The 53,462-nt window shown below is 49.3% G+C and overlaps 1 protein-coding gene across 1 annotated transcript; it reads right to left on the bottom strand.

Moving 5' to 3' along the window:
- Positions 1 to 13,537: 13,537 nt before the first annotated feature.
- Positions 13,538 to 50,783, bottom strand: DOC2B (double C2 domain beta). The gene is made up of 9 exons (XM_003416806.4): positions 50,411 to 50,783; positions 38,936 to 39,015; positions 34,678 to 34,752; positions 29,326 to 29,435; positions 29,014 to 29,140; positions 24,107 to 24,264; positions 18,283 to 18,364; positions 17,266 to 17,362; positions 13,538 to 16,709 (listed from the first exon to the last, which is right to left on the bottom strand). The coding sequence occupies exons 1-9, from the start codon at positions 50,781 to 50,783 to the stop codon at positions 16,573 to 16,575; spliced, it is 1,239 nt and encodes a 412-aa protein (XP_003416854.1). The 3' UTR covers positions 13,538 to 16,572.
- Between the last annotated feature and the right edge of the window lie 2,679 nt (positions 50,784 to 53,462).

Here is a 53,462-nt window from a genome sequence, read left to right as displayed (position 1 = left end):
ATATAAATAAAAATTTTAAATGTATGCTCCATTGCTTGTGTTTGCCCACAAATATATCCAAAGTATGTTTATTTCAGCATTATAATAGCACATTAGAAATAACCTAAATGCCAGTCTGTCATGGTACATCCTTACTATGTATACTATCTTGCTGTTTTAAAAAACGAAGTAAACTATTTCTGCTAATACAGAACGATGTCTCAGTATAATAAGTGAAAATAAGGTATAGAACATGCATAATCTCATGTATAAAACTGGAAAAATATTAACCTATATGTGTACTTGTACATGCTTAGAAAATCTCTGAAGGGTGTACTTAGAATTTTTTTTTTCCCCAAACTTTTAGCAACAGCTTTATTGGGGTATAATTGGCATATAATAAACTGCATGTATGTAAAACGTATGGTTTGAGAACTTGTATACACCTGTGAAACCGTAATCACAATCAAGATAATATATCCTTCAACCTCAAAAGTTTCCTTGTTGTTCTTTGTAAATTCCTCCCATCCATCCATCCCTGTCCCCGCCTCCCCATCTCCAGACAACCACTGATCTGCTTTCCCTTACTTTAGTTCGCATTTTCTAGAATTTTATATAAATGGCATCATCAGTATGTACTCTTTTGGGGGGGGGGGGTTCTGGCCTCTTTAACTCAGCTTAATTATTACGTGATTCATCCATGTTGTTGATTTTATCATAGTTCATTTCTTTTTATTGCTGAAGAAGTATTTCATTGTATGATACACCACAATTTGTTCACCTGTTGATGGACATTTGGGTTGGTTGCAGTTATTGTCTATTACAAATAAAACTGCTATGAGTATTTGTGTACAAGTCTTTATATGGGCATATAGTTCTTTTGTTCATGGATAAATAGTGGAATAGCAGATCATACGGTTGGTGTATATTTAACTTTTTAAGAAATGGCCAAACTGTTTTTCAGAGTGGTTGTGCATTTCCACCAGCAATGTATGAAAACTCCAGTTTCTCCATATCCCCTCCAGTACTTGGTATGGTCATTAATTTTGTCATTCTAGTAGGTGTGTAGTGGTGTCTCATGCCTTTAGTTTTTATTTCGCTTATGACTAGTGATGCTGATCAACTTTTTATGTGCTTATTTGCCATCTGTATATTTTCTTTGGTGAAGTGTATGTTCGAATAACAATACTGAGTTTTCTGACCCATGAACAAGTTCTATTTCTGTAGTTGTTTAAGCCTTGTTTAATTTTAGCAGTATTTTGTAGTATTCAGTATACAGGTCTTTTGCTTCCTTTATCAGGTTTATTCCTAAGTATTTTCTAATTTTTGATAGTATTGTAAATACCTTTTTTTACTTTAATTTTTGATTGCTTGTTAGTATACATACAGTTCATTTTTGTGCGTTGATCTTGTATTCCGCAGCCTTGCTAAACTCACTACCCTTGAAGCTTTTTCATAGATTCCATCAGATTGTCTATGTAGACATTGGTGTTGTCTATGAATAGGAACAGTTTTCTTTTTCTTTGCGGTCTGTAGATCTGTTTTATCTTGCCTGATTGCACTGACTAGCACCTCCGGTACAATGTTGAAAATAGATGGTGAGAGCAGACATCCCTGTCTTGTTCTGATCTTATGGTGGGGGCGGGGGGACGACATTCAGTTTTTCATCGTTAAATATGTTAGCTGTAAGTTTTGCCTAAGATGCCCTTTATCAGGTTGAAAAAGTTTCTTCCTAGTTTGCTGAGAATTTTTGTCAGGAATGGAAGTTGGATTTCTCAAATGCTTTTCCTGCATCTATTGTGATGATGACATGGTTTTTCTTTTCCAGTTTGTCAATATGATGAATTACATTGCTTTTCGAATGTTAAAACTACATTCCTGGGATAAACTCCGCTTATTATGATGTATTTTTTTAAAAGGTTGTTGGATTCAGTTTACTAAATTTTAATTTTTTTGCATTTGTGTTCGTGAGGTGATACTGATCTGTAGAGTTACAATATCTGTGTCTGGTTTTGATACCAGGGTAATGCTGGCCTCATAGAATGAATTCCTAAAATGTTTTGGCAACAATTTGTGTAGAATTAGTATTTCTTTGTTAAATGTTTGGTAGATTTTTCCAGTAGAGACATTTGGGTCTGGAGTTTTCTTTGTGGGAAGATTTTAAATTAAAATTTCCATTTCTTTAATAGATGTAGAGCTAGTCAGGTTATGTGTCTATTTTTTGTTTTTGAGTGAGCTTTGGTTATTTGTATCAAGTTATTGGTAATTTGTATTTTGTTTCGTGTTCACTCTGGTTAGAAGTTTAGCAGTTGTATTGATGGCCTCAAAGAACCAGCTTTTGATTTCGTTTATTTTTCTCTGTCGTTTTCCTGTTTTCATCGATTTCCACCCTGATCTTCATCATTTCTTTTTTCCGCAGATTTTGGGTTTCATTTACTCTTGCAATTTCTTAAGGTGGAAGCTGAGGTAATTTATTTGAAACCATCTTTTCTAATATAGGCATTTAATGGCCCCCGAAGTACTGCTGTGGAGCCCTGGTGGTGCAGTGGCTAAGAGCTCGGCTGCTAACCAAGAGATTGGCAGTTTGAATCCACCAGCTGCTCCTTGGAAACCCTCTGGGGCAGTTCTCCTCTGTCCTGTAGGGTGGCTATAAGTCGGAATTGACTCTGTTTGGCAACGGGGGTCTTTTTTTTTTAAGTACTGCTGCAGTATCATCCCACAAATTTTGATATGTTGTATTCTCATTTTCATTCAGTTCACAGTGTTTTTTCATTCCCCTTTTGATTTTTTTCTTTGACCCATGGGCTATTAGAAGTGTGTTACTTAGTTTTCAAACATTCGAGGATTTTCCAAGGATCCTTCTGTTACTGATTTCTAATTTCACTGTAGTTGGAGAATATGCTTTCTGTGATTTGAATCTTTTAAAATTTATTGAGGCTATCTTATGGCCAGGAATATGGTCTGCCTTGGTAAGTGTTCTGTGTACACTTGAGAAAAATGTGTGTTCTCTGTTGCTGGATGGAGTGTTCTGTAATATCAGTTACATCAAGTTGGTTAATAGTTTGAGTCATCTGTATCTTAACTGACTTTCTCTCTGCTCATAGCTATTGCTATTTCTATCGATTATGGGAAGAGAAGTATTGAAATCTTTGATTATAATTTGTATCAAGTTTTGGATGTTTTGGTCATGATTTCTTCAAATACATTTTCTGGTCTGTCATGTCTTCCCTTCGCTGGTGCTTTTTTTTTTTTTTTTCTTCCCCTCTGGGTGTTTTTATTTTGGATAGTTTCTGTTGCCATGCCTTCAACTTCACTAGCTTTCCTTTTGTAATTTTTAATCATTAATCCTATCCAGTGTATTTCTCATCTCAGACTTAATAGTTTTCATCTCTACAGGTTTAATGTGCATTTTTACACACACACACACACACACACACACACACACACACAGTGAAACCTGTGAGAGCCGGAACTTGATGGGATTGCCTTATTTTTGTGGGTCTTGCAAGTTTTCCACCTTTGACAGGATGCAGTCTAAACCACTTTCCTATCACTTGTTTTAGTGTTCCCACTAATATTTGAGTTTTCCTTCTCTCACAGGTTTCCACCTTACACAGGATCTGGCTTTCACAGGTTTTACTGCCTCTTCCATGTATTTAAACTTTAGGAAAATAAAGGAATATAGTTATATTCTTTTCTGTATATTCTGTGTAATTTTTAATGTCCTTCGTTAATTCTAACATCTGTATGAGTTCTGGGTCTGTTTCGGTTGATTGACTTTTCCTCTTATGGGTTACATTTTTCAGCATGCCTAGTTATCTTTGATTGACTGCCAGACAACGTAAATTTTACCTTATTGGGCGCTGAATATTTTTTTATTAATAAAAATCTTCTTGCACTTTGGTTTAGGATGCAGTCAAGTTATTTGGAGATAGTTTGATTCTTTTGGGTATTGCTTTTATAATTAGGCAGGCCTGGAGTAGTGCTCAGACTACAGCTAATTATTCCCCTATATTGCGAAGAAACTTCTGGAGTACACTACCAAAGCCCCATGAATTATGAGCTTTTCCAGTCTGGCTGGTGGGAGCAGACACTGTACCCAGCCTTGTGTGAGCACCAGGTTCTCTTCCCTCTAGTTTTTTCCGATGGTTTTTTATCCAGCCTCGGGTAGGCTTCACGGGCATGTGTTGATCGGTACCCTACTGAATACTTAAGTGGGACCATCTGTATATCTCTGGGTTTTCTGTCTTTCTGCAGCTCCCTTCTCTTTGGTACACTTTCCTATAAACTCTGTTTGCCTTGGTCTCCCCACTCTGTCTCAGTTCTGTTTCCTCAACTCGGGGCCTGCCGCCCTCCACCTCAGTCTTTTCTCCGCATTGTGGCGTAGAAATTTTCTCAAGGCAGTAAACTGGGGCAGTTGTAGGGATTACCTTATTTCTCAGGGATTATTGTCCTTTTTTGTCTGATGTCCAGCATCTTGACATGTATTTTGTCCAGTGTTTTTTGGTCATCTCGGGCAGGAGAATACCATATTTTTACACAATTAATGCACACCTTCGACGTTTGTTTGCCAGCCGTGCCCTCAGCAAACAAGTGTAGAGGGCATGCGTTATTTGTGTAAAAATACGGTAAATTTGGTCCCCGTTACTCCATCTTGGCCAGGAGTGGAAATTTTTACTTAGAATTTTTAGCGCTGATTACCTCAGGAGCGTCTACCATTCTGTGTATTTTGCTTTTTTTACTGTGAACATCTAATCAACAAATTGCTGCATGTTCAGCATCCTGGCAAGGTGAGAACCCTGTACAGTTCCACTGAATGGATCAGAATGGTTCAGAAATACAGAAGACACGTTGTTTTCAGGTATGCGTGGTTTGTTAAACCAGGTAGATCATACGCTGGACCATAGAGAATTTTAAGAAATTGAAAATGACTGAAATAATCAGAATGTTATCTGACCACAGTATAATTAGATTAGAAATCAGTAACAAAAGTGGAAAATAGCTAATTACTGGTATGTTCAAGTAGTTCTACCTACCACCACCACCATATACGTACAAATACTTCTGCTTCAGTTATTTCAATTTTATGTCAAAATTGTCCTCATCCCCAAGGAGTCAGAAATAAGAAAAATGTTGAGAAAATGGAATATTGTCTTAGTTTTCCACTTAATAATAGAACAAGTCTTACCAAGTTTGACGTAGACATTCCAAAAGAATTACTTCATTTGGAAGTTGAGGATTTAAAACCCAACCTCACTTAGCCAAAAAACAAAAGCAAAAACCAGAAACACTTTGCATTTTCAGTTAGCCTTGAGCAAAACAAGCTTACCAGCCAGTTTCACATGAAATTGCCCTTGAGGACCTAGGGCAGCTGTTCCTGGAAACTCATCAATTTTTTTTCCATCAAAGCCCTCTCATTTATTGGAAGGCTGGCAGGAATTACTTTTTTTTTTTTAAATAACAGTTCTATTGAGAGAGAATTCATATGCCAAAAATTCCACCTATTTAAAGTGTACAATTCAGTGGTTTCTAGTATTTTTACAGAGTAATTATACAACCATCACCACAATTAATCTTAAAATATTTCCATCACTTCAAAACCCTTTAGCTTTCATCCTCGCATAATCCCTGCTCCCCCTGCCCCCGCCCCGCCACTCAGCTCTTAGCAACCACTAATCTACCTTCTTGCTATAGACTTGCCTATTCTGGACATTTCATACAAATGGAATCATAATACATGGTTTTTGTGTCTAGCGTAACGTTTTTGAGGTTCATCTGTTGTAGCATGTGTTAGAACTTTAATTCCTTTTTATGGCTGAAAAATATTCCATTGTATATATATAGCATATTTTGTTTATACATTGATCCATTGATGGACATTTGGGTTTTCTACCTTTTGGATATTGTGAATGGGGCTCCTATGAACATTTGTGTATAAGTGTTTGAATATGTGTTTTCAAGTCTTTGGGTATATACCTAAGAGTGGAATTTTCTGGGTCATATGGTAAGTCTTATGTTTAATTTTCTGAGGAACTGTGAAACCTTTCTGAAGTGGCTGTCCTTATTTTACACTCCCACCAGCAATGGATGTGGTTTCCGATTTCTCCACATCCTTACCAACACTCGTTATTGTCAGTCTTCTTTATTGTGGACGTCCTTTATTGTGTGAAGTGGTATTTCATTGTGGTTTTGATGCATTTCCGTATTGATGTTTAGCATCTTTTCATGTACTTTGACCATTTGCGTATCTCTTTGGGAGAATGTTTATTCAAATTCTTTGCCCGTTTTTTAATTGGGCGGTTTGTCTTTTTGTTGAGTTTTAAGAGTTTTTTTTATATATTCTAGATCTTAGACCCTTATCAGATACACAATTACAACTATTTTCTACATTCAGTAGGCTGTGTTTTAACTTTATTGATAAAGTTCCTGAATGCACAAAAGTTAATTTTTATGAAGTCAGTTTGTTTTTTTTGTTACTCATGCTTTTGTTGTCGTATCCAAAAATCCGTTGCCAAATCTGAGGTCATGAAGATTATTGTGTTTTTTTCCTAAGGATTTTATGGATTTAGGTCTTATATTTAGGTCATGGTCCATTTTGAATTAATTTTTTCGGATGGTACAAGGTAGGTGCTGTGTGATGAATCGCTTTTGTTGTGTAGCCTTTCTCGCATAGTCTTGTAACTCCCACCCAAGTGATCGGGTGGGCATGTGCAAAGAAGGTAATTGTAGCCCACCAAGGGAATTGGTCAGTTTTGTCATCCCATTAGGCTTAAAAGAACCAATTCCAGAGCAAAAAGAGGATCTCACCTCCACCAAGGAAGAAGAGTGAAGAGCGGGATCCCTGCTCTGAGAAACTCCTGGATGAGGAGACAGAGAGCGCTGTAACACTAAAGACGCCAAGAAGCACTGGCAGAGAAATAGCGGCTTGGACCCATCCACATGTGCCTCAACAGAAAGGCCTGATGATCTGCCTCTGCGAGGTCCCAGCTTGGAAAACCCTGTGGAGCAATTCTAGGCTGCAACACATGGGCTTGCCGTGGGTTCATATATACACACACACACACACAAATATGTTTGTAGAAGTGATGAAATCATACTGTTTCATAATCTGCATTTTCATTATATGATGTAAACATCTTTTCCTTTTTATAAATAAAGATCTACATCACTATCCGTGTTTTGAATGTTCTGTAGCTTATATAGTTGATGTAACAAGTCATCAATCGGGCATTTAGACTATTTCCAGTTGTTCTATAAAGGACAAACCAATGAACATCTTTGGTGCAGTCATTTTTGCACTTAAGAAATTACTGCCTTAGAATAGATTCCTACAATTTAGACTAGGGTTTTGTTTTTTACTTATGAAGGCCATACAATAACAAAATTTAAAAGAATAATCCCACCCATAAAGTGTATTTCCATGTTTAAGTATTCCCTGACAGTCGTATGTAATTTTCTCTGTTTGGAACCAGAACACAGCTTATCTGCCCATCACGTCTGTTTTGATTTCTAAGCTTGATTCAGCTGATACTTCGTAGCTAATGGGTGACAACTGGCACTGGTTTATTAATATCCATTCTTCCCTTTTAATATAGGGAGATAGACTGATTGCATTGGTGCCTCCAATCACTGGCCTATGTCTACACTCATTGCCATGTAACTTTAAAGCTCCTCCAATCAAGAGGAAGAGACTGTCTCCACTGCTTCAGTCTGGGCCAGGCTTGTGACTTGATTTGGATAATACACAGTAGGAGGGTGGTATGCCAATTCTGAGACTTCTCTCCCTCCTAGACCCCTGCCATGCCATGAGAACAAGCCTGATCTAGCTTGCTAGATGATGAGGGACCACATGGACCAGAGCTTTATCAACTCAGGCCCAGTCTCATATGAAGGAACCCAGCCAAGGTTAGCAAAATGACTATAGATGAAAAAAGGAGCTCTGCCGAGCCAAGCTCAGATCAGTAGAACTGTCTGGTTGATTTGAAGACTCATGAACACAAATGTGTATAGTTGCATGCCAGTGAAGTTTTATGGTTGTTTGCTATGTAGCATTGTTCTGGCAATAGATAAATATACAGTCATAGAATTTTTAGTTAGCTACATGGCTGTCCTGCTAACAGTTACATTTTCTAGCTTCTCTTGTGGTTAGGCCTGGCCATGCAATTACATTTCAGGGAATGAGGTGAGCAGAAGTGATATGTGCTGCTTCCAGATTATTCCCTTCAAGGGAAGGGGCATGCCCTTCTCCAACATGCACCTATAACATGGCTGTGGTGGGCGCCATTTTGGATCTTGCGGATCAGGGCAATGCCTGGGGATGGAGGAGCAGTGAGACAGAATCTGGTCCCAGGCACGAGTAACCACCATAGCAGCTCTGGGCTGCTATGACTGTTAATGAGAGAACTAAACCTCCATCTTATTTAAGCCTTTGTTAACTTGGCTCTCTCTAAGAAGCAGTCAAAAATACACCCTTCACATTGCATTCACTCCCAAGCGTGAGTGTCCTAAAGCCTCTTGAAGCCTTCAGCCTGATGGAAGGTGAGAGAAGAGAGAATATTTAAAATTGCATTGTGAATGGTGATGCTTGTAAAATGTGATGAAAATAGTTAACACCACTAAAATGTATGGTAAGAAAATGTTGAAATGGCAACATACATTTTTACCATTAAAAAAATTTGCATTGTGTACATTTAAAAATAGTTAAAATTGAAAATTTTACTTTATACAGGTATATATATAATCCACAACCAAGATTATCTACATAGTAAAAGAGCCACTAAAAGAAGTTCTGTCCCTGCCTCTAGATGGGGAAAAGTGCGTAAGACCCTGGGCATGCGGTGAAAGTTGTGGTGAGGCTGCTGAATCTTGGGGCATTTTTAAAAGTAATATTTTTGTTTGATTTTAAAGCAAATGTACAAACTTGGAAAATATAGGGATACACAAAAGACAATCAGTTAAATTTAGATATATCTTCCTACACCATTTTTCTAAGTTACATGATTTTTAGCATAATTGGGAGCATATTTTATGTACTGTAATGCAAATTGTTGAAAAAAAATCTTGGTCCTTCCTGGTACACTTCAGTGCCTTGGTGACACAGTGGTTAAGAGCTTGGCTGCTAACCGAAAGATCAGCAGTTTGAATCCATCAGCTGCTCCTTGGAATTCCTACGGGCAGCTCTCTGTCCTATCGGGTTGCTGTAAGTCAGAATCAACTCAATGGCAATGGATTTTGGTGCCCTTCACTTCTCACACGTTTCCAAGATACCACGCCTTCTGCATAATTAAATATTGGAAGTCTGCATAACTTTCTAGCCTTCAGGTGGGCCATGATGGAATACTCAGTCTTTGTTGGATTGTTTAGGTGGTTGCCCATTTTCTAGCTCTTGGCTGTTTACTAGTCTTTGCTCTTTGAGTGGTTTCAGCCCTGGGACTCTGGACTCTGGAAGTGTGCCTTCATTCCCTGGCTGGCATCTCTCCTTCCTCGTTTCCCACTGGTGCAGGGACTTCCTCTGATAGACATGTTTGACAGTGTGTGCCCTGCCCATGGCCATAGTTGTACCATGTGGCCTTTGACTCAACGAAGTGTCAACCTGGATGGAGTCATTTCTTTCCTGAGAAACTAAGAGATAAGGGAATATTCCCAGATAGCTGTGGAGAGCCAAGCTGAAAGGCCACCTAGACTTGAGGCAAAGGCTGCCATTTTGGATTTTTTCTGTGCTGATGATGCGGGAGGCATGGGATGAGACAGGGTACAGAGCAGCACTCAGATCTGTAATTCCCATAATTTAGTAAATTCAGGCTGGGAAGGCTACCTGGCCATGTAAGTGCTCCACTCTGTTTTCTCTAGGTAAGAGATCCTGTACCCTGGCCACTGCCTTGATCTCTCTGTTCTTCAGTTTTCCCGTCTGGAAAATGGGGATTAAAAACATTGTCTCATAACTGTGAGGATTAAATGAGTTAATGTGTAAAACAGCGCCATCTGCATATCTTAGTGAGAACTCTATATGGGTATCATTGCTGCTAAGATTATCCTTCCAGATCCTTCTCTCTGATCCCTGTTATTTTTCTGGAGCCATTAAGTCATTAAGGACACTCTTTCCTACTGAAATAGCACAGGAACTAATTGCCTGCCCCCAAATTGTCTTCCTCTTTTTACCTTCTCTCTTGCTCCCAGTTTGTGGGGCCTACCTGTGGGGTTGCTGCCTTTGTTATGGTGTGATCTCTTGGGATACAGCGGAGTCTCTGGAGGAGGCTGCCCCTACCACGGCCTGTGCTGGCACTGGAGCACCTGGGAGATGTGAGCTGTGCCAGGGTCTCCTCATGACCAACCAATGGCTGGACCAGACCACAGTGAGCCCATGACCTACCCTCTCCTGTCCCTGCCTCAGGCCCCACACAGAGCCCAGGCCTCTCCGGGCCCTGGGGCCGAACCCTGAGCCTCCTGGCTGTCAGCCTTGCTGCTCCTGCTTTGCTTCATCATCCACCCACCTCAGGACTTGATGTTCTGCACAGTTTTCCTGGCTGGTAGATAATCGATTTAACAGTCTCCATAAAGAGTCTAGCACAGTGCCTGTTCATGTATCATAAATATAAGTGATCAGGGCTATTACTACAACCCTGCTGCACTTGATGATTTGGCCTCCCTGTCCCCATCGCTGGATACATAGAGGCGTGCCTGGCTGGTAGGACTTGTTTCTAGACTTTGATCCCCCCTACCCCGGGGATGGATACTATGGAAGGCAGGTCTTAGCCCATCCTGGGCTGCCATGTCCCCTGGGGCTGTGACTGTGGGGTGGCCTTCCTGAGTCTGCCCACCTTTGGGACTCTCCAGGCCCATTTCTGCTTTCCCTTTCCTTCCTTTTCTCTTTTTCTCCTTCCACTCTTCCTTTCTCCTTTCCTTCCTCTCTTTACTCAGGATAACCCAATGACACCTGGGGTCCTTTGCCATCTGTACCCCAGGAGTCTTCCTGAGCTATCAGGGGTCTCAGACAGTCACCTGGGCTTGGACCCAACCTCATCATAACTGGATGCTCTAGAGATACATGGATTTTGATCCTTTCCAACAAAGTCCACACTGGCAGCTTTCATCCATTCATTCAACCAATATCTGTTAGATGCCTACTGTATGCTGAGCCCTGTTTTAGGCTCTGGATTATTGTAAATATAACAGATGTGACCCCTGACCTCATGAAGGAGGGGAGAAAGGCAGTAAACAAATACATAAGATGATTTCAGTGATCAACGGTACGAAGCGAAGGCAGGGTGATGTGGTAGAAAGTGGCTGGGGTGTCAGGCAGGCCTCACAAAGAAGGTGACACTTGAGTTGCAACCCAGATGACCAGATCACATTGGAGCACCAGAGCACCAGGCAGGGTTCTCTGTCACAAACAACAGGATCGGACTCTGATTAACATAAACAGAAAAGAAATGCAGGGGGCAGCTGCAGGTAGCTCAGAGAACAGGCAGAGGCTGGTACATAGGCGATGGCCAAGGGAGGCTGGTGGCCAGAACTTCCGCCAAAGTCATGCCGCAGCAGGGTCTGGTTAGGACCCAGCTGCCACTGCTGCTGGATACTGGACATCTTTTGGGCCCCTTGAACTCTGGACATGCTGGCCCATCATCACCAAAGTGATGAAGCTTCCAAACCAGGCCTGCTCACCTGCCCCGGACTACAGGTTTGTTCTCTACCAGGTAGCCGGCTAGAACCTGTCAACTCTCCATCTCATGATCCAGCTCACTACTCACCTGCTCTCCGCCACACCCCTGCCCTACCTTGCTCCAGCAGCCTTGGCCTCCTTGCTGTTCCTGTCATGCCAAGCACCACCCCCGTCAGGGGCACTGGCTCTTCCCTCTGCCTGGAACACTCTCCCCCCAGGTACCTCCACGGCTCACTCCCTTCAAGTCTTAGCTCAAAGATCACCTTCTCTTGCAGTTCACCTTCAAATACAGCCTTCTCTGCCCACTTGATTCTTGCATGCCCATCTTTTTTTGGTCACCTTTTAGCATATCGTTTATTGTATGTACTGTTTACTATCTCCTTGCACTAAAATGCAGGTTCAGTAAGGTCTGTGTCTTTGTTTTGTTCACTGATGAGTCCACCCCATGTGCCTGGGTCAGTGCCTGGCCTTAGCGTGAACGTTTCCCAGTGGTTTGTTGAATGAGTGGATGATAGAACAGCCGTACTGATTCTGGTGTGAGAAGCCCATGGTCTTGGGAGGTTGGGGGCCTAATTTGAATCCCGGTTCTGTAACTTAGCAGCTGTGTGATACCACACAATTACTGAAATCTCCCTAGCTTTAGTTGGGAGCCCTGCTGGTGTAGTGGTTAAGATCTTGGCTGCTAACCAAAAGTTCATCAGTTCAAATCCACCAGCTGCTCCTTGGAAACCCTATGGGGCAGCTCTACTCTGTCCTATAGGGTTGCCATGTGTTGAAATCAACTCGATGGCAACGAGGTTGGTTTTGGGTTTTTTAGCTTTAGGTGGAGTCCCTGGGTGATGCAAATAATTAAGTGCTGAACTACTAGCCAAAAGGTTAGTGGATCAAACTTACTTAGAGATGCCTCAGAAGAAAGACCTGGCAATCTTTCAAAAAATCACGGGCTTTAAAACCCCATGGAGCAGTTCTACTCTACACATACAGGGTTACCATGAGTCAGAATTACTCAGTGGCAACTAACAACAGCCTCAGTTTTCCTATCTGTAGCATGGAAACAGATCCTTGGACGGTATAAGCTGTTTGCAATCAGCTGCTAACCTAAAGTTTGGCCATTCAAACCAACCCAGCAGTGCTACGGGAGAAAGGCTTTCCAAAAAGATTATAGCTAAGAAAAACCTATGGTGCAGTGCTACTCTATAACACACAGGGATGCCATGAATCAGAATCGACTCAAAGGCGACAAGTTTGGTTTTTTGTTTGTTTAGCGTGGAAACCTACCTCATATGCATTCTGGGTGAAGTAAATGAGGTAATGCGCGAAATCATCCTTTGCACCCACCCAAATCTATGGAGAGGCTCCCGAGCCCTGTGATCGCAATGACGTTTCCATTTACTTTGGATTATATGTAATTATAAATATTAACAAATAAGACTTAAAAAGGAAACCTTCGGGTAGGTTGGATGAAAAGTACAAAAATTGTGTTGTGGGGCTGCAGTTTGAGGATGGTTTCTGCAGCTGTCACATGGTAGCAAAATGGTGTGAAGCAGTGCCCGAGTCTGCGTCGACGACGGCCAGAGTCCATGCATTGGGAGGTTCGCTCCGCTGCAGAAAAACAAAGGGCGGGACATGCAGGGCCAAAGGCTCGGCGGCAGGCCGGGGAGGTGCAGTTCCTCGCTCCTGCCACTAGAGGTCAGGCGTTTACCGCTTCAGGGCTGGAAGACGGGCCCGTCGGGGATTGGCTAGTGGTGGCGGTGGGCGGGGCGAAGACCAAGATGGGAGGTGGGTGCAGCCCATCAGGGAGTCCCTGGTTACTGACACCTGACTTTGGAATGAAATTTTTTTTGGCGCCAGATTTCCCGACTTTCTGGTGCTGATGGATCAGAAGATGCCAATTTGGGGTCAAAGGCAGAGCCAGTTCTCCTCAAAGTGCTTTAACACTGTAGATACAATCTACAAGGGCCTAGAACAGTGCCAGGATCCCTGTGAAGGTTCCGTCACTCCCTGGGAAGACGACAGCCCAAGCTCCCCACCTTCCACCTGGGCTGAGCTGTCGAAAGCCCCGTCTCCCCAGGCTGACTGTGCCTGCGTTCAGCTTAGACCATCTTTCAGGACAGAGCCCAGACTTGGCACAGCCCGGGGCAGCTGAGGCCCAGGTCTGGGTGCCAGGAGTCCTGGGTTCTTGTCCCAGCCGGGCCTCTTCCACTGGCTGGGCCTCAGTTTCCCCATGTGTCCAGTAAAGAAATTGTACTAGGTGGTGCTCACAGCCCCTCCAGCTTCACCGTTCAGCATTTCCACGTCTTTGCAGAGGCTGTAGATGCTCCTTTCTGAATGAGCCCCCAAGAAGGCAAAGCTAGAAAGATACCCAGAGCTCACCCAGACCCAACACCTCAAAAACAGACTATCTCCCACCTTATGCTCCAAGAGGCTCCCCATTCCAGCTGTGCGGAGAAAAGAGGAACCCTTGCCTGGCCTCTGTGAGCGGCAAGGTCTGGGCCACTGAGGCTGAGAAGGTGGTGGAGTTCCAGGGCCCAGGCTGCAGGCCCCTGAGGGCTGCCTGAAGCAGCACGGATGGCTTCAGAGCCAGGTAGAGGGCGAGGAGGCAGGAGCGTGACGAGGCCCCACATCTGCACCACGCACCGGAGCTTACCGAGCCTTCACCTGAGTTATCTCTGCTGAGCCAACAGGCCAGGAGGGAGGGGGCCAGGCAGTTCCACCCCCCAGACCTTCAGAGGATGTGGCAGTCAGAGGACCTGGGTTTGAGTCCTGGCTCACTCCTTCCCAGCTGTGTGAACTTGGCAAATTTCTCAGCCTCTCTGAACCTCAGTTTCCTCACCTGTAAAATGGGGATAATAATCAAACCCACCGATAAGGTTGTGAAGCTTCATTAAGACAATGCACGTAGAACTCTTACTACAATGCATAACCTTCTTAAAGATGAGGAAACGGAGGCTTCATGAGGGATAGAGGGAGCCAGGTGCTGTGTAGGGGCTGGAAACCTGGTGCCCCTACACGTTTGGGAAGGGCTGATGGGCACTTGGTGGGATTTGAATCATCACCCCAGGCCTCGGATGGTGATGTGCTTTGTGTCTGCAGCAGGAAATCCAATCCTCATGCCCCTGTGAGCCCCGAGACTGGTGCTGGCATGGGTGAGCAGCAGGTGGGGTGAGCCCCAGGCAGGCAGTTAGCGGGAGCCTCTTGTGTGAGCCCAGCACCTTACCGCCCCAAAGTGCAGTGTCTGAAGCTCTGGGGCTGGGCAGGGGCCACAGATTGTGGTCCCAGCTGTGCTAGGGCTGGAAGGCCTCGGGCAGGCTACCTTCCCTCTCTGTGCCTTGGTTTCCCCATTAGTGCAGTAGTGGGTTGAACACAGTGGGGCTCTACAGCTTTGAAATTCCTTGGTTCTGTACTTGTTCATCTGGTGTTGCTGAAGGGTACGCAGGGAAAGGTTTGGGGCTTCAGATGCCCTCACCCCCTGCCTGGAAATCTTGACTCAGGGCGCACACGGGCTCTCTCTCTCTCTCTCACAGCTCCTGGAGGACAGAGCTAGCCTCCCAGGCCTTCCCAGAAATAAGCCCAGGGAGTGGCACCACATACCCCTGAGAGGGACATCAGTGGCTGCAGCAAGGGCAGGATGGCTTGGGCAACCACCTCCACCCCCTTCACCCCCTTACTTAGCCTTGAATCTAGAAAGTCCAGGCAGGGTTTGAGGAGACCAGAGAAAAAAGTGATGGGGAAGGGAAGAGGAGGGTGAGGACGAGGAATTTTTGCTTCTTATCATGCATAGAGACCCTTTTCTCAGTGGCAGCTGACCTGACACTTCTGCTGGAGGAATGGGGGGCAGGACTTATCCTTGAGGTCCTTCGGGAGGAGAAAGGTCAAGGTGGAAAGCTGGGTCTAGGACTGGACTTGACATTGCTCCATCGGTTTCTCTGAGGTGTTTCCACCACGGCCCCATGGCCCCATGGCCCCACCATGAGTCCAGGCTAGCCTGGCAGCCAGGAGTGGGGTGGGGCAGGACTGGGCACTGCTGACCTAGACCCTACTCCTGTCCTATAAAACCTGCCCCCACAGAGAAAGATCCTGGGTACCACACAGCAACCCTGGCCCAATCTCTTTTCTTTCTCCTCCAGGCCTTTGTAGACCATCCCTGCTGCAGCTGCCCTTCCCCTTTGTCTGCCTGGAAACCTCCACTCACCCTTCAAGGCCTTGCTGAAACATAACCTCCTCCGGGAAGCCTTCCTTGCTCTCCAGCAGTCAGCAGGGCCCACAGCACTTCTAACCTGCTATTGCTATTATGGTGTTTGTTCCCAGTTCCCTGAGGCCAGGCTCTGAGTTTCATTCATCCCTGGGGGCTTGAGGGTTCAATGAGGGCCTTTGCCAATCTTCCCGTGTTCTCTGAGAGCCTTCTAGAACTCCACCAGACTCCTGGCTCTCAGGCCAACTTTTCTCTGCCTGCCCAGGAATGCAGAGATCAACTGGGTAGTCAGATCCTCCTTTTGTCTCCATCGAAAGACAAACTTCCTTCAGAGTCCTGTCTGCCGCTGCCTGCAGTCTCTCCTCCCATTCTCACTGGCCTCCAGGGTGCCCTGCACTCCATTCTCTCAGCCTGGCCCTCCTGTAACTCACTGCTGACCTCCAGAGGGTCCTAGCCCCGCCTGGATGCCCCAGACTCTTCCCCTGGGTGGGTGCTGAGGCCAAGGTCCTCTGGCCCCGCTGCTGGCCCTCTCAGGTCCCAGGGCCTGGCTCTCTGTGCCCCTGTCCCTAGGAGCAGCCAGGCCCTCCATGACCTCCATGTACGGCTCAAGTGGCTCTGTGTCCAAGCAGGAGTCCTGACCTCCCCCAACGTGGGGGCGGTGGCTCTTGGTGGCAGCTAAGGAAGGCCAGGTGCAGGCCCGCGCGGGCCCGGGGTAGCGGGCGGGTGCAGCGGCAGGCGGGTGTCAGTCGCTGAGCACGGCCCCTGGGAGTTCGTTGGTCAGTGTGTGCCAGCGCTCGATCCGCTTGTCCTTGTTCTTCAGGCAGTCGAACCAGTGCTTCAGACGCTCACCCTTGGCGTTGATGCCCAGAACCACACCACCTGCAGGGGGGCGGGAAGGGCAGCTCTGGGATCAGCTGGATCCCCCAGTCACCCCGCCCAGAGTCCATGTCTGGGCCGGACTCTCGCCCTGCCCACTGGGCTCCAAGTGTGACAGCCACTCTGGCCTCCAGGTTCCCCCAGGTCAGGGCCAGGGCAGGGTGCAAGTGCTGGGGCCAAGGACTAGGGGCAAAAAAAGGGAGTGAGAGCCAGGGCAGCTCCATTGTGTGGAGGCCACCAGGAATTCGAGGCTAGAAGGGCTTAGTCCCCGGGCCGGCTGTCCAGCAGCCCAAGGCATTGACTAGCACAATCTCTTGTCGCTGTTCCTACAGGTGGCTGTGTGACCCTGAGAGGCCCCTTTTCCTTTCTGGGCCACAGTCTCCTCTGTCACATGGGGTTGGGCTGGACAATGTCTGAAGCCCCTCACAGTCTGAGGGTGGGTGGCTCATGGACCCAGCTCTCCCGGAGGCCAGGAAGGGGGGCCCGTGGTCTAATTTGGGGCCACTGCCCTTTGCTGAACCCTGGATGGGCACATGGATAACCCACTGTGTCCTCTTACCAATGAAGTCGTTGGATTTTCCAATGTCATAATCCCAAACGGTGACCTCCAGGGTCTTCTTGGCCAGGTCGCCGTGCTTAATCTCGTAACAGAACTCCTGGGGGCCAGATGGGGTGTGAGGGCTAGTGCCACAGGGCTAGAGCTCTGCCGGGGGCTGGGTTGGGGGCTTGAGCTCTGGGGATGGCATGAACTGAGGAAGAGGGGAGGTCAGTGCATAGTGGTTGGTGACAGGTGATGGGGGTGGGCTCTCACAGAGAGAGCATGTCTGCCTGAAAGCTTGGCCGGGGTCCTCCGGGCCCCCTCCCTCCAGCCTATCTGCCCCTTTGTCACCGACTCTGCTCTCAAGATCCCAAGAACCCCCAAACGGCCAAATCCAACGTGCACTTAACAGTCCTTGATGCCCTTGACATTTCTTGAATCTGACTCTGCTGACCACTCCCCTCTTGTGGAACCCTCTCTCCTACCAGCTTCTGGAACCTTCCAACATCTGGTATCCCCCTCAGTCTCTGGAAGCTTCTCCCCAGCCTTCTCTGCCCACCCCTGAATCATTGGTGTGGCTCAGGCTCTCCTGAAGCCCCTCTGTTCTTCTTACTTCTTGGGGGATCCCCCTTACCATGGCTGTGATGCCTAGGTCTCTATATCTAGCTGGGCCCACTCTCTGGGCCTGAGGACCTGGGTATCCAGAGGCCCCCAGACCTTCTCGTGGCCCCCAGGCTTCTCAACTCCTCATGTCCTACGCAGAGTTCATCCCCATCTCTCTCACACTTCTGCTCCTTGGTCCCACCACCTTTCTGTTGCCTCAGCGAGGAACCCAGGGCTCCCCTCCACACACCCCTCGTCCCCTGCCACATCCAACATGGCCACAGGCCTGTCAGCTCTGTCCTTTGAAGAGCTTTCCAGCCCCTATTGGGCCTCTCCTCACTCTCTCTTACCACCCTCCAGCGCACACGGTGACCCTTCCAAAACCCAAATCCATCCCTCCAGTGGCTCTCTGCTGGCTTCACCAGCCTCCCATACCTCGTTGAACTCTGGGTTTAGAGTTTTCTTCTTTACTGCTGTCTTATGTTTGGATTTCTTGTCCACGTCTGGCTTCAGGTATCTGGAATGACAACCAAGGGACAGGTGGAGGGTGGGAAAAAGCTATGGGAGTCTAGATCAAGCCTGCAGGGCTCAGAAAAGCTTTTTGTCCCTGAAGAAATATTCCCAGGCCTTTCTTTCACCCCGATCATTGGATTTTCCCCACACAACTTTGGGAAACCAGGTGAGCTGTCGGCTGCAGTGGGAGGAACAAGTGGCTCCTTCATCAAGGGAACTTCTCTCATGTTGGTTCCTGAGGTTAACCATGGAAGCCCCGCCACCCCCCAGGAAAGACGTTTTTCCTTGTTTCTGCAAATCTTGCATTTCCCACTAACTAGTTACCATTGGGAGCCCTGGTGGTACAGTGGTTAACAGCTCGACTGCTAACCAAAAGGTCGGCAGTTCGAATGTACCAATCACTCCTTGGAAACCCTATGGGGCAGTTCTGCTCTGTCCTATAGGGTCGCTATGAGTCAGAATCAACTTGATGGCAACAGGTTTGATTTTTTTGGTTTCTAGTTACCACTGAGTTGACTCCGACTCAACGGCAACTCCATAAACGAAGCCCTCCACCAAGCTGACCATCACTGCCTTAAAAATTCTTACTGGTTTGAGAAGCAGAAAATGGTATCTCGTTGCTTCACACTGCATTTTTAAAATCGTGATTTTTATAAATAACACTGGTTCACCATAGAAACAAAAAATTGGGGGTTGGGTGGGAGAAATGACATGTGTCACACGCACAAACCTGTTCGTGAACGTTTGTAGCAGCTTTATATAATCATCCAAAGTTGGAAAAAACCCACATGTCCTTCGGCTGGTGAACTGACTGACGACTTGCGGGTTATCAGATAATGAAAGACTACTCAGCAATAAAAAGAATAAACTACTTCACAACCATTAACCAGCCAGGTGCCAGCAAGTCAGCTCTGACTCACGGCAACCCCATGTGTTTCATAGTAGAACTGTTCTCTACAGGGTTTTCAATGGCTGATTTTTCAGAAGTAAATTGCCAGGCCTTTCTTTTGAGGTACCTCTGGGTAGACTTGAACCTCCAACCTTTCTGTTAAGAGCCGAGGGCATTAACCATTTGCACTACTTAAGGACTCCTTATTCTCCTCCTGTCAGGACCCCCTTCTGCCTTGGCCACTGGGGCCACATTCTGCGCTGTTCTGCAGAATCACTTCTGTCTACCTACGGGCTTCTAGAAGAGGCCTTGGCAGCCCCCCTTGGTTTCCAGATGAGAGGGCTAGAGAAGGCAGTTACCCAGGATGGCACAGCAAGTGGCTTCAAGTTTCCTCAGGTGTAAAAAGGAAGGGCTATTGGGGAGGTTAAATGAGGCCACAGCACAGTCCCTGGCACATAGTAATTACTCAATAGATGTTAATGATTATTATTAAAAATAAATAAATAAACCACTGCTGTCAAGCTGATTCCAACTCATAGAGACCCTACAGGACAGAGTAGAACTGACCTGTGGGGTTTCCGAGGCTGTAATCTTTACGGAAGTAGAATGCCACATCTTTCTTGCTCAGAGTGGCTGGTGGGTTCAAACCGCCGACCTTTCCATTAGCAGTTGAGCACTTTAACCACTGTGCCACCAGGGCTCTTTTTCTGTCACACCCTGAAGATCTGGGCCTGGAGTCAAGGAGCACTTTCTGTGCAGTAGCACACATGTATCTTTGTGAGACCTGGCACTTAAGAGGGGCTTTTCGATGTAAAAGCGGGGAAACTGAGACAGCTGTCACCATGGATGAAAAAAAATCAAACCCATTGCCATTGAGTCAATTCTGACTCACAGCAACCTTATAGGATAGAGTAGAACTGCCCCATAGGGTTTCCAAGGAGCAGCTGGTAAATCCGAACTGCCAACCTTTTGGTTAGCAGCCAAGTTCTTAACCACTGTACCACCAGAGCTCCCACCATGGATGCGGTTTATAAAAATGAGGGTTCAGACAAAAGTGCCTGATCCATCTGGCTTTGTCCTTCAGCATCCGTCACTGGGCATGTCCCTAGCTGGCTCCCTTCCCAGGGTCACAGGGGCCCTGCCACAGATGCAGCGGAGGGGTGCCCCACTCAGAATCTAACTTGTTTTTAGCAAGGAGGAAGCCCAGGGTCCCCTAAGGGGCCTTTCGGAGATAGGGACCACTGAGGAGGCCTGAACGGCAGCCCAGGAACTATAATCAGGCTCGGGGTTTCGAGGCTACTGTGGAGTCTTCAGGTGAAGGGTGGCTCTGTACAGGGGCCTCCCATGGAGCTGGGTCATGGGAGACATCAGCCCCTGGCAACCACTAATCTACTTTCAGGCTCTATGGATTTGCCTCTTCTGGACATTTCACGTTAATGAAATAAATGTGGTCTTTTGTGACGAAGTTCTCTCACTTGGCATAATGTTTTCAAGGCTCATTCATGTTATAGCACGTATCAGTAGTACTTCATTCCTTTTTATGGCAGAATAATATTCCGTTGTATGGTTAGGTTAGACCACATTTTGTTTATCCACTCATACACTGATGGACACTTGGGCCATTCCCCATTTCTCAGCTATAATGAATAATGCTGCTATGAACACTCATGTACTAATTTTTGTGTGGACAAGTATGTTTTCATTTCTCTTGGCAATACAACTAGGACTGGAATTGCTGGGTCCTATGGGAACAAACTAACCAATCAGTCTTAGAAAAAATACAACAGCATGTCCCTTAGATGTGAGGATGTCAAGATTTCCAAGTCTCTTACTTTGGACCCGTCATTAGGAAAGACCAATCGCTAGAAAAGGACATTAGTTTGGTTAAGTGGAGGGCTGGTGAAAATAAGGGAACCCTTCAATGAGGGGATTGGCATAATAGCCTCAACAATGGACTCAAACACATCAATAGTCAGGAAGGTGGGGCAGGACCAGGCAATGTTTCATTCTGTTATACGTAAGGTCACCATGTATAACAGCAACTAACAGCAACAGTGGGCCCTCTGCATGGGAGTGGATGTTGGCTGGTCTGTCTGCTGAGCCAGGTAAGACCCCTGGTTCCTCAATCCCCTGGAATTCCTGCCAACCTAGCAGGTGGACATTGAGCCTGATTTAAATTTTCCACACCATCTTGGTATTTCTTTCCGTAAAAGAAACCTAGCATTGCAGGTAAAAGTCACAGCACCTTTGCTCCCCCTTCCAGTCTCTCCCCCTCCTTCCCTAGAGACCACCACTATCAGAAACTGCTCTGCATGGGTTAAGAAGTATCCAGAAAGAGTCTCAGGCTGTATCAATCTGCAATTTGCTTTTTCAGCTCAGCATTGTTTTCAAGAGCTGTCCATGTTAATTCACAGAGTTCTAATTTATTCATTTAACTGCATTACTCCATCAGAGGTATATGTCACATTTTATTAATCTTCTCCCCTGCTGATGAACGCTTGGCTATTTCCAGTTTTTTTTTGCTATGACAAGCAATGGTGCAAGAAGCAGCTTTCTGCGTGTGCACGAGTTTCTAGGATATAAACCTGGAAGGAAGGCCATGAGGGCACAGGGCCTGCATATTTTCCAGTTTAACTGGGTGGTGCCAACTTCCTCTTCTATAGTTATAAAGAGAGTCTCCTGTCTTCCAGAAGTGCTGTAAAAGTGTTGCCTCTCACGTTGGGGCCTCTAATGCACTGGAACACATTGTTGTGTTAACGGTTGAGTTCAAGACCTGACTCATTGTTCTTTACATGGAAAACCAGTAGCTCCCATGCATTAGCTGGGAAGCTCACCTTCCTCACCACGCACGATGCACAGGGCCCTCCCAGCTTTCTATCACACCCGGGGTCTGCTCCTGGAGCTTGGTGGCATCTGATTATCTCATAACGGCTTTACCAAGATATAGTTCACATACTACACGATTCACCTACTTAAAGTGTACAAATCAATGGTTTTTAGGACAATCACAGGGCTGTGCACCCAGCACCACCATCTAATTCTAGAACATTTCACCACCCCAAGGAGAAAACTTGGACCTATTAACAGTTACTCCCCATTCTCCCCTTTCTTCAGCCCTGACAACCGCTAATCTACTTTTGTCTCTATGGATTTGCCTATTCTGGACATTTCACAGAAACAGATCATACAATATGTGGCTTTTGGTGTCTGGCTTCTTTCACTTAGGAGAATGTTTTCCAGGTTCATGCGTGGTATGGCATGTATCAGAACCCTGCCTTTTTATGGCTGAATAATTATTTTACTGTATGGATATACCACATGTTATTTATCCATTCATCTGTTAATGGTCATTTAGATTATGTCCACTTTTCGGCTACCATGAACAGCGTGATGCTATAAACATTCAAGTACAAGTTTCTGCGTGGACGTACGTTTTCGTTTCTCTTGGCAATATAACTAGGGGTGGAATTGCTGGGTCCTACGGTAACTCTGCAGCTCTGGTGGTGCCGTGGTTAAGCGTTCCACTGCTAACCAAAAAGGTCAGCAGTTCGAATCCACCAGCCACTCCTTGGAAACCCTATGGGGCAGTTCTACTCTGCCTATAAGGTCGCTATGAGTTGGAATGAACTCGACGGCAACAGGTTTGGTTTTGGTTTTAGCGTAACTCTGGCTGCTTGGGTGGTGCAGTTAATGTGCCCAGAGGCTAACTGAAAGGTTGGCAGTTCAAACCCACCCAGGAGCACCGCAGAAGAAAGTCCTGGGGATCTGCTTCTAAAGGTCACAGTCATGAAAACCCCCTGGGGTGCATTTCTACTCTGCAGCACATGGGGCTGCTGTGAGTTGGAATCGACTCGATGGCAAATGGTTTGGTTTTGGGCGATGGAACTCCATGTTTAACCGTTTAAGAAGCCACTAGACTGTCTTCCAAAGTGGCTGCACCATTTTTGTCATCTGATTTTAAAAGTGACAGAAATACGATAGTGGCCAGTAGGCAGCACTGGCCTCTCTGTGGTGCCCAGATGTCCCATGGCCTCAGCCACCTGGGCCTCCTCACTGTGCCCTCAGGCCAGACCATTCCTGCTTCTGATCTTAACTCCTCTATTCCTTCCTGACTGCCTCCATTTCCTTTCTGCTTAGCCAGACTCCTCCCCAAGTCCAGCTCCTTCAAGTGAGTCTTCCTATGAACTCAGGCAGATACTCATTTTCGGTTCGTGGAGAGTCCAAAGTGCTGGTGGCAGTCGCTGCAACACCTGCATCATCCCAAAGGGCCACCAGGCTCCTACCTGCCCCTCAGAGCTCAGATCCTAGCCTCTCCCGGCACAGGAGGGGGAGCCGGGGAGGGGCAACCTGCTACACTCAGCTCTGGGGCCCAGGTTGCCTGGCAGGGCTCCCTAAGTTAGTCGGCTCTCTCCAGCGCTACCACGAGCCCCTACTGGCAGGGCCGGGTGGACCCTTATCTGCATGTGTGAGCAGCTGCCCAGTCCTGGCAAAGTTCCTCCATGAAATCGCTTGGCCATTCTGACACAGACCCCATCCCCTCCTGACCCCTCCTCCAGCCTTCTCACCGCCCCCGCGGGGTCACGGGGGGCCTGGACTTGGCATCAGGAGGCAACTGCTCTCTAATCTCTGCTTGACCTTGGGAAGCCACTTAACCTCTACAGGTCTCAGTTTCCTCATCTGTGAAATGGGACTGGTCATACTTAGCCCACAGAGGTGCCGAAGGATCAAATAAGAGAATATATCTAAGCGTGCAGCTCCATAGCACTCGTCAAACTGAATCACTGATTGTGTCACACAGGCCCACGTCCCCTGAGGTGAAGGGGAGAAGGACGTGGCAGCCTGGGGCTGCGTACTCACGTTTTCACGTAGGGGTCTGAGTAGCCGTTGGCGTCCATGGCGGCCAGGTGTGCGCACCGTACGATGCCCACCAGCAGGCCCTGCTTCTGCGAGCTGTACTTCAGGGAGATAAGGATCCGGCCCCGCTCCTCCAGCGACTTGTCTTCCGTCTTGTCTACCTGTTGGGCACGGCGGTCACTCGGCCATCTCGCCTGCTCCCACCTCCAGCTTGGGCCTGACTCACCCTCCCGGCTGAGTCAATGGGCCTCACCCTACCCGAGTCTCCCACTGGCCACCGTCCAGTTCGGGCCGTTGTCAGGGCTCCCTGCCTTCTGCCCGGCCTCTCCTTCCCTGCAGGGTCTTCCTGAGACAGAATCTGAACCCTGCCCGTGGCTCCCGTCGCCTGAGGATAAAGCCACACACTCGAGCTGGCCTTCACAGCCCAGGGTGGTCTCACCCAGGGGTCAGCAAACTATGGCCTGAGGACCAGATCCTGCCTGTCACCTGCTTTTGTATGGTCTGTGAGCCAAGTTTTTTGTTTTTTTTTCTTTTTAAGTGGTTGAAAACAAAATCAAAAGAAAAATATGATTTCATGACTCACGAAAATTATATGAAATTCAAATGTCAGTGTCCACAAATAAGGTTTTAATGGAACAAACCACGTCCCTTCATTTTCATATCGTCAGCTTTGGTGCTACAAAAAGCATAACTGGGTATTTGTAACCGAGGTGGTTTGGCCGGCAAGGCCTAAAATATTTACTCTCTGTCTTTTATGGAAAAAGTTTGCTGACCCCTGGCCTAGCTCCTGCCTGCTTCTCCAGGCCATCTCCTGCTCTGTCCCTTTTCACAGCCTGACCTGACCTTTCCCCAGGCAGGTGAGGCTGGCTCTCTCTCCATGCCTTTATGCCTGCTGGATCTTAGCGTGGTGCCTGGTCCTTCCTTAAAGCTCAGTTCTAGCAGCACCAGACTGTGGAGGCTTCCCTGGCCCTTGGGGAAGGGCTAGCCATCCTGTTCTATGCTCCCCTGCCCCAGGTCCTTCTACCACAGCGCTGGGCGGCCAATTCCTTCTTCATGCAACTGACCCCTAGACTCTAAGTACCTTCAAGACAAGACTGTGTCTACATCACTGTTATACCTCTAGGTCTTGGCAGGGGCCTGGGACCCCCAGGGGTTTATCTTAATGAAGGTGGGAACGGAGGGACAGATGGTCCCTTCTGGGTTCAACCTTATGCCAGCAAAGCCAGCCTGCAGAAGTCTGGAGAGAGGCCACAATGTCTGCCCAGGCCACGTGGTGAGGGGCCACTTCACTCCCAGCCCCCCTGAGGCTGCTTCCTGGAGCCTCTCAGGCTGCTGTGGGGCAGACCCCTGGAGGAGAACCCAGAAGACAGAGCCTTGGCACATTCCCAACATTGGGGACAGCTGGGAGTGGTGGGGAGCTGCCTCGGGAGCTGCCTAGTGCCCACCTCTGGGGTCAGAGCTCAACTCCAGGCCTCAGGGTCTTGCCTCCCCAACCCAGACAGCCCCAAGTTTCTCTATTCTTCACCTTCTGAGACCACCCATCCTGCCCTCCAGCTGCTGCTCACCTGGTAGTCCCTCTGTGACACTGCCTAGCCACCAGAAATGCCCAGCTTGACCCGCACTTCCCCCTGAGGACCCCTCCTCAGGCCGCTCTGCCAAGCTCCTTGAGCACGTGGTCTCAGCAATCCCTTTGCCACAACCGTGCTCTGCCATGGACTTGAGTGTTCCCCCACATGGCCCCCACATAGGCAGGACCACTTCTAAACCTCCCTGAAGACAGGACTCCATGAGGTGAAGGAAGGGATGCCATGGCCACCAGTCCCGAACTCCCACACCCAGAGCAGACATGACTAATTGATCACAGCATTCACCCTGAGCTCAAATACAGCCTCAGCATCTTTCTCAACCCCGTGCTCAGGCAGCCACTACCAACACATCAGACTAGGCTGTGAGATTTAATTACCTGCCACTCTGGCTGAGGGCTTTGTGTGTGAGGCCTTCATTAAACCACGGCTCTTGTGCTGGTTTGTGTGGTGTGAGAAAATTAAACACCATAAACGAGCAGGGATATTTTTAGCTCTTTTCAGGGGTGGGATATTGTACTTTGGTTGTATCACATGAAAACCATTGAGCCGGGCATTGTTCAGTGTTGGAACAAATAAGCAATGTTTAGAAATTGTGTCTACCACTCATCTGTTCATTGGTTGTACCGTGGTGGCTTGAGTGTTGCTATGATTTTGGAAGCTATGTTACCGGTATTTCGAATACCAGCAGGGTCGCCCGTGGTAGACAGGTTTCAGCGGAGATTCCAGACTAAGACAGACTAGCAAGAAAGGCCTGATGATCTACTTCCAAAAATTAGCCAATGAAAACCCTACGGATCACAACAGAATGCTTTTCTACCTAGTGCTGGAAGACAAGCCCCTAGGTTGGAAGGCACTAAAATATACCATGGCTGCAACAATGGACTCAAGCATAACAACAATGGTGAAGATGGCACAGGACTGGGCAACGTTTCACTCTGTTGTACATGGGGTCTCTCAATGGCAACTAACAACAACAACAAAAAATGTAAAACATGCCACGAAAATGTGTCTCTAATGTCAGAGCTATTACCCCAAACTGCACTCCTGTGATTCCTGCACACCCCTGAATCTGGACCAACGAGCTACCAGCAAATTCAAGGGAGGTTTGGCAACGCCCTGATCATGTCCCGTCCACATGTGCGCACACACACGTGCACATTCACGCTTACATACCTACACACCACACACAGGCATACACACACGTTTTCACAGATACACACACACACACATCCTCATACACAGGTATAAACTCACATGCACAAAGACACACATATAAACACACACTCTCACATACTCACAAGGTTGTTTTTTTATGCCAGTGATCAAAACTCAGGAACACAACTATAGTAGAAGTTGACGTTGCCTTTTATAAGTGACGTAGATCATTGGGAAAAACTGGGTTAGCTGTGGATAGTGACTGGTAATAAAAAAAATGTTAGCTCCATCACCCAAATGTCTATGAGTGGGAGAGAACGTGACAAGGGAAGACAATTTGATGAAGTTATGCAAAATGGCAGACGGGGGATTCTGGCAGGCAGCAACGGCCTCAGGCGCAATTTGCTCCTTGGGCTTGACTTAGCTGCTGCAGAGTGTTCTTGGCCAAGACCACCAGCACCCGCCGGGGGCCTAGGCACCCTGGGGGATGCCCTGGGCTTGTCCCCCGAGCTCACCCCATGCTCAGGCCTCTGGAGGAAAGATGTTGCGAGGTGTGGGGACCAGGTCACTGTCCCTGTCCTGGACACTGGGCAGCCTAAGGACACAGCACTTCTGTTGGCTCCTGACCACCCCTCCCAGCTCTTCTGAGAGGCGGGTGGGAGGCAGTTGGGAGGGACAAATGGACTGAGACTGCTGAAGGAAGGGCTCCGCTGCTGGTGACCGCCAGAGGGCAAAATCTGTTTTGACATCAATTTCAAACAATTGTAACTTCTAGGGAAGAATTATTTTGTCTCCTTTGGGTATCTCACAGGCACCTCAAGTCTAACATGTTCAAATTGAACTCCTGAGGGTCCCCTGCTGCTTCTCCCTGGGCCCTCTGCCACCTCATCTTTGCAGGTGCCCAGGCCCCAAACCCTGACACTGCCTTTCCCTCCCTGTGACGTCTAACCTGTGGGCACCTCCCTCAAAGCTCTGAGCCCCTCTCCTGCCACCACTGCTTCCTTCCAGCCCGGGGCCCAGGCTTGGACCATGCTCTCCTCCTCCTAACTGGTCCCGCCGCCCTCACCTCTGCTTCCTGCCGTTTCATGCCCAGTGGCCAGGGATATCATGGCCACTCTCCACTCTTTCTGCACAATTTTCCTGTACAACTCAAACTGCTCTAAAAAACACGGCCTATGAAAAAAAAAAGGAGCCAGATCCCGCCATTCCCTGCTTAGCAACTCCTCTCTGTGGCTCCATCTTGCTCAGGGTAAAAGCCAAAATCCTACCTAGGTTCTCCACGCCCCCCCATTTCTTCTCTGACCTCAAATCCCAGGACGCCCCCCCCACCCCACGCTATCCCTGCTGCACTCCCAGTGGCCTTCTCCCTGTGCCTCAAACATGCTGATGCTGTTCCCTCTGCCTGGAATATTCTTTACCCAGGTACCTGCCAGCTCGCCCAGTGAGCCCTTCCTTGGACACCCATCTAACGTGATGCCATGTGATTCATTCAGGATTCAGTAGGCTGACCGAGCACTGTCTGTGTGACGTGTGCAACCGTTGTTGTTAGCTACTGTTGAGATGGCCCCCGACTCACAGCGACTCCACGCACAACTGATGGAAACGCTGCCTGGTCTGGCACCATCCCCGTGATTGGTTTCGGATTGAACCGTTATGATCCATAGGGTTTTCATTGGCTTAGTTTAGGAAGTAGAAATTGCCTTTCTTCCTAGTCTCTCTTATTCTAGACGCTCTGCTGAACCCTCTTCAGTGTCAAAACAATACATAAGCCTCCACTGAGGTGAGGTGCATCGGCCAGGAATCAAACCCAGGTCCCCTGCATGGAAGGTGAGAATTCTACCACTGAACCACCACTGCCCCCTCTGGGCACCCATGTAAATTACCAGCTCTTTCCAACGTGTCTGCTCCTCCTTCCCCGACTCAAGTTTTCCCTCTTGGCCTGTCTCGCTATCTAACATGTGATCTATTTTGGTTATGTGTCTCGTGTGTGGGTTGTCTCCTGGCCAACCTCCATTAGTGCAGGGATTTTCGTCTGTATCCCCAGCACCTAGAACCCTCCCAGGGACACAGTAGGTGCTCAATAAATGCCCCTGGCCCTGAGCATACAGTGGGAGGGCACCTGACAGGCCTGCAGACCCCGCAGCTGGCTGAGCCCTCAGCCCCACTCACCGGCAGCTGCTTCTCCAGGCAGATGCTGAAGGTCTTGGTGTGGTTGGGTTTCAGCTTCTTCAGGGGCACACGCGTCTCCCCGATGAACTCATTGTGGCGGAATTTATCCTCGTCACACACGGAGATCCTGGGGGTCAAGACCATGTCCGGCACCTCAGACGGGTGCTGGGCGTTTGGCTTGCAAATTCAGTGCGGATTTGCAAGCAGGTGGTGGAGGGATGGGGGGGGTGGTGTGAGAGGGGCCAGCCCTGTGGCTAAAGCTGGGGTGGGGGTGTGGAGGAAGGGGAGCAGGCACCCAGGGCCCTCACCCACCGCAGCGTTTTGCGGATCATGTCTTCATCCGTGATCCCATAGTAAGTGAGGGTCTCGTTCCATGTGGGGTTCAGGGTGTTATGGAGAGTTTTTGTTCTGAGCTTATTTGCCTGGAGACAAGAAAAATGATCCCATGAGCATCAGGGTGTGTGGCAGGCAGAATACAGTCTCCAGAGATGTCCCCCTTCTAATCCCCAGACCTGGGAATATGTTGTATGACATGGCAAAGGGGACTTAAAGTGGCAGATGGAATTAAGGTCACTAGTTAGCTTAGTTAGCTGACTTTAAAATAGGGAGGTCGTCCTGAATCATCTGGGTGGGTCCAGTGTAATCATAAAACCAGTTGCTATCGAGTCAGCTCTGACTCATGGCGACCCCATGTGTGTGAGAGTGGAACTGTGCTCCATGGGATTTTCAATGGCTGATTTTTCGGAAGTAGATTGTCAGGCCTTTCTTCTGAGGTGCCCCTGGGTGGACTTGAACTTTCAACTTTTTGGTTAGCAGCCAAGTGTGTTAACCATTTGCACCATCCAGGAACTCCTAACATAATCACAAAGGTCCTTAAATGTAGAAGATGGAAGCAGAGGAAGAGTCAGAGGGAGATGTGACTATGAAGAATGGTCAGAGATACAATGGCGCTGGCTTTGAAGATGGAAGAACCGGCCATGTGCCAAGGAATGTGGGCAGCCTCTAGAAGCTGGAAAAGACAAGGAAATGAATTCTCCCTTTCCAGCCTCCAGAAGGAATGCAGCCCTGACAACACCCTGATTTTGGCATAATGGGACCTGTGTCGGACTTCTAACCAACAACACTGTAAGGGAATAAATTTGTGTTGTTTTAAGCTACTACATTTGTGGTTTTAATTTTCTTCAGCTTCAACTTGAACTTGCATAGGAGCAATTGATAGTCTCTTCTGTAGTTGGCCCCTGGCCTTGTTCTCACTAATGACGTTGAGCTTCTCCGTCATCTCTTTTCACAGATGTAGTTGATTTGATTCCCGTGTATTCCATCCATCCAGGTCTACGTGTATAGTTTGCATTTACGTTGTTGAAAAAGGTATTCACAATGAAGAAGTTGTTTGTCTTACAAAATTCTAGCATGAGATCTCTGGTATCGTTTCTAACTCCAAGGCCGTATTTTCCAATGACCTACCTATCCTTCTTCTCTGTTTCACATTCCAATCACCAGTAATTATCAATGCCTTCTGATTGTATGTTTAATCAATCAACTGCAGAAGTTGGTAAAAATTTTCAATTTGTTCATCTTTGGCATTAGTGGTTGGTGCGTAAATTTGAGTAATAGTTGCATTAACTGGCTTTCCTTGTAGGCATATGGATATTATCCTATCACTGACAGCATCATACTTCAGAATAGATCTTGAAATTTTTTTTAACAGTGAATGCGATGTCATTCCTCTTCAACTTGTCATTCTCTACATTGTAGACCATATGATCGTCCAATTCAAAATAGCCAGTACTAGTTCATTTCAGCTCACTAATGCCTAGCACACTGATCTTTGCGTATTCCATTTCATTTTTGACAGTTTCTAATTTTCCTAGATTCATACTTCATACATCCCACATTTTGATTATTAATGGGTGTTTGCAGCTGTTTCTTCTCATTTTGAGTTGTGCCACATCAGCAAATGAAGGTCCCGACAGCTTTACTCCATCCACGTCATTAAGGTAGCTCTTCCCCAGTCGTCTTTTGAGTGCCTTCCAACCTGAGGGGCTCATCTTCTGGTACTGTACCAAGCAATGTTCTGCTGCTATTCCAAAGGTTTTCACTGACCAATTTTTTTCAGCAGTAGATCGCCAGGTCCTTCTTTCTAGTCTGCTTAGTCTGGAAGCGCCACTAAAACTTGCCCACCATGGGTGATGCTCCTGGTATTTGAAATACTGGTGGCATAGCTTCCAGCAACATGGCAACACGCAAGCTATCACAGAACAACAAACTGACAGATGAGTGGTGGCTTGCATGTTGCTATGATGCTGGAAACTATGCCACTGATATTTCAAATACCAACAGGGTCATGAGAGCCAAAGTACTACCTTGAGTATATCCCACCTGAATTTATAGACCATCTCAAGAATAGATTTGATGCACTGAACACTAATGACCTAAGACCAGACAAGTGGTGGGATGACATCAAGGACATCATACATAAAGAAAGCAAAAGGTCATTAAAAAGACAGAAAAAAAAAGAAAAATCCAAAATGGAGATCAGAAGAGACTCTGAAACTTACTCTTAAATGTAGAGTAGCTAAAGCGAAAGGAAGAAATGATGAAGGAAAAGAGATGAACAGAAAATTTCAAAGGGCGGCTGGAGAGACAAAGGGAAGTATTATAATGACATGCGCAAAGACCTGGAGTTAGAAAACCAAGAGGGAAGGACACATGGCATTTCTTAAGCTGAAAGAAATGAAGAAAAAATTCAAGCCTCAAGTTGCAATATTAAAAGATTTTATTGGCAAAATATTGAACAATGCAGGAAGCATCAAAAGAAGATGGAAGGAATATACAGAGTCACTGTGCTAAAAAGAACCTGTCAACATTCAACCATTTCAGGAGGTAGCATATGATCAAGAATCGATCGTACTGAACGAAGAAGTCCAAGGTGCACTGAAGGCATTGGTGAAAAACGAGGCTCCAGGAATTGAGGGAGTACCAGCTGAGATGTTTCAACAAATGGATGCAGTGCTGGAGGTGCTCAGTTGTCTATGCCAAGAAATTTGGAAGACAGCTATGTGGCCAATTGAGTGGAAGAGAATCATATTTGTGCCCATTCCAAAGAAAGGTGAATGCAGGAATTATCAAACAATATCATTAATATCAAACTCATTAACAACCTGTGATATGCAGATGACACAACCTTGCTTGCTGAACGTTAAGAGGACTTGAAGCACTTACTGATGAAGATCAAAGACTACAGCCTTCAGTATGGATTACACCTACCCTAAAAAAAAAAAAAACCCTAAAGAAAACAAAAATCCTTACAACTGGACCATAAGCAACAGCATGATAAACGGAGAAAAGATGGAAGTTATCAAGGATTTCATTTTACTTGAATCCACAATCAACGTCCATGAAGCAGCAGTCAAGAAATCAAATGACGCATTACATTGGGCAAATCTGCTGCAAAAGACCTCTTGAAAAGCAAAGATGTCACCGTAAGGACCAAAAGGCACCTGACCTGTTTTCAATGCCTCCCATGCATATGAAAGCTGGACAATGAATAAAGAAGACTGAAGAAGAATTGATGCCTCCGAACTATGGGGCTGGGGAAGAATAACGAATATACGACGAACTGCCGGAAGAACGAACAAATCTGTCTTGGAAGAAGTACAGCCAGAATACTCATTAGAAGCAAGGATGGTGAGACTGGGTCCCATGTACTTTGGACATGTTATCAGGAGGGAACAGTCCCTGGAGAAGGACATCATGCTTGGTAAGATAGAGGGTCAGCAAAAAAGAGAAAGATCCTCCATGAGATGGACTAACACAATGGGCTCAAACATAGCAATGGTGGTGAGGATGGTGCAGGATTGGGTAGTGTTTCGTTCTGTCGTACATAGGATCGCTTTGAGTCGGAACCAATTCAACGGCACCTAACAACAACAAGAAGCCTCCGGAATTGTGAGACGATAAATTTCTGTTGTGGTAGGCAATCACTTTGTGGTAGTTTTTTATGGCAGCTCCACCAAACCAATACAGCGTGTCTGCCCAGGGTTTCAGTCATACCCTCTGCGGACCTCGAGCAGGGCTGCTGGTGTGGTGGCTGTCCCACGCTCTGTGGCAATCAGCATGGCCAGCCCCTGCCATGGAACGAAGCTTATACCTTTGAAAGGGGTGATCTCATTTTCCTCCTAGCTCCAAGTCAGGCAGGTATAGTTGCCCTTTCACAGATGAGGACCCCATGGTTTGTGGTGGGGGAGGGGCTCATCATCACTGAGCTTGCATGCAGCTCTCACTGCCCGGGGTCGCACTTTGAGCATGAGGAGTCTGGCCCAGGTGGTTTCTCACTTGCCCAGTTGCAGGTGGTGGGACCTCTGCCCTCCCATCTAGGGTGGCCCTCCTGGACCAGTGTGGTGCCCCAGTCCCATACCCTAGTCTAGGGGAGCTTGGGCACTTATGTCAACTCAGGTCCCAGCAGCCTGAGGTCAGTCAGCCCAGGGTGGTCGCCAGGAGTAGTCATTAGGCCTTCTTCCCAGGAGGGGCCAGGCAGGAAGTCCCCAGCTCTTGGCTTCTGAAAGGCTGGGACAGGAGCCCCACCCCTGGGCTCTGCTGTTCACTCTGGCTGTGTCCCAGGTCCCTCCATCTCCCCTCTGGTTTTCACTCTTCGCTTGGAAACAAAGTTGCTGGACTACAGTCGTACTTCTCCTTGAGATAGTCTGTGGGACCAGGGCTGGGGCAAGACACACTCTGAAAAGATGATGGTGACTCCCCCACCCATGTAATTGAAAATAAAAACAACGGTAAGCTGCAAGATGCATATAAGGAGGCCCAATCAAGTTTTGATTTTCCAGTGCTGGCCTTGATGTTCTTATTTTAATAAGAACATTTTTGTAAAACAAAACAAAAAAACTTTTTTTTCCCTCTCCTTTCCCAGCACCTGTTGTTGGTGTCCCAAGCATGGGCTTGGTCTTTTGGGTCATCTAGCATGTGATCCAGGGTTCTGTGGTCAAATAAATTAGGCAGACACCACCCACTCCATCGCTTTTGTGGAGAGTCACAGAGCAGCCCATCAACTCAGTAAAGGCTCTGACAAGTCCTGCAGTGAAGAAACCTATCTAACAGGTTTATGTTATATGATGTAATGTTATATGGTGTTATGTTACATGATGTTATATGACCACACACGCCCATTGCCGTTGAGTCGATTCTGACTTAAAGTGACCCTTTAGGATAGAGTGGAACTGCCCCATAGCATTTCTAAGGCTGGAATTTTTACGGAAGCAGACGGCCACATCTTTCTCCCATGGAGCTGCTGGTGAGTTCAAACTGCCGATCTTTTGGTTAGCAGCCAAGTGCTTAACTACTTCACTACCAGGGCTCCTTATATGACCACAGAACCCTTTTTTCGTATATAATATTAACATCCAACTGAGAATGCTGCTTATAAAATGGTGAGCTGGAAATTCTCTGGAGGTCCCCCAGCTTAGCAGCCAGGCAATGCTGACTCCACGCCCCTGGGTGGCCTGGAGGGTGTGGTGTTGACTGGGTGCTCTGGGTGGAGGTGAAGGGTTCTAATGAGGGTATGTGAGTGGCAGACCTTCCTGGGTGCCTCGAGCTCAGACCAGGTCCCAGCCCCAGCTGTAAGCTGGTCGGCAGGCCTGAGGGGGACCCCCTCACCTTACTGGCTCCTGGTAGCAGGTGCAGCTTGACGTAGGGATCTGCCAGCCCATTGTGGTCCATAGGCTTCAGGCCCTGAGCAGAGGAGAACAGCAGAGGGTGTGAAGTGGAGACCAGAGGCACAGAGCAGCTGGGGCCCCCAGGAGCCTGGCTCAGCAGACATCCTGATCCCCTGGGCCTCCTGGCTGGGTCCATTCATGGCCCTCTTCACAGACACCCTTGGCCCCAAACACCCAGAACAGGGGAATGGGGATGGCTCAGTGCAGGTGCAATCCCCTGCCCTTACCCCAAACTTTGAGGCCCAAGGCAGCTTCTTTATGGATCAGCCTTTCTCTTCTATTCTCCTTATCAGCAAAGCAGAGGACTCACCCTCCTTCAAATGAAGTCACATGACCCTGCTTTCCAGCCTCCACACTACCCACCCTCTTCTGGACTCCCCTCCCCGCACCCTAGCCTCCTCGGTGGACAGTTCTCTCACTGACCCTAAATCCATGTGACTCTCTATCCACTCACCCACATGCTTCCTTTATAGCCACGGGGGGATGTCTTATGTTCTTCCCTCTGGATTAGGCACAGCTCCCAACCAGCCCTTGTCCATGGTCACACAGCTGGCTGGCCACAGAGGGTCTCTCCACAAGAGGGCACCCCTGACTAACTCTGCTTTCAGGTCCTTTTGAAAAAGCAGCCAAATGTACACAGCCAGGGAACAAGTGGAACCATAAATAGGGGCTTAACTGACCTCAAGCATGCTCTTGTTCCTGAAAACTGCAGGCTCTCTTTCTGGGACGGCACCCAGGGATGCAGGGAGGGAGCTGTGGCCTGCGCAGGGCCCAAGGGCAGCCCCATGACATTATTCAAAGATGAACTATGAATTTTCTTCACAAGCCAGGTGAGGGAGAAGCAGCTGGGCTGCTGAGATCAGCCCACCTCCGAGGGAACCCAAAGCCCTTCTCCCTGGTGCCCCACCTCTACCTGGCCTGGAAGGCACTCCCAGTTGGGGGCTGATATATGAGAAGGGGGTTCTCATGACCCATTTCTCTACAAATGAAGCTGTTGGGGAAAGGGTACAGGTTTGGGAGTCAGACTGGCCTGGGTTCAGATCTCAGCTCCTGCACTTATTAGCTGATACAATAAGTGAATGAGTTATTTTACCACACCCCCCACACCCAGCCTCAGTTTTATCATATGTAAAAGGGACAATAATTTCAACTTCCCACAATGGCATGAGCCTTAAGGCCTGGCAGGCAGGGCATGGGTTCCCCTTCCCCTACATGCCAGGCCCTTTTGGAGATGCCAGAGAAGCGGCCAAGGGCTGGGATGGGGGTGTCCTGCTGCTCCCTTGTGTGCACCCATGGCAACAAGGTGGCTCTTTCAGTCCCAGCTTCTTGCCCTTTCCCACCAAGTGTCCCAAAGATAGTTATCCTGGGGCCCTGGGGCATCTGGTGGCATGGCCTGCGCACAGGCTGCAGCAAGCAGGGGATCTCTGAAGATTTGTGTCTCATGTAACAATTCTCGTAAATTTGCCTGTGCGTTTGTAGCTAAAAATGTTTTCACTGGGTCACATTTCTTGACTTTTCATTTGCAAATCTGCACCACCTGGCCTTCCACCATGTTTACCTAGTGGCTATGCTGGTTCCAGCTCCTCGCCCCTGGGCTGCCCCTGGGGGCTGAGGTAGGGCAGATGGGTGATGCCCATTCTGTCCTCCTGGACCCCTGGGCTGTGACAGAACCCCTGCCCCCTGCTATTATCCCCCACCATCACCATCCCAACTAGCTAGTCCGTGAGCATCCTGGGGTGGCCACGCTCTTGGCCAGAAGCAGAAGGGGTCAGAGGGCACTGCATGGAGGCCAAGGCACTGTTCTGCCCCTGCTCCAAGTTCTGACCCCCACCCAGGCTCTCCACCCACAGCCCGACACAGCTCTGCATGGGCCATGCCCCACGGAAAGAGGGGGGAGGACAGGAAGCTGTTTTCCCGTCCCTCACGCAGACCCCCCCAGCTTATTGCAGAAGCTGATCCCAGGGCTCCGGGGGTAGCTCGTGTGGGAGGGGCTGGAGGGGAGTTGTGGCTGCTCCTGGCGCTGAGGGGCGCAGGGCAGGGATAGCTCTAGCCTGGAGAGGAAGTCCTTCCACCAAAGCCTGGCCCGTCCCGCCCCTCCCTGGGCTTCTTGAGGACTGCTGTGGGTGAAGCGAGGAGAGCAGGAGCTTTCCGGATGGTCAAAGCAGAGGCTATGTGCCTCCCAGAGCGGGCTGCACTGCTGGAGTTTTCTAGTCTCTCTTTGGATACGAATGCCTGCATGTCCTCGCGCATGTGGGTGTGTGTGAGTGCATGTGTGTGTGTGCGTAGGTACATACACCAAGCACTTACAGAGCGCCAGCTGTGTGTGTGCGAGAGAGAACTCATTTAATGCTCACATCACCCAGATGAGAAAACCGAGGCAGGTCCATATACCCAGAGCACACCCAAGCTAGAGCCCAGCCTCAGGTCCAACTTGCATCTCCCCAGAGACGCCTGAGGGGCTCCTCCTGTCAGCTCTGCTTCAGCTTCCCCATGCCCACCACCTTCCCTGTGGCTCCTCTCCACACCCCTCCCTCACCCCAGCTCATCCCCTGCCTGCTGCCACCCTCTTCCCTACAGAACTGGATCTAAGCAGAGTGAGATGGAGAATGGGGAGCCACCCTGGCCTGGAGACCTCCCATCCCCAACTTCCAGTGCCTCCAGTGATGCACCCACGCACATATACACATACCCACACAGACATGTGCAGGCACACACAGACACACATACAGATATGCACATGCATGCTCACACGCGCACACCGATACACCCCCAGCCCACGTAGGGGAGGCAGAGCACACAGCATAAGGAGGGCCTGGTGTCTGGGGCGAGAGGGGAGGAGGCTGGCTCTGGCCAGAGTAGCCTGGCATCCAGCGCCCAGCCCCAGTCCCCAAGCCTGGACAACTACAAAGCTGGGTTGAGGGAGAAGAAGGGGTCTGCCCGGGCCCTGCAGCCTTTGGCACAGCCACCAGATCCTCAGCTTGGTACCCAGGGGGCAGATCTGGAGCTCCTGGAGGGAGGCTCATGCCTTTTGGGCAAGGTCTGGGGAGCACCCAGAGAAGAGGGCCAGGAGTGTGCAGGCCTCCTGGTGCCCAATCTGGCCTTGGCCAACTGTGGACAGTACTCATAGCTGCCCATGCAGGCCAGCTCTGGTAGCCCAGGTGGGGCTGGGGGCACAGCCTAGAACGGCACCAGGCAGCCTGTCTCTCTGGTTGCACACAGAACCCTGGGCAGCCCCTTAGATGGGAGGGTGGGAGGGAGGGACAGAGGGCAACCTGCAGGTTGAGGGTGAGGCCTGGACCCAGCCAGCTCTGCAGGAAGCACCTTGATCTGAACTGCACTGGCTCAGGCCCTCTCAGCTCGACACACGCGCTTTTTCTGCAAGGTTCTACCAGGCCACACAGGCTGCCCTTACCTTTCGAGAGAACATCAACTTTGGCACCTTCCTCCCAGAGGGAGCCATGTGGTGGGGGGGACGAAGGGAACAGCATGGTTGAGAACATAGAGCTGATGATGCCGGCTCAGGTGCAGGCCCACAGGTGAGGGGGGCAAAGAGTCAGGGTACAGGTGAGCACCGGGGGCCTGGCTGGGGCCTCAGTGGGTCCACGAACACCCACAGCCCCCAGGAATGGTGGCTAAAAGCTTGGCCAGCCCAGAGAGCAGGTACTGAGGGCCTTCCAGGCACAGGCCCTGACACTCCAAAGGATTAATCCCAGACAGCAGTAGGGTCAGCAGCCCACCCCTGTGGTGCCCACCCACCCCTGTGGGGTGGTCCAGGAGGCCCATGTGCTGGGAACTTTGGGGGCCCAGAGGCATCAGAATCCACCCCTCCCTCTGAGCCTGCAGGACAGACATGCCATGTCCACCCACTTTCTCTTCCTTCCCGCCCCCTAGCCCCTCCCCAGGCCCCATTGGGCCTCAGTCCCCTGAAAGCCCCGCTCCAGCCTTCATCTTCTCACCCCTTTCTTGGTTGTACCCCTTCCCCCACATGCCTTGCTGCACAGGGCTTTTTGAGGGGTGGGCAGCTGAGACAGTTCAGTCAAGAATTCCCTCCCTGCCTGGCACCCCACATACAAAGAACCATGAAGCCTGGACCAAAAGTAGAGAGTGGGGAGAGGTGAAAAGAGAACCTGGCTGCCTCTCGTCTGTCCTCTGCCCCTCTGACTTCCAGGACCCTGGACTGTGGGTTTGTGGTGGCCTACCTTGGCTTTGCTGATGGTGCAGTGCAGGGCGTTGTTCTCCTGGTCGTAGAGCAGGCTGAAGTCCAGCGTGCCCAGGGTGGCTGTGGGCAGATAGGAGCACAGGTCATTGGCCACATCATGAAGAAGCCTCACCCTGGGGCAGGTGGATGTCTCCAAGTGGTGGCTGTCACCAAGTGAACCACTACTGTGAGCCAAATACTCTTCGTCCTTGCTCCCCATCTACTCAACCTGGGAAGGGAGCAGTATTCTCCCACTTTCCAGATGAACGGTTGAGACTCAGAGGTTAAATTGGTCACCCGCAGTCATGGGGATGGTAGCCCAAGATTCAAACTCAGGTGGGTGGCACCAGACCTGGCCCCTAGCCCCTGTGCTGCGTGGCCCATAGCTGGCCCAGTGTGGTGTCCACGTGTACGGATACTCAGCTAACGGTAGTTCCTGCCCTCCTTGTGTAATTACCACTCTGGGCTCTGTGCATCAGTTTCCCTTGCCTGTTATATGTCACAAGGATTTTGTGAGAAGGCAGAGGCTGCAGGTACTGGCCAGGCTGATCCACTTTCCCACCCCCCAGGCGGTACGCAGGGCTGTGGCTCCTGGCCTCTCCAGCCCCTTGGGGACCCTGGGAAGGCTGTGAGGAGCAAGCTGGGTCCTCACACTACTGTCCCCAAGCCTTTCAAAGGCAGCAGGTGATTCCCAAGGGCTGGGTAGAGGATCCAGCAATGATTGGCTGCAGCTGCTGCCCTCAGAGGCACTCATACCCAGCCGCCGTGGCCTTCCATGTCCACGGGGCTCCCATTGGGAAGGCCAGGGGTGCTGGTGGGGGCATAGCTCAAGGGCCATCCCCAAACCGCAAGACACACATTCACAGGATGTCTTCAGAAGCCCAGGTTCTGCTCCCAGGTGCTGGGCTAGTCAACTGGAACCTCATTCATTCATTTGTTCATCCATTCGCTCATCATTTACCAAGTGTTTACAATATGCCTGACTCTAGAGATAAAAATATCTATAAAGCAGGAAAGAAACAGCACAAAGAAAGCACAGTCTGATGGGAGGAACAGATGAAAACAATTTACCACAAGAGTCTGATGAGCCAGGAGCTATGGGGGCCCAAGGAAGGACGCCTGACCTCGATGCAAACTGGGGCAGTCAAGGATGGCTTCCTGGAGGAGGTGATGTTTCACCTCAGGATAAGTAGGAGTTCACTGGAGGCACACTGGGGCTGGAAGAGGGGGCGCTGCAACTACAGGCAACCGGCAGGATAGAGGGCTGTGTGGCTGCTCTCCCTGAGTGGAGAGCAGGGCCAGATTTGAAGGGCTTTGTTTATTAGGCCGGAGCCCTGGTGGTGCAATGGCTGCTAATCAAAAGCTCGGCAGTTCAAATCCACCAGCTGTTCTTTGGAAATCCTGTGGGGGCAGTTCTACTCTGTCCTACTGGGTTGCTATGAGTGGGAATTGACTCAATAGCAATGTGTTTTGGTGTATTAGGCCAGGGGCTTCCAACACGGGTTCAGATCAAAGTATGGCCCCAGGGCCAAATCTCGCCACACCCATTTGCTTACAGATTGTCAGTGGAAGCTTTCCCCTTGCAAAGGCAGAGTTGGGTGGGTGCAGCAGACCATACAGCCCCGCAAAGTTAAAAATATTCACAGAGAAAGTGTGCAGATCCTGGCCCAGCGCAGGGGCCCAGGCATGACAAAGTGTCTCCAGTCTGCAGAGAAACAAACACATCAAGGCCCATGTGTACGCTGAATCTTGCTGGTCTTGCTCCCCAGCTCCTGGCACAGAGTGAGGCCCACGGCCCGATTTCTTGGTACCGGACTGCAGCCTAGTATGGGTTGCAAGACTCACTCTCTGATATCTACTCCTCAGGTTCAAATCCAGGGTCTGATCTTCCTTGCTGTGCAAACTTTGACAGCTGCGTGACCTTTGACAGCTTACCTAACCACTTTGTGCCTCAGTTTCCTCATCTGTAAAATGGAGACAACAACAGTGCCCACCTCACAATACTGTGGAGTCCCTGGGTAGTGCAAACGGCTAATGTATGTCACAGTCATAGCCTGGACACTGAGGGGGTGTGAGACCATCCTCCACCAAGTGGTCCCAGGTGGCTACTCTCTTCGAGAGTTTATTTTTCTGTCTCCCCCTTTGCCATCAGCTTGAACCCCCTTTTAGAATACTTGCCTTCGGTAGCGCAAGCAGCTCTCCCTCCTTTTCAGTAGTTGATTGTTCTTTCTATGAAGCTTCGTGGCAATACGGGTTAGAACTGTGTCTAAACTAAGAGTCAATAGGCCTTGAGTGGAGCTTTGGTGATAACTGTACGTGGCCTTTTGCTCTCTATGTCCTCCCTCCCTTTCATGCAGGTGGGCAGGTCAGAAGGCTGTAAGTGAGGTATATGTGACCATGCCTGTAACCACCAATACAGCCATGGGCCCAAGATTCACCAGGCCATGCTTTTGGGATACCAGTCCCCAAAGAAGTTAGCTTTACATGAGAGTAAATCACTCTGCTGTTTAGGTCAAGCCGGCCAGTGGCTCGTTCCCCCCAGACATGTCTTGTCCACATCCGTGAGACCAGAGAAGAGCAGACGGTCAATCCACATGGCTGGTCTGTTCACACCAACTTGCTCACCAACTGCTCACAGGAGCAGGGACTCGGTGGATTCTAGTGTGTAAAAACACACACTCCACAACCTCTGCCCGTCTCCCGATCCCAGAGAAGGACAAGCCAGCGAGATGAAGGGGTTGCCTGCTCCCCACTGGGAAACTCAGTTCCAGGGAGGAGAGCGGAGCTCTGTGGAAATTCATTCATAAGGAGGAGGACTGGGATGCTGCTCAGCTGAAAAACAGCACCCGTGACCACTTTCTGGGAAGTAACAACATGCCCAGTGCTTTGCCAGGATGTGATTAATGAATTTCTTTGAACTCCAATGGAGGTTTTACAAGAACTGTTGTTGTTGTAGTTGCTGTCACGCTGGCTCCATGTCATGGCGACCCCATACACAACAGAACGAAACATTGCCTGGCCCTGCGCCATCTTCAGGATCGTTGGCATGCTTGAGTCTGTTGTTGTGGCCACTATGTTTTTTGAGTGCCTTCCAACTTAGAGGGCTCATCTTCCACCACTATATCAGACAATATTCATTGTGATCCATGTAGTTTTGTTTTTTTTTTTAATCGTGCTTTAGGTGAAGGTTTACAGAGCAAATTAGTTTCCCATTCAACAGTTAATACACAAATTGTTTCATGACATAGGTTGCACTCCCCACAATGTGTCAGCACTCTCCCCATTACCACCCTGAGCTCCCCATTTCCATTCTTCGGTTGTCCTGCCCCTTCCTGTCTTCTCATCTTTGCTTTTGGGCAGGTGTTGCCTTTTGGTCTCATATCCATGATTGTTCTAAGGAGCACTTTCCCCTCGGGTGTTGTTGTTTATTTATAGGTCTGTCGATTATTTGGCTGAAAGGTGATCTCCGGGAATAGCTTCAGCTCCAAATTAGAAGGGTATCCAATAGCTACAGTCTCAGGGGTTTCTCCAGTCTCTCTTGGACCGGTAAATCTGGTCTTTTTTATGAATTTTAGTTTTGTTCTACATTTTTTTTTTTCCACCACTCTCAGCGGGACCTTCTATTGTGATCCTGGTCAGAGTGGTAGATAGTGGTAGCCGGGCACCATCTAGTTGTTCTGGTCTCAGGCTGGTGGAGGCTGTGGTTCTTGTGGTCTGTCAGTCCTTTGGACTAATTGTTTCCTTGAGTCTTTGGTTTTCTTCACTCTCCTTTGCTCTGGATGGAAAGAGACCAATAGTTGTATCTTAGACAGCCACTCAAAAACTTTTAAGACCCCAGACGCTATTCACCAAAGTAGGGCGTAGAAAGTTTTGTTTTATTTTATTGTGTTTTAGGTGAAAGTTTATAACACAAATTAGTTTTTCATTCAAAAATTTTATACACAAATTCTTTCGCGACATTAGTGGCAATCTCTGCAATGGGTCAGCACTTCTCCCCCTGTCCTTTTCCACCTTCATCAGATTTCCTGTCACTTCTTCTTGCCTTCTTGTCTTTGTTTTTGGGCAGGTGTTGCCATTTGGTCTCATATACTTGATTTAACTAAGAAGCACATTCTTCACGTTGTGTTATTGTTTATTTTATAGGCCTGTCTAATCTTTGGTCGAAAGGTAGACTTTGGGAGTAGCTTCAGTTCTGAGTTAGCAGGGTATCCAAGGGCCATAGTCTGGGGGTTTCTCCACTCTCTGTCAGACCAGTAAGTCTGGTCTTTTTTTGTGAATTTGAATTTTGTTCTACATTTTTCTCCCACTCTGTCCAGGACCCTCTGTGATCCCTGTCAGAGGGGGTTGGTGGTGGTAAGGTGCATCTTAGATGGCTGCTCTCAAGCTTTTAAGACCTCAGATACTTCTCGCTGAAGTAGGATGTAGAACATTTTTTTTACGAACTACGTTATGCCAATTGACCTAGATGGTCCCCAGGCCTCAGTTCCAGTTACTCGGTCCCTCAGGGTGTTTGGATGTGTCTAGGAAGCTTCTATGGCTTTTCTTTGGTCAAGTTGTGCTGACTTCTATATTGTGTGTTGTCTTTCCCTTCACCAAAGTTAACGCTTATCTACTATCTAGTTAGTGATTTTCCCCTCCCCACTTTCCTCCTCCCTCATAACCATCAAAGATTCCTTTTTTCTGTGTGTAAGCCTTTCCTTGTGTTTTTATAATAGTGGCTTCATATATTATTTGTCCTTTTGTGATTGACTTATTTCAGTCGGCGTAATGCTCTCTAGACTCATCCATGTTATGAGATGTTTCGCGGATGCATCATTGTTCTTTATCATTGCTGTGCACGGTGTGCACGTACCATAATTTGTTTATCTATTCATCTGTTGATGGGCACTTAGGTTGTTTCTATCTCTTTGCTATTACGAATAACGCTGCAATGAACATGGGTGTGCATATATCTATTCACGAGATGGCTCTTACTTCTGTAGGATATATTCCTAGGAGTGGAATTGCTGGATTGTACGGGATTTCCATTTATAGCTTTTTAAGGAGGTACCATATCATTTTCCATAGTGGTTGTACCATTTTACATTCCTACCAGCAGTGCGTAAGAGTTCCAATCTCCCCGAAACCTCTCCAATATTTATTTTCTGTTTTTTTTTTTTTTTTTATTTGTGCCAGTAATGTTGGGGATGAGATGGTATCTCACTGCAGTTTTTTTTTTTTAATAATTTTTATTGAGCTTTAAGTGAACGTTGACAAATCAAGTCAGTCTGTCACATATAAGCTTATATACACCTTACTCCATACTCCCACTTACTCTCCCCCTAATGAGTCAGCCCTTCCAGTCTCTCCTTTCGTGACAATTTTGCCAGTTTCTAACCCTCTCTGCCCTCCCATCTCCCCTCCAGACGGGAGATGCCAACACAGTCTCAGGTGTCCACCTGATACAAGTAGCTCACTCTTCATCAGCATCTCTCTCCTACCCATTGTCCAGTCCCTTCCATGTCTGATGAGTTGTCTTTGGAAATGATTCCTGTCCTGGGCCAACAGAAGGTTTGGGGACCATGACCACCAGGATTCCTTTAGTCTCAGTCAGACCATTAAGTCTGGTCTTTTTATGAGAATTTGGGGTCTGCATCCCACTGATCTCCTGCTCCCTCAGGGGTTCTCCGTTGTGCTCCCTGTCAGGGCAGTCATCGGTTGTGGCCGGGCACCATCTAGTTCTTCTGGTCTCAAGATGATGTAAGTCTCTTGTTCCCATGGCCCTTTCTGTCTCTTGGGCTCTTAATTATCGTGTGACCTTGGTGTTCTTCATTCTCCTTTGATCCAGGTGGGTTGAGACCAATTGATGCATCTTAGATGGCCGCTTGTTAGCATTTAAGACCCCAGATGCCACATTTCAAAGTGGGATGCAGAATGTTTTCATAATAGAATTATTTTGCCAATTGACTTAGAAGTCCTCTTAAGCCATAGTCCCCAAACCCCCGCCCTTGCTCCGCTGACCTTTGAAGCATTCAGTTTATCCCGGAAACTTCTTTGCTTTTGGTCTAGTCCAGTTGAGCTGACCTTCCGTGTACTGAGTATTGTCCTTCCCTTCATCTTTTTTTTTTTTTCACCTAAAGTAGTTCTTACTCATTGCAGTTTTGATTTGCATTTCTCTAATGGCTAATGATTGTGAGCATTTCCTCATGTGCCTGTTAGCTGCCTGAATGTCTTCTTTGGTGAAGAGTCTGTTCATACCTTTTACCCATTTTTTAATTGGGTTGTCTTTTTGTTGTTGAGGTGTTGAAGTATTGTATAGATTTTAGAGATTAGACCCTTGTCAATATGTTACAGCCAATTTTTTTTTCCCCAGTCTGTAGGCTGTCTCTAGAACATTTTTTTAATGTTAGGCCAATTGACCTAGATGTCTCTCAGGATTATGGTCCTCAGCCTTCAAGCCCAGTAACTCACTCCTGTGAGGTGTTTGGTTACATTTAGGTTGTTTCCATGACTGTGCCCCCTATGTGCTCTATTATGTATATGAAAAGACATGCAGCACATATGAATATACAGAAATATCCAAAGCCAAACCTACATATGAATGTAGGTGTACTCCCATATGCCCTCCCACACCTATTGGGCATACATGTTGGTGGGATTATTTCCAGCATCATAGCAACATGCAAGCCACCACAGTACGACAAACTGACAGGTGGGTGGTGGTGTGTAAGAAATAATAGTTTATAAATAGAAGTCAGTCACAATTTTTAGAGGCTTCCGCTGATGAAGCTCTTAGGGAGCTTGTGGTCTATAATTTTCATATCCCAGTTGGAGAAATGAGGCTCAGAGAGGGGAAGTAATCTGGCCAGGGTGGCACAGCAGAGCTGGACTCAGAATCCAGGTCTCTTCACTTCCATCCTGATAATTTTTCCCTTAGAGTGTAGTGTCTTCTAAAAATTTTTTTTGTGGTACTTTGTTTAACTGAATTCTCAGGAGGATGCAGCTAGGAAATAAAGGAGCTGCTCTGGGGAAAAGGGAGGTAGGGGCTTAGCTGCTGCCCTGGAGGGGAACCTTGAGTTGGAAATGTACCCTGGGCTGGTGGTTGGGGTGAAGAGGGCCCTCAGGGCAGGGTAAGGTGTGTCTCTTTCTGGTTGAGCCACACACCCCTGCCCTGCCTACTCAAATCACATGCCCCAGCCAAAGTTTACATCTGTGGAAAAATAATGAGGGTGGGTCACTAATGGCCCTTTGAGAGTTGTCACCTGCTTGCCAATAATTACAGAGCTTTGATGGGCTAATTCAAAGCAAAGCAGGCTCAAGCCCTGTCAGTTCCTCTAAGGCTGACCTTCACCCTGCTCTGGGTGCTGGAGACTGGCTGCATCATTATGACCTTGATTTGCACCTGAACTTTTTTGACACATACACCCTTGGGAACATGCAATCTGCCTTGATCTCTTTTTTTTTTGAGGTGGGGGGGTAGATTATTTATTTACATTTTTTTTTATTATGGCAAGTATACAGGTAACAAAACATTTGTTGCCATTTCAACAATCTTTACATGTACAGTTTCCCCTGATTTTTTTTTGAAGAAAAATATCAGCCTCACAAATAGGTAAAATCTGTGACAAGCACCACAGATAATTACCAAGCCTGAATCGAAAACACTTCACAAATGGGGAAACCGAGGCACTGAGCCAAGGCGCTGCTCAGTGGGGCACAAAGAGGAATGAGTCGTGCATTCCTGCTTCCCAGGAACTTAGTAGCAGAAGGTTAGGACTTTCATAAACCTAATCGTTTCCCTGCTTAAATTTTTTTCAAAAGTTCCCCATTGTCTCCTGAACTCAGTTCAACCTCCCTGATGTGCCATTTTGAGGTCTTCTGTGACTTGACCACTTTGGCCTCATCATCAGCCACAGAAGACCTCAAACTCTGTTTTTCATGGCTCAACTGGGCTGTGTCCTATACCTCTGTGTCAGTGCCCATGGCAGTCCCCGTGCCAAGAGTACCCTCTCTCTCCTCTTTCCACTTTGCCAGCTTGCTTCCTCCCTCCTCCCAGCCTTAGAGTAGGGCCCTTTCTGTGATGCCCTATATATGTGCAACTGGTCCCTGTTTGAGTTCCTCCTCCCATTCCTCACTGCTGGGCTACTCATTTGTCTTTGTTCCTGAAAAATTCCTGATAGCAGAGGTTGCATATCAGGCATTCTTGAATCTCCATGCCCAGCACAGTGCCTGACACACAGTTGGTGTTGTCATGCTGAATGAATAAATATATGACGACAGGTGGGCAGAACATGATTGAGGCCAAAAGAGGTTCTAGGCTCAAAGGAAGAGGGAAGCACAGCCAGTGGGTACTGGGAACTGCTCTGAGTTGAAGAGGGTCTTTGTGCAGACCCAGCAGCAACTCCTCCGTTTCGTCCTTGCTCCAGAACTCCATAAGCACCAGGGGGGCTGAGTCCAGCCCTGACCCCAGGGCAGGTTTAAACAGGGGCATTTGATGCAATTCTGACCAATGAGACAGGAGAACAAGCCTCCTGGGACTTCTGGGAGAAGTTTCCTCACTCTTAAACTGAGACATAGAAGTGAAAAAGGCCCTTATCAGATTTAGGATCTTATTGCTGCATGTGACACCTGAACCCACAGCAGCCATCTTGGTCCATGAGGAAGGTCAGCCTAAGAGGGAAAGGGGATGACCAAGTGGAAAGACAGACAGACCTATCGCCCTTGATGATGCCATTGAGCTGCTGAGTCACCCTACCCTGGTGCTGCACAACCTCAGCTCTCCTCATTGTTGAAGCCACTTTGAACTGTTCTCTGTTATGTGTACCCCAAAGCAGCCTAGTCATTACATCTTTGAAGACTGGACTGGGTTTCCACAGGTGGAGACCAGGAGGGAGAACATCAAACGCAGGAGAGCAGCAAGGGCAGGGGTGTGAAGCAGAGGGCACATCTGGTGGGCACAAGTGGTATGTCAAGCTTAGCCAGAATGCACCCTGGATAACCGGGAGAGGAGGGCACTGGGTGGCATTTCTAATTCCATTTCACTGCACTTTCTCCCCATCGTCGCTCCTCTATTAGATCTGTTTGGAACATGCCAGTTTTGTGTTTGTGCCTTGAGGAGACTTAATAAAGGATGGGATTTAAAGAGGGCGGGGAAGAAGGCTGAACAAATAAACAGCTCTCGGCCTTGGACAACAGAGCAACCGCCCTAATTTCTTTTTGTCAGAACAGAGATAATCCAATAATTAGGGCAGCAAATAGCATAACCCTGGCTAAAGCTGTAATGAACCATCTGGTTTGAATCATTTAGGCTTATTCTAGGGATCTGGTTGTCAGAGCCCAGAGGGGAGCATAGCCTGGGGTGGTTGGGCAGAGGGCAGTCCTGCCCAAGAACCTGTTCCCCCCACAGGCAGGAGCCAAGATTTCTGCACTCCCACATCTGGGCTGTTTGCTCAGCCCCTAATAGGATCCAAGCCCAAGGGTGGGCCACCCCTTGAGGAGGATGAGGAGGCCCAGCTGGCCCTGGCTCAGTCACACACCCTCCTTCGTAAGCTCTTCTCTGGGCCTTCTTTACAGTGTTTTGTAGTGTGCCCTGGTGATACAGGTGTGGTCAGGCCAGTTTAAACTGACAAAGCTGTGTCCAGGACAGCCTTGTACTGCTGACCCTGAGTGAGTCTGTCCCCTGTCAGGATTCAGCCTATTCCCTTTTGTACTCCCTCTGCTCCTAGCAAAATGCTAGGTGAAAGACTGCTGAGTTGAACAGAGAGGAGGCAGCTGGCCAAAGCTTGGCATTTCAGGTCCCCTCCTTGCCTGTGGATTCAGGGACTGCCAAAGCTATGCCCAGATTTCTCACTTCTTGATTGTATGTCATCCAGAGGGCCCTCTGTGCCCCAAAGCAGGTGGCCTGAAGCCCTGCCCTGCCCCCTCACTCCCTTGGCTCAGCAGAAAAGATACGGCAAATGGAAAGGATTTCTCACCCCGTCTAGGGGTGGTTTTTCATTCAGTACAGCCAAAGGGGTGACTCTAGTCCCAGCTAGGGCCTGTCAGAGGCCACAGCAAATGAAGGGGTGCACTTTGCATCGGGTGTCAGGAGCTGGGGGTGGGGAAGAGCCAGGGCACAACCCTGCAGGCAATAAGCTCCGCCGACCCAATTTCCCCAAGCCGGCAGGAAAGTGGAGGGGGACGACTGCTTCCCACCCTCCATGCCCACTGGCAGGGCCTCAAGATGCCAGGTGCTGGCCAAAGGCTGTGGTCCAGGCCTGGAGAAAGTGCAGAGCAGGCAGTTTCCTCACACAGGCTGGCGCTCCCACCGCTGCGGCTATGGGCCTCCCAGGATAAGGAGATGAGGGGTCTGCGCCCCAGAGTGGCACAGGTAAGTCCTCACCTTCGGCTTCCAGTGGCACATTTTAGGCTCCGGAAACTCCCAGCCCTTGGCCTGTGTGAGCGCCCACGCCAGGCGCGGCCAGCCTCGCGGCGCCAAGAAACAACCAGGGAGCCTTGGCGAAACCCCAGGAGGACCCCTGCCCCGCCAGGTCCACATTCCTGGGCAGGCCTGAGTGACGCGACTGGGGCCAGAGCTGGACTGGGGGCCTTGTGCGCAGCGTACCCCCATCCCCACCCCCACCCGGTGCAAACCGATTCCGCACCGGGCGGCTTCTCGCTTCAGCTTCCGGGCTAGGCCCGGGTCGGGCTGGGCAGGCACCCCCAGGGACGGAAAAAGGCGCCAGGAGCGTCCTACTGGGCCTGGGCCCCAGGGTCCCCGGCACTTGTCCGCTCCCTGAGGCTCGGAGCTCAGCCCAGGAGGTGGGGGCGCGGGCTGGGGGAATCCACTGGCCCCGGGGGGCCGGCGTAACAGGTGGGCGAGGTCGGCGGCCCGAACAAGCGCTGCGGCGGGGTCCACGGACGCGAGGGGAGGTACAGCCAAGGTTTTTCCAGAGGACAAGCGGCTCCGCGGTCCTCCTGGTCCTCGGCCCGCGCGCCAGCAAAGCCGCCGGGCTCTGCGGGCCGCTGGGCCCACCCGGGAGACCGGCCCTGCCTCAGCCCGGGCCCCCTCCCCAGCCCATTCTGCCACTGCCCCCCGGCCGCAGGGCTGGCCCGAAGCGAGCTCGCCGGGCTGGGAGCGATCGCACGACCGGCAGCAACTGGTGTTTCGCCGGGGCGCAACTCCACCCTTCCAGGGAACAAAAGCCGCCGCCCGCGCCCCAGAGCTCCCCGCATGGGGGCCGAGAGGTGGCGCGGCGCGGGTTTTGGGGAACCCGACCCCCGGAAATAGGACATCCCAAACTCCCACCTCTCCAGTCTGGGCAGGTGGGACGTCGGGCTGGGTCTGCAGGGCGCGCGAGGAGCGCACAGAGCAAGCGAGGGGTCCGCGCCTGGGCTGGGGGTGTATGCCGAGGGAAAACAAGAGGGACGAGAGGGGACCGAGGGGCTAGCGAGGGCAGGGAGGACGCCAGGACCCAAGAAAAAGAAGGGACGAGAAGTCGGCGAGTTGGAAACTTACTGCAGTCGTCGGATTCATAGCCGTCGGCGTCCGGCTCTTCCTCGGGCGGTTTGGCGGGCGGCCGCACCGGGCTGGGGCCGGGGATGGGGCCCAGGCTGGCGCCGTAGGCTCCGAAGAGCTGGTCAACATCCTCCTCGTCGTCGCGAGGGCCGTCGGAGGGGCTGCGGCGGCCCGCGCTGGCCGCGGCCGGGAGCACGGGGGCCTCCGGGGGCGCAGCGGCAAGGGGTCCGGCGGCCGGGGGCAGGCCCCGCGGGAAGCGGGGGAAGTAGTCGGAGATCTGCTTGATGGGCCGAATCGGGCCGGGGCACACGTCGATGGCCATATGCTCCTGGATGCTGATGGTCGCCTTATCGCCGCGCCGCCGGAGGGTCATGCAGGCAGCGCGGCCCCGCCCGGGCGCGTCCTGGCCCGGCGCGGCCCCGGCCAGGGGGCTGCTCAGCAGGCCCGGCGGGGCGCGGCGGGAGCTGCCGGCATCGTCGGCGGCGCCCCCGGACGGACCTGACGCGGATGCTGCCTGCTCCGGGCGGCCGGCGCGAGTGAGTGCCAGGGGCCGGCAGGCAGGGGGCGGTCCCAGTCCGCGTCACCCGGTAGCAACCAAGCAGTGTGAGTGCGCGGGCTGCGCGGGCGGGCGCGGAGCTGAGCGAGCTGAGCGGCGCCACACTCACTGGCACTCGCACCGGCGCGCACGCCGGCCCGGGACCCAGCGCGCGCACACACGGGCGGGCAGGGCCACCCGGACGTCTGCCACTCACACACAGTCGCAGGACAAGCGGGGAGCGGAGGAGGGACCCCAGAACCCACAGGCGCACATTTCGCGCGTGCCAGCACAGGCTGGGCTCGGTTCACTCTCACAGGACACACGCAGGTGTGTAAGGGCACTCCGAGCTTACACAAACGTGTGCACATACACTTGGGGACAGCGTCCACTCACACCTGCAGGACACACACACAATCACATGCACACATACGTCCAGAGTTGGTGGAGGATGCTGTGGGCACCAGCCGGAACACACACACACCTAACAGTACACACAACACAAGCATATAGACAGAGGCAGATTATCCAATAAACAAGATAAACGCGGGTTTACTTACTAATCTGTAGTGAACAATTTCACATTTTTTCACCACATCAAAGATTTTGCTTCTAGGTATGGCTGGCATCTGTCTCTCTCCCAACCCCACAGCACCGCCTACAGAATCAAAGCCTCTTTTAAGATCCCTGACAGGGGCCGGTGATGACTCAGTGAGCAAGGTAAGCACAGGCTTACTTGTGCTTACTTACTAATCTGTAGTGAACAATCTTACATGGATTTCACTTTGATGTGGCCTGGGGAAACCCATGTGAAATTATTCACTATAGATTAGTAAATTAGCAGAAGCCCATGCTTACCTTGTTTATTGGATAATCTGCCCCTGCACGGAGGTGGTTCAGGATATCCAGGGCACAGCTTCTCATGCGCTAAGCACACCTAGCAGGACACACACACACAGAAATGATTAGGGGATTCACAGGCATGCCTTCCCCCACCACACACATTCCCTAGCAGGACACACACACACATACACACACACACAGTGATTAAGGGATTCACAGGCATGCCTTCCCCCACCACACACATTCCCTAGCAGGACATACAGCCACAATAGCAGGCTATGCACACTGTCTGCTGTATAAGGACAAGCCTGGCACTATCTGCTCTCCAGTCACACACAAACACAGTCTCTGTAATCTCAGCTCAGTCCCTCACTCTGTCATTGATGGGTTTGAAGGACACAGCTCGCTCATGGGCACAGGGTGGGTGAGATCATTGACCAGGGCTGGAGTCAGGAGGGGGTGAGGGTCAGCAGGCCTAGGCAGAGGAGATCTTCCCAGTGCCTGAAGAATCAGGCATAGGTGGAAATGCAGGGTGTGGTCTGCCCACCTGCTCAGGCCTCATAGTGGTCAGATAACTAAACAAATCCCAGCCAGACAGCCCCGCCCAGCTGTTGTCTGTCTTTCCAGAACCAGAGCTCTGTTGGGAAAGGCTGCTGCTTATACAGGTGTCTCCCCAGAAAGCCCGGGGCCTGGACAGAATCCTGTTTACTCTGTGGATTTCACTGACATGTCAGGGACACTTACCTTCTTGGCCAAGTTCCTTCCAGGAGTCTGAATGAGGGACCCCAAGCCTGTGTTCCCCTCACTGTAACTCCTATGGAGGGGTGGGGAGCAGAGAGAAGAGAGAAGAGGCCTTGTCCTTATCACTTCCAGGTGCATGATTCTAGACAGGTCATTTGATCTCTCTGAACATCAGTTTACTTAACTGTGAAATAGGTTTAATATCAACCCCATGGCATTGTGGTGACCTGTGTCTAGCCCAGGCCATGGCAGGTAAGAAGGGTTGGCTTTCCCTTCTCTCTTTCCTTGGGAGATGGGCCTCCCCATGAGAAATGATGGTGTGTCCTGTGCTGTCTCACGGTAAGTGCTGAACTGGGTGGTGATGGTCATTACTTACCTTTGAAAACCACATGAATGTTCACAGCTGTCATTTCATTGGTTCCTCAAATAAGCCCATCAGGTAGGCAGGCATGCCGTTCCCATTTTGTAGGGGAGGGAATTGAGGCTCAGAAAGAGAAAATGACTTGCTCAGGGTGAAAACTGGCTGGTGGCAGAGCTGGGATTAGAATACAGGTATCCTGACTTTTTTGATGTTTCCAACCCCCAGGGCCATCAGAACTCAAGGGAGAAAGAGCAGAGCTGGAAACCCGGGAAAAACCTATGGCTTTCTGGACAGAAACAACCCGAATAAGAATGAGGTGGAGGAAGGAGATAGAGAAGGGGGCCAAGAATCTCAGAGATTACAGTGGGAGTGAACTAGCCCTGGAGCCCTTTAAGGACAATTTAGGACCCTGATGGGGAAAAAACACAGCTCTCCTAAGAGTCAAAGGCTAAGGGAAGGACAGAAAAGCCTGGGAAGATAGCCTGACACAAAGGGGTTCTCACTTCTAGGAATGCTTAAGGGGATCAGTCCTTAAATAGGCACAGAAGTGACTTTTTCTGTACCAGAGGTCA

The sequence above is a fragment of the Loxodonta africana genome, chromosome 18 (assembly GCF_030014295.1).
Source record: "Loxodonta africana isolate mLoxAfr1 chromosome 18, mLoxAfr1.hap2, whole genome shotgun sequence".
Classification (NCBI taxonomy): Eukaryota; Metazoa; Chordata; class Mammalia; order Proboscidea; family Elephantidae; genus Loxodonta; species Loxodonta africana.
The sequence above is the reverse complement of the archived record's forward strand: the minus strand, read 5'-3'. Positions and strand labels throughout refer to the sequence as shown.

Bases quoted from the DNA above. Each gene is read 5' to 3' on its own strand.
- DOC2B (XM_003416806.4), bottom strand. From the start codon at position 50,783: ATGACCCTCCGGCGGCGCGGCGATAAGGCGACCATCAGCATCCAGGAG. The intron at 39,016-50,410 runs GTAAGTTTCCAA...ATCTGCCCACAG, and splicing joins CTATGAATCCGACGACTGCA to CCACCCTGGGCACGCTGGAC. The intron at 34,753-38,935 runs GTAGGCCACCAC...TCCTCTGCTCAG, and splicing joins GCACCATCAGCAAAGCCAAG to GGCCTGAAGCCTATGGACCA.